The following is a 54,507-nucleotide window of genomic DNA, read 5'->3' as shown; positions in this document are numbered from 1 at the left end:
CTATGGACCCTAATCTACTCTAATGACAACACTAATCTAAGGTGGATGAATCCTAAGAGTGATCATTGTCTATAACTCACGTCAATTAGGTTCCAAGATAGATTAGCTTTGACTCATAATGAGAATCTTGAGATAGTGTAAAGTGCTTTTATTAATATTGCTTCAAATGAACCTCCCTTTTATAGGAGTGGGTACTTACATCCATATGCATGCTTACATGTGGGATATCTCCTCCATTGCATGTGGCAGCTTGCCCTTTACTCATACCTTTGCTCTACATGTGCTCATGGCACCACAACTCTCAACACCTCCCCTTGGTGCCATGATCCTTTGTCTACTGCAAGGTGGTCAGATGTGAGTTACAAGATCAAATCCTCCCTTGAGTGGTTACATGGCTACTCTCAGGCGGTCAAGTTTGATTACAAGAATATAGGCTAAAGGTGGAAAGGATGTTGCTTCTTAATACATGTTATTCTTGTCATTCTGCTCATGGCTTGACTCCATGTAGTTGACCTGTTGGTTCTTCAATCTATAATCTTCTTCCTTGTGTCCCTGCTTCTTGCAATGGTGACACTTTGGTTTGTTCTTTAGTTTGCAGTCACTTTGATAGTGACCCATCCTTCCTTAATAGTAACACTTCATTGATGTTTTATTGAACAATGCTTGTCTTCATTATTGCTGCTGCATGTTGCCTTCAACTCTCTTTCTTTTTCAAGAAAAGAGGATACACATTATTTAAACTTTGGATCTGGAAGATTCTTCAAAGTGGTTGTCAGTGCGCTGTACTTTGCAGGCATGCTTTTAAGGAGGATTGCAAGTGCATAATTTTCCCCTACTTTTGCATTTATGCCTTATAGTTGGGTCGTAATGCTTTTGACTTTGTTAACAAATTGTGCCATCAATTCACTGAATCTCATGTGCAAACCATAGAATTCAATCTTAAGAAGAATTTCTTGGGTTTTGGCTTTTACGCCCAACACTGTGTCAATTCATCCCATGCATCTTTGGCATGATCCTTGGAGTCTATATGATGAATTATGTTTTGGACCCAAGTGCAAACCAATGAGTGATAGTGCTGCTTCATCTTTTTCCTTTCGGGCATCATTTTGTGCAGTTGGTATGTCTTCTTTTACAGTCTTCCAAAGCTTTTGATGCATCAAGAGATACCTCATTCGTGTAGACCAGGTGTGAAATCCTTCCTCGATGAACTTCTCAACAGTTGGGGTGTGTATTGCCATTATAAAGGTCTTACCAGTTGAAGAAACTTTCAAATATGGGAGTGTCTAATTGAATATACTGATTCCAACTTAACCAATTCCATAGAGCTCAAAAATGTGATCACTTTTTTTTTTTGGAGCATGTGCAAATTCTTCTTGGATTGCAAGCTACGGCTTGTCGAAGAATTAACCAAGAAATGGTCCTTGATGATGTGGCACAGGCTGTTCACATGCTGCATGCAAAGTGTGCTTGTGAAGGGACTGTGTGCTTAGTTGGCTGAGGTGGCATAGTTAACTAACCACATAACTTAACCATGGCTACTATGGTTAACTTGACCAGAGTTAAGTCTTATCTACAACATGGCAAAATTCGACCCCAATCCCTAACTAACCAAACTCAATCTCGACACCCTAACCAAACCTTCCTGCCATCTGGAATTGCCACGTGTCCTAAGGTTGAACCTTAGAAATCCGAAAGAAGTCATATAGTGTTTTTGAGAAAAAGCTAGAGATAGGCCATTTCACCTTAACAATAGGCAGAACATAATGACTCCCTTATAGTTATGAAGATAATATGATCTTGATGGGTGACAGATTGCTTACCTTGGCGTGTGTCTCGTGATGACACATAGGTCCAGGTGATGGTTCAGGATGGAGCTAGAGTTGCAGTGGGTCTATGTGATAGAGCAGGTGAGTTTGGATAGCACAAATGAATCCACGTTGGGAGCCACACAAGGACCTTCTTTGTTGAGAAATTTGGCATCTATCATCAGGGTAGCTACACAAGAATCAGCCACATAAGGAATGCCCATCACAATGGAAGTCAAGAACCTCCCAATGTGAACAACGAATTATCTTCATCCTTGACAACTTTCTTAGCTAAAACTTGGGCTCAACAAAAGCAAAAGATCTCTAAGACATTGCAATCCTACTCACATTTGATACATAGAACATATGTCCCTTTATTACGATGAGTATGATAGAAGTGGTACATGCGCAAGAACACAACGTTCAATGGTGCAACATTGACAACAAGAAACATGCTAACAGTAGATACACAAGAACCTACTCCTAAAAATGGAGTAGCTCCACAAGAACCTACTACTACAATCAAGGATCTCAAAGAACTTCACGCAACATTTCTGCCAATGGGATGACATCTGTTGGCTAACAAAGATCTACAGTGATGTCTTAGTAACTCTCCTTTGAAGTGATTACTAGACTTACATGAGGTCCCAAATAGCTAATTCCTCTCATCATGTACAAAATAATGTCTTACTAGGTTTAGGTGTGTTCATAAAGAGCAATAAAGTTATAACATGTGGAAGTCCTAGGTGAAAATAGGCAGTCAATTCTCTTTAGGTCCTTAGCACGGCACACTCGGCACTCGGCAAATCACAACCACATCAGCCCAAGAGCTCCTTGGTCAAGAAGATAAGCTAAAACACTATGGAAATTCAATACACCAATCAGCATCAACAACTAACCCATCAGCAAAGCTAAATAGAACAGGGCACTGACTTATGCCTAAGTCATCAGGGTCTTGAATTTGAGTTCACACATGGAACGACAAGTGGTTCTCCACAAGCAACTCTCGAGGATGCATTCAACTCCAGGGTCAAGGTAATTACACCAATATGGGTTTGGATGAGTTTCTTGTGACCCTCAAAGTTTTTTTCAAATTCCTTTACTTACATCACCCATTAACTATCTAACTTCTACTCATCCTCTTTTCTTTCAGTTGTAGCTTAGAAGCCTTTCCTAGAATCCCCCTTCTATAAACCTATTCAATCATAGTCCTTATTTTAGGGGTTTATATGGTGTATTATTAGACTCCTCTCGATTTGATGACTCAGACAAATAAATCTCTAGATGTTGCCACAACCTTATTGGGCTCAAATACTTCCAAGCAAAGCCCTTAATGAAATATAATCCATAAAATGGAGGTTAAAGGAACTTGAATGCAGAGAAGCAAGACAACTTCAGATGTTCAAACATGGCATGTCAAAGACATAGTCTCTGATGAGAATCCATTGGAAGTCCCCCACTCAAATAAAATATGGGACTTAAGAGGAGCATGAGAATGCACTTTATTTACTCTGTTAACACTAACACGACTAGGATCTTACATCAATCCCTACTAACACCCTCTTCCTCTTAACGTACCCCTTAGATTTTTCTTTTTCTTTTTCTTATTCCTTCTTTGAATGGTCACAAGTACTCAACTCGGCTCACACAAACCCTGAGGTGCTAGTTCTAGAAGAATCACTCATCCATACTTCCAGCAAACATTCCATAACAAGGAGCCACTACATCCCTCTGCTGCAATGGACCAAAAGAAGATTCAGCCTAGTGCACACGAAAGGCTACTTTGTATTATCTTCATTGACAACACTCCAACAACCGTGAATGTTGCACAATCCAGAGGACTAGATCGAGATCAAGAAGGAGGGCATGTTAACAGATTGGTTAACAATATGCCACTGCTAGTTAGTGATGTGATTTGATGGACAATGGCAAGTCCATAGAGCTAAAATTGTGTCTTGGAGCTAGTTGGGCCCAAGAGGATGGTAAGAGAATGAGAAGGGAGAGTAGTATAAAGAGATTAGGGTTGGCCCTTCCTTCAAAAGGTGACTTGTATAAAAGGCCAAATGGTTGACTTTAGTCATAATTGTTGTATGCACAAGTTTGGAATACAAGCTCCCTCTTCTCTTCCATGAGTGTCTTTGGGTGTTCTCTTTTGTAGTGCCTTTGTGTTTGCCACTCTATCCCCCTTCACTCTCTCATTCTCCCTTCCTTCTCCCTCCCTTCTCCCCTTTCCCTCTTTCTCTTGTGGGGAAACACATTGCAACAATTCAGGAGCCGCTTAAGTGACACATGCGGATGACTCATGCCTTACATTGCTATCACAAGGAGTAGCTTGGCATTCCTTTAAGATCCCCATGACATGTGAGTCACCATCGCGACAACACACAAGGACATAAATTAGGAGTAGAAACAAGTGGCAAGCCGGCCAGAGAACTAAAAGGGAAAGAACCTACAATGGACTTGCCAGCAAACCCCCAAAGGGTTCCATAGCTGACCAAGCCAATTGAAGATTCAATAAGTAAGATTTTGATAGAACTGAGTACCAGTGAGTGCTTGAGCCCAAAAGTAACTAATGCATGGGCAACCTTCCGTGACATGAAGGTTAGGTCTCACAATAGCTGAATTGCTTTAAGTTGCCTTGTATTGTAGAGAATTCTTCTTGTAATACCTTAAAGATAATGAGAATCCACCTTAGATTGTGAACTAACTTGTCACAATTGTAGTCATTGATACTGTAATGATAGATGAAGATGTTCTGATTATCACCATGAAAATCAAGAAAAAGAGTATGTTTGGCATGATCATGGATGGTGCCACTCTAGTCAATATCGTTTAAGAGGACACGGATAAACAATTAAAGCTAAGAAATTCAAAACCTTCACCTTTCCTAGTACAGATGGTTGATCAACGATCAGTTTAGCCCAAAGGTATGCTCCAGGACATCATCATCACCATAGGAGGAATTCACTATATAATAGTTGTGATTGTCATGTATTTTGGATATGAATGACTATCATGATAGGACGAATTCACTACACAATAGTCATGATTGTCATTTCTTTGGATATGAATGCCTACCACCATAGGACAAATTCCCTATACAGTAAGTGTGGTTGTCATTTATTTATTTGGATATGAATGCCTATCTAATATTGTTGGGTAGAACTTGATTGAAACTTGCCAAGGTATTGCATGATTGGGGCTCTTAGATGATGACAGTCAAGGCTAAAGACACTGAGGTTAAAATACCCACCAATCTTAGTAAAGTACTGAGCAGTTGCCAGCCCAAAGACTTAGAAGTCAAAGACCAATTTCGATAGGATGCTGGATCCCAATTTGATGGAAATGCAAGTTTTTCTTGTGGAAGAGGTTAACATCTTGCAAGTCACCCGTGAACTCACATAGAAGATGAAGGAAGAGAAATTGCTAGACGAGTAGGTTGTGTGCTCAAGTCATTTCATTGAAGATGAAGGAAGAGAAATTGCTAGAACAGTAGGATGTTTACTCGAGTCACTTTGCTGAAGATGTGATTGGAGAACATGAGATGAACAAGCAAAAGGTGACGATTACTCAACAAAGCAGTTAGTTCTAGAGTGGACTTAAGAACTCGACTTAGGAATGCTCAAGGAGCCGTGAACTATGGTTGTAAGTGCTCATTTAGTGGATGATCAACTCCAAGCTATCACAACTTTGCTTTTGTAGTTTAAAAATGTATTTCCATGGATTAACATAGATTTGTGGTGAGTTCTCCGAGAAATTTGCTAGTAGAGGATTTTGTTAGTACCAGATTCCAAACTAGTATGACATCAAAGGTATAGAATGAATCGAAATTATGCAAGCAAGTGTGCTGGACCAACCCGAGACCACAGTTATATCATCGATCAAAGTAATTGGTTATTTCCAATCATGGCGGTGATTAAGGAAAATGGCAAGCTCTATGTTTGCATGCATTATAGGAAGTGGAATGCTTAGATAGTATTGGATTCTTTTTTAATTCCTTTCACACGTGGCATACTTGACCAGGGTATAGGCCACAAGATTGACTTGGTTATGGATGGCTATAGTTGGTACAATTAGATTTAAATAGTGCCCAAGGATCAGTCAAAAACTAGCTTTATCATAGAATGATTGGATATGCCACTAAATTCATGCCATTAGGTCCACCTAGTGCACCATAAAGTTTTTAGAGATTCTTGGTTAAGACATTCCAAGACTATCTGCTTGAGTTCATTGCCATCTAATTGGATAATTTTTGTGTATACTCGACTATTTTCATGCATTTAGCCTATCTTGAGAAGTTGTTTTCTAGGTGTAGACGAATAAATGCATTTTTTGTGTACAAGTTGGTGTGTTAATCTGCCATGTAATTTCCAAGGAAGGTATTTGGTATGAGCAGAATTAGGTCTAATCCATCTACAAGATGCTCGAGCTAAATAATTTGACGCAATTGAGATCCTTTATTAAGTTCATCAGCTTCTATAGAAGACTTGTGAAGGACTTTGCCAAGACTACAACTCCATTATATGACCAAAAGGGATACCAAATCTCAGTGGATTGAGGCATTGTCTATTGCATTCCATGAATTAAAGAAATGGGCATTTGAGATGCCTATTCTCAAACAACCCAAGTGGGATGTCATTTTCGATGTTCATGTAGATGCCTCAGGTTATGCTATCGACATTATATTGGCACAACCAGATGGAAGACTAGATTACCAAGCATACTATGCAAGCTAAGAATGAGGCTTTTGCAAAGAAATATCAGGAAACCATGGGACTACTGAGGACTTCCCAAAGTATAGTGGAGCGACAACATTGGGTGATGGTGCAAAAGGAAGAAAAGATTAAACCTTTTGCCACCCCCATTGTTAAGCATTTCTAGGTACGAGAGGAAAATTCAGCCCTCTATAGCAACATTGCCACATTAGAGTAAATTCAGGCCATGCTGCATGCCAACTTGAGAAGCCTCAAGAGCACCTAGGCACAACTACTCAGTGCAAAGACCTTGATGATGATAAGGAGAGAGAAACAGGGGAAGATGGCCCACTCATTGTCTCACATTTGCTTCTCACATCACACATCGAAGCCAACATAGAGTAGGCAATTGGCATAGAGACCTCAGCCATAAAGCCAATAGGCCAAGCAATGCAAGCCCCATGTGAGAGGACCCAGAGGAGAACATGACAGCATAGGCTTTATTGCTCCTTGCTTGCTAAGCCTCCCATGTGACCTTTCATGGTATAAAATTTGTCTCCTTGGGATGCTAGATGGATACAAGTACACAAACTTTTCCCCTCCACCTCACAAAGGTAGCCATCTAAACCTCTCTAGAGCACTCATTTTTGACCCAGCCCCTGACAATTGCACATGAAGTTTTTCTTATTTCACTTTCACATAGGCTAGATGGCATTTTCCACTCTGTGCCTAGCTAAGCCAATTTTCCATTGACCTATAGAGGTTTGGATTTATCATTAGTAGAGGCCCACTGGCTCTAGCTCTCCATTTTTGGATTCTTCACGGCCTTTGCACAAATGGGATTAACAGAGTGACTTGCAACTCAAATTTTCACTCTATGATTGGGCCCGCCAACAGTTGAGCACAAGTTTGACTTGTCAATGAAGGAGAAAGCTGAGAAGTTTAGGAAAACCTATCAATTTAAGTGCAAGTTCATAATGGAGAAATTGCAACAACTGCCTCGGCCAACTATAGCCAATTGGCCTACTCATCATACTTGGCAACTATGACAGATTGGGTAGATGACTGCTGACTTTGATATCTCTGAGGCCAAGACCATGTGGTAGTACCTTTTGATAGATTGCAAAAGACCGACCAAAAATGGATGCATTCCCCCCTCTATTTGCATCGCTACAAAGTTCGCTTCCAGGACATGGGCATCATCCATCAAGATGCTCGTTAGGTGGCACAATAGTGCTTGAAGAAATGGAACAACACCCAGAGTGCAAGCCTATCAACATCGACTCACTCCACCCCTAGCCACTTGTGCAAACCCCTCAGCATAAGAACCCCAAAGGCATAATAATTTTGCTCCCAATGAGAGAAGCTCCCCACTGTCCTCTACTCCAACTCTCACAAGATGACCTTCTTTGTCCTTGTAGTGATAGAGCTCGATCCCCAAATGAGAAAAGACTAGCTTTAGACATCACTAATGAAAGGACACTGTCTGGCCATTGAGCTATGAGCAATGGCTTGTCCACATTCCAAGGCAGTTGCAAGGACATATAAAAAGAGAAACCAAGGCAAAATATTGTACCATGGCTTAGCCATACAAAATTGCATCATGAATAAGTCAATTAAGTTAGCTCGGGTTGAGACTATGCATGCATGCATGGGTGGAATGGAAAGCCAAGAAGTGCAACCCCATGTTAGTAGGAAAGTCCAACATAGTCTACACTAGGAAACCAATCAATGGAAGCTGGTATGTGAATTTTGAGGTCTTAGTTTAAAAGGCTATACATCTCAACCACTTGAGTCCTAAGTCCATAGCGTATGTAGGTATTGAGTCTATTATAGAATAGGATTGCTCGCTTGCTTGTGTTTCTAGTTTTGTCTTATTAGGATCAGTGCAAAGTAGAAGGACTAGAACCTTGATAGTGTGGTGCCTCAAGTGAGGTGAAAGTGAAAGGGTGTGAGCATTGAGTTTGCAGCTATGAATGTTCTATTTATAATAGAAATCCTATTTGCATATTTCTCATTTCCTTTTAGACTCTTACAATACTTGTATTCACTATATATGATTGATCACATCCCCATATAGTTTCACCCAATGCAACACATCCCCCCATGATAGAACTCAATGTCTAAATTTGCATCCTGAGTAGTCTCTGCACAACGAGCAACCACATGAGTGCAAGAGAGGGCATCTTCCTGCCAAGCACTGTGCACACCTGCATGAGGTACACTAGTCAACCAGTGGGTCGGAGAAAAATACCATCAATAGGCTATCTGATTTGGGTTGAATTTTTGAGTCTTCCATTATGGATTAGTGATTGGATTAAGAGACAAGCTAATGCATTAGGAGAAGTCATCCTTATTACTCCACAAGCAAGGAATGGGATGGGTCATAAAAAGTCTTGGATCCTTTTGGATCTAGGGTAGGACATATCTAATTTTGTAGAAATCATGTTCCTAGATGGAACTCTGCTGGCATAGCCTATTCGATTTGGTCCATTCCCTGACGTGCTACTTGTGTAAGGAAACAAGACATTTTGCTCACTCCTATCCAAAGAGACATCATAATATTGCATTATCAAGAGGTGAGAAGGTTTAAAAGGTACATGAAGGTCAATCAAAGAAGGCCGAGTTGACATGGGACACTCCATGTGACATGCAAGTTTCCCCAACCTCTCAAGTATCCCAAGGAAAATAGGGGAGTTGGAAGGGCTTTTCAAGAAGTCTGATCTTCCTTTGAAAGAAAATTTGTGAAAAGATTGATGGATACCCTAAGTTGGATTCGGGCAAATTTTGGAGGTGGAAGGGGAAGTTAGTTTAGATCTATGATGGCAGATCTTATCTAGTAGTTGAAGAGTGCTTTGACTTACCCTCTTTAAGAGGTTTGATTTGAGAAGCTCTATTAGGCAATGTTGCCCCATTACCCAGCTTTCATTTGCTATTGTTTTGGTGCCTCGAAGACTAAAGAAGGTTGTGGAGGTGGGTTTGATTATGGGGGTGAGATTGCCCTAGGATAACCAACTTGGTTGCTGATGGCATAGTTAAGAGGATCAAGTAAGGATGGACGACTTGTTTGGGGTGTTTCATGAATTTTGTGTTGCCTCTTGATATGTTTGTATTTGCCAAAAAACCTTATCCCTTTGACTGGACCAACCCCCACCCTGTTTGGCCCAGTATTGGTGTTACATATAAAGTGGGTTTGTTGGGGAGTGATTATCTATTATCTACATGCTCCCCTTAGGCTTGGTCTTTCATTGAGGTAGAGATTTGATTGGTATAAGGAAAAGACTAAGGAAAAGCTAAAGTGGCATGGTGTGAAACTTAGATGGAATGCTAGGTTGCTTGTTATTCAACACCTTTTGGCTGCATTGTCTACATATGTGTCCACTATTTTAGAATTTCAAGTACTGTGATTGGGATGAGTTTGAAAAGTTGTCTCATGCCTTTCTTTTGGAAAGATGAAGGGGGAAGACATTATATCTTATGGGAGGCTTTGAAAAATTCCAAACTCTTGCCGTGCAATGTTGCTGTCCTTAGTAAGTGGTGTCCTCAGCTACTTTGGATGGATGCCCTGTGGGTTGATATCTATAAGTGGTTTATTGAGAAGGGGAAAGTTACAATGGAGGGCACCTGGAAAGGCATTTCTAGGCATGAGCATATTATCTCTCATTTCCCCTTGAAATTTCACACATCGGGTCTAACTTAGTTGTTGGGCTATTTGAAGCCTAGAAGACATGCATTGGTGGTTTGTTAACTTGGAAAGATAAGGGTGGTCTTAGAGGTGATGCAATCTTATTAGAGATATTTGATGGGGTAGAGCCATTTTCGTTAAAGGGGGAGCCTCTAGTTGAAGTAAACTTCCCGGAGCATGTAGCTTATAGTGCATAGGTGCATGCTTGGGCTCATCAATTGTGGGATGAAGGTAGGGATGATTGGGTGTCTATTGCCATTCTCAAAGAAAGCTACTCCCTTATTTGCTCTTTGTCATCTAAGGGCTTGTTATAGGTTCACCTTTAAAATAAAGTAGCCAAATTTCCAAGCTACCTTTTTGACTACTTCTTGGCTGAATCCCCCACACCATTAACACAAATTATGATAGTGACAATGCCTTAAAGAAAGCATGCACATTCCCTCCTTCAAAATTAAGTAAGGCAATTTATTTGATCCCCATATAAAATTGGAAAAATATATTTTGGACAATAATATTACTACTATCATTGCACATTTAAAAAAATCATAGTATTACTACCATCATTCCACATTTATACAAGCATTTAACATTTTTTAAAGTATAATAACCTAAAAAATGCTACATATATAGAGGGATGGATACGATCAACATTTAGAAATGGTAATTTTTAAAGCCTCCACTCCCAAAGTTCACATTCTTCCACTCATTCTCTAATTGATAAATACCAGTTCTACCTTTATATTGAAACTTCAATTGCCTTCGATGTATGCACAAAGAATATAATTTAGTGCTCAACCTTATAGAACTTGAAATGTATTATCTTTGTCTTATTGATGTTGACATTCAAGCCACTCAATTTACAAAAGACTTCATCCATAGGCATGTTCCAAAGAGTTGGCCACCATAAAGGCTAGATAGATACCATGGAGCCCTCTAGTTGGTCATTGTAAAGCCTAAAAGGGGGAAAGAATAGGCCCTATTGTTTAACCCTTTTGCTTTTGGTGATGATCACCCAAAGCTACATGTGAAGAAATGTGTGTGTACTGTGCATTTGTTTGTGTGCGGGGGGGGATTATAGACTAATTTTCATTTTAACTTCATATGAATATGCCACAAGTTCATAGTTATAATGAAATCAATAAAGCAAAAGTTATCACATCACATCTCTTTTAAAAAGGTCTGAGTCTCCATGGGCTTCAATGAATATCCATTAATGTAGTATTAATAACTCCCTTCATTGCAATGAGTTTATAATCATTTTATGATGCCATAAGTTCAAATAATCAACTTATGGTTCATTGATGTTTTGATTGCAGATCATATTTTGCCATGTTGTATTTTCCATGTCATCTATATAACATAAAAACAAGATTGATTATTACAAATCAAAATACTCTAAAGAAAAAAATTACATGTGAACCATGCTAATCCAAAGACTATCACACAAAAACCAATTTAAAAAATGAGTTACTAAATAATTCATTTTTTGAATTTAATTTTTAGTGTCAATCAAAAATTGATTATGCCTTTTCAAGGCAATAATACTTCTTTATATCTACTTAAGGGGAACAAAGGTTAGCATTGGAAACCTTAATATCTTTATTAGAGGGAGTAGACTTTAACGTTTTGAAAGAGAAATGGAGTGGGCCATCAAAGCCTAAGTTGAAATATCTCTATATGTTTATGTATATGTGGCTTTGTGGACATCTATTCCTACAAGCTTCAAGTTCCCCAATTCACCCCAAGCAATTCCTCAAGGCACCTCCCCTCTCCTCCAACCTTGCAACCCACCCTCTCCCTCTCCTTCTCCCTCCTCCTCCTCCTCCCTCCTCCTCCTCCTCCTCCTCTCTCCTCCTCCTCCTCCTCCTCCTTCCTCCTCCTCTCTCCTCCTCCTCCCTCCTCCTCCCTCCTCTCTCTTCTTTCCCCCATGCTCTTACACCTTCTTTCTCTCCCACTCCTATGCTCCCCCTAAACCCTTTGTTTCTCAAAAAGTTATCACATCACATCTCTTTCAAAAAGGTCCGAGTCTCCGTGGGCTTCAATGAATATCCATTAATGTAGTATTAATAACTCCCTTTGCTTGCAATGAGTTTACAATCATTTTATAATGCCATAAGTTCAAATAATCGACTTATGGTTCATTGATGTTTTGATTGCATGAGATCATATTTTGCCATGTTGTATTTTCCATGTCATCTATATAACATAAAAACAAGATTGATTATTACAAATCAAAATACTCTATAGAAAAAAATTACATGTGAACCATGCTAATCCAAGGACTATCACACAAAAACCAATTTAAAAAATAAGTTACTGAATAATTTATTTTTTGAATTTAATTTTTAGTGTCAATCAAAAATTGATTATGCCTTTTCAAGGCAATAATACTTCTTTATATCTACTTAAGGGGAACAAAGGTTAGCATTGGAAACCTTAATATCTTTATTAGAGGGAGTAGACTTTAACGTTTTGAAAGAGAAATGGAGTGGGCCATCAAAGCCTAAGTTGAAATATCTCTATATGTTTATGTATATGTGGCTTTGTGGACACCTATTCCTACAAGCTTCAAGTTTATTAGAGATTTATGGAAATAGCTTCCTATGTTAGAAGACATTGACTTTGAGCTTGGTTGATCACATGTCCTCATGTGTAATCATAAGTGTTTATCCAACTATAGATAAGTGTTATCCTCACATAGGTGAGAGTTCTCTCCTTATGGTCTCTTAAAAGGAGACAATTAGTGACCTCAAAATGAAGAAAATTATTGTATCTAGCTGCATCAAGCTCGTCTCTTGGATTTGTTGATTGATTTTGAGATGACATTAACAATCATGCATGAGGGTAGGCCCAATGCTAGAGGCGAAATTTTACAAAAAGGAAGCACATAAAAAATCATATGATTGAATTTTCAATCTCCGCTACAAGAGTGCCTCCTACTAAATTGTTCAATTCTAATAGATCATTTTGTTGTCCCCATTAGGGAGACTATGGGATGATGGTGCTTTTTGGGCCAAATTGTCCAGGTTACCCTTTAAATATACGACATAGTCCATGTTAACCATATTAATAGCACTAAATGAGGGGTTAGATGCTTATTAGGTGGCTCTTTACTATGTTAATAGGGGCTAAAGGTTTGATATGTAGGGTTTAGGGTTTCAAGTGGGCCTTTATTAAATGTATGGCATCCCCTCTATTTTAATGTATGCCAATGGGGTCCACTCCTCCTTCTTAATTAATGGGACTGTCCCCCCTTACATTTACTAGCCCCACATTGTCCTTTTGCCTATTTTCTCTCTTCACTTTTCACATATCTTCCCCTCCCATATGCACTTGCCTTTCTTCTCTCTCCTCTCATTCTCATTTATTCCTTTCCTCTTCATCTTTTATACTTTTGGAAGCTTTTACTTTATTATTGTTTCAAGTACTCTTCATTTTCCTAATGGTGGCTTATGGTTGTGATGCCTTGTTTTTTGATTGTAGACCAATTAGAAATAATGCAATTATATGTAAAAATAATATACTATTTTAGCATTAGAATGAGACTTGCTATGTGCAATGCGACAAGAGGCCACTCCCTATGCTATATCAAACCTAGAATTTTGGAAGATTTGAGCATCCCTATTAAGGATTTCATGGATTTTCATTTTTCAATGTGTTTGCATATACACAACTCATTCATGCAAAATCAACTCTCCAATGTTTGAATGAGCATGAGTGCACTCCATAATGGTTCAAAACTTGTTTTACAAAAGTGAGGAAAACATGTGGAAAATCACACTAATGTGATTTTAAAATAAAATTGTGAGTAGAAAATCATTTTATTTTTTAAATATTTTGGTGGGGGTGTATTAGCCAAGGTGATGCACTTACTTTGTAAGATGCTCTACCATTAAGACCTAGCTAGGGGCAATGTGATAAGAAGGAACTCCATCCTTGAAATTAGTAGATTGTAAGACATTAAAGCATTACATATAGAACAAGCTAGGGGCAATGTGACAAGAAGGAACTCCATCCTTGAAATTAGTAGATTGTAAGACATTAAAGCATTACATATAGACCAAGCTAGGGGCAAAGCGGCAAGATGCAGCTGCATTGTTGATCTTAATCATAGAATTTTTAAAAATAAATTATGAGCACGTTATTATAGTATTTTTTAAAACAAAGATGGCCATATCCTACAAACCCTTTTAAAGTAAGAACCAACTTGCCTTACTTCAAAGCTTTAATAATAAAAAAGAGGCTAGATAAAATGCCACCTCTTTGAAACTCCTACTCCAACCATGGCTATGAATCACCTCAGCTTCTCTTCATGTTAGGATCCTAGACTTGAAAATGATTAAGTTATGGTAAGACTAGATAGATCTTTAAAACATATACTCTAACCATTTGCCAAACATATGCTAAACATACTTGCGATGGAGATTGATAGGTCATTTTTGATGTTTCTTGTTAGGAGACGTGGCGGGGTTTCCCCTCTTGTTTAGCATATGTTTGGCAAATGGTAAGAGCATGGGTTTTGAAGTCTCTCTAGTCTTACCAAAGCTTAATCATTTTCAAGCATAACATCTCATAACAAGAAATGTCGAAAATGACCTATCAAAATGACAATTAATGCCATAGCCACCTCTTGATGGCAGCTTGAGCCTTCATCCAAACCCCTTGTCCCAAAGGGCATGACAAACATAGAGGAGAGAAAGGGTTAGAAGGTTAGCCATCTTTACTACTAAGACCAACCTCAATGGAGTGCCACCAAGTGGGTTGCAAGTCTTAATTTTGTGAAAGGAATCCACATCCATAGCATAGCCACATAAAAACCCTAACCCTAACCTTAGACCTAATAAAAGAAGTAAATACGCAGACGTTGCCTCTCCTATAGAGGCACAACCACATACGACACACCTTACCCACATAAAACTAACCTTAACTCTAGATATAAGCAACCTAACTTAACGTAGACTACGCAACTGCGAGCCTTCACACATGATACATAATAGATACACATTCATAGACACACAAACACATACATAGATAGCACACACATGCATGCATAGGATGAGGGAAAATGTAAGCGGAGGCAAGAGGGGGAGGCGAAAGCAAATGCATAACGAGGGCAAAAGGAGGTTGAGGAGGAAAGGGGCAAAGTTGGGTGGGAAGGGGGTTTTGAGTAGTGGGGAGAGAATTCAAAGGAAAAGTGTAAGGACACACAAGTGCAGGAATAGACTACATAGGAAGGGGCGATAGGGGGAGTCAAATAAGGCAAGAGGAAGAGGGTGAAAGATTAAGGTGGATACACACCGTCACTACTCGCCCAAGTTGCACCCAACTTGAGAGTTGAGAACGGAAAGTGTAAGAACACGCAACTACAAGGAAAGGCTACATAGGAAGGTGCGACAAGGGGAGTCGAATAAGATGAGAGGAAGAGGGTGGCAAAGAGGTTGAGGGTAGTTAAACATCATTATTGCTCACCCAAAGTTTGAGGGCACCAGGATTTTGGTGTTGGGCGTGCCCATCGGCCATCCCTTTACAAGCCGCGGGGAAGACACGTTTTTTGCAAATAAGACTAGGCAATGATGACTAAAAGATGATCAGTCAGGTGAGAGAACAAGTCAATAGACATGAGAACACGACGAGGAGATTATTGAATGCTTTCCCCAGCACACCCCTTTATCCGCAACGGTGTGTAAGCTTGTGTCCTCCAATTCTTCCTGTTGTCCATCCACTCATAGGTGTATAACTGGCCTGAGTGTAGGGGGTGAGGGAGAGGCTACGATGGAGGGCAAGACGCCAAGGAAAGAGGAGACTCGCAGGGAGTCGACAAGAAGAAAGACAAAGGGGGCAGAGGGAGTAAGGCGCAAAATTTTGTATTTTGAAAAATGTGTTAGAAAATTTTTTTTTGGTTGTTGAAGGCCAAGCACAAAGTAGATTAATATTAATACGAATTTCCAATTTTGTTTTTGAACTGGAGTGTGGATGGCGATGTTTTGCTTGTAAATTTGACGAATCATTGCAGTCGTTTGCATATGCACTACGTATATCTCCATGAGCTCAATCACGTGGGAGTGAGCCAGAGATCGATAGATCGATCATCGAGAGACACTATAGTTCACCGCCCAGAGTTTTGGCGTGATTGCGTGAGCGAACGCAGTTGCCAAGAAACTGGTGGGCGCATAACCTCGCACTCGCAGTATCATATTCATACAAGCTGGTAGACAGTGAGCTGATGCTGGCTTGTTCCTGTAAAATATTATACTACAGTGCTCGCGTAAGCTACGCCGACTTGCCTTGAAAGAATATTTGCATCGCTCTAAAATCATGACATTGACGATGCAATTTTGCACCCTCTGTTGCAGTCCAACTGAGGTTCTCACTTGCGTGAGGAGAAGAAATGTGCGAAACTCCCATTGGAGCAAGCTTCGTGAGCAACAAAACAGCTGGAATAAGAGTCACACGTCTACAGGCTACAGCAGTGCGAAGCCGGGAGGAATCTATCCGAGTGATGGAGAAATCAGGAAGAACGACTGAGATAGACGTATAGGAAAAAGGGGGGGGAGGACGACGTCTCACCACACGGCAAGCGTCCTGGAAAGTTGTGGAAACAGCGAACAAACCTCTCTCGCCAGTTTGCAAACGCACCAGAAACAGGGAAATAAAGAGCTTCTACAACGCGCAGAGCGCGCATGCTTTCGTCTCATGGAGACTGGACAGCAGGGGCGGCTGGTCAAAGGGGGGGCAGGGTGGCGGTGAGAGAGAAGAACGAAGCAGCAGGAAAAGACGTGATTTGCACGATTAGGGGCTAGAAGACATTCAAGCAGCTGGGGTAGACATAAAATGGTGCGATATATAGAAAGAAAGAGTATGGTCGATTTCACAAATGTCTACTGGCGTTATAGCAGGAGAGATTTGTTGTAAATGGTGGATTCTAACAACGGAAGAAATCAATCACAGCTATGGCGATTTTGATCAACCCATCTGGCTGTGTATCCACACAAAAAACAAGTGGCTGCTCGCCTGGCTCTCTGCTCACCGCCAGCCAACTCGGCAAGTACGTTTAGGCCCACGAGAAAATATCGTTGCAAACACGCCACCGACTTCAGAGCTTTGTTTGCTTGCTCGCTCTGGAGTTTCTGCGTCTTCAATTCTGTTGCTTGATCCGTCATGATAGCTGATGCGTCCCCTTATGGACATTCAATTGCGTATGCCCACAAAAACCGAGGCGTCGCCGTAGGCATCCTGAGGTCTAGTTTTTGACGACTTTGACACAGAATCTTCACAGAAATTTAGCTTTCCTGCCGCCTGCGGTCTTTTTAACTCTCACATGCATGATCGTTTTCTATCGTGAAATCCTTCCAATCTTCATTGCCGGCGGTCTATTAGCTGCAGATTTTGCACACCTCACATGCACGATGGTTTTCTATCGTGAAATGCTTTGAACTTCTCTTCTAGTTGGATCGCCTGTCCTTGTCGCAGCTACATTGTATCTATCCAGCTTTGTTTCGCTGCATAACAAGCATTTAATCTAGCCGACAGTCTCCTCTAATCAGCTCCCAATCTTACCTTTCCAGCTCCCATTTCCAACTCCCCACAATTTCACGAGAACATTCCCCTGTGCTGAGCCAAAAGGCTCGAGCAGTCACGTTGGAAAGTGGTCTCGGTGGGTACCTTGTCGTTGGTGCTGGTTTAAGATTGCAGCACCTAGCACATCGTTGCAGGTAGAAACTTGAAAGGCAGGGGTAGTAGATTGCCTTGCCCAGTATTAAATAACAACTAAAAGCAGCAACAACAAACACAGTCTTTCCATGTGCAGGGATACCACCATAAAACCCCATGCCTTCTGCAGTAAGAAGACCCCATGCCTTCTGCCGTAAGAAGCTAGGTTGAAACAACAGAAGATCAAGCAACGCATTAAAGTAGTCGATATAAAAAGCAGCATCTCCCTAACGCATCTTCTTCTTGCCTTCGCTTAGCAACCGGTAGGAAGTGTCTTTCTCCAATAGTGACAGTAATGCTCATGGGACACAGTCTACCGGCCACTTCGTCCCCCAGCTGACTTACAGGAGTCGGTGGCTCCTCCATCGCCAAAACCGCACAGTAACTGGAAAAGCAGCCGTGCTCACCTGGGTCCCCTGACCTCTTCTCACATGCAATTTCACCATTCGTTCCTCTCCTTTCCACCCCGCACGTACCCGAGAATGGCTCCTTCCATGCTATTGCAACTGCACAACTTCCCCACTCCTGTTTGTTTTTATGTCCCACATTATTCTTTGCCAGCCCAGCTCACACTTCCTTTCCCTCCACTCACTAGTCTGATTGTTTCATCCCGCGTCGGGAACAGACGTAGAACCTTTCACGGCCTCAACTATCTAGAAATCCCCCGCCCCCCCCAGATTCACATAGGCCCGCATAGCAGTAGCATCCTGGTGAGTCGAGTGTTGATTTTTCTGTAAGGGGGGCGAGGGCGAGGCGAGGTAGCTAAGCTGGTTGTATCGAGAGGCGTAGCCTAGAAGGGTTAAGCAAGGTTGGACGCTTTACAGGGCCCCGGAGAGCCGCTCGAGAGAGGTTTTCTGGTTACAGCGGAGCAAGGAAGTATGGTGGTGGAAGGCGACACCGCAACAGCTACTAAAAGTGGCAATCGACTGTCAGTCTGACGATAGAGACCATGTAGGAGAGGCCGATGTTTAGAAGTATCAGGAGTGCTGGTGCTTGAGTCACTGGATTCAGGTACTTTAGGACAATACAGTCTTAAGAATCCCCATAGAGCAGCATTCTTCTGGCGGAGAGCGCTGGTACAGAGCAGCATTCTTCTGGCGGAGAGCGCTGGTACAGAGCAGCATTCTCTGGCAGAGAGTGCTGGTGGTGGCTCGCGGCGGGCTAGAAGTCATCGAGTGCTCTGCTCTTGTAAGCTAGACCGTGGGGAGAACCACCCCACTAGATCTATTCAGTCTTCTGTCCAAGAAGCTGGAAGATTTCTTCCAATGCTGCTTGTCACCGGAGTGCTTGGAGCAACGACATTGCTTAGAGCTTGATAATAGGTGCAACTCTTGAAGCAGGGCTTGTTCTGGAGAGCCGTAATCTAGCTGCACAGCAGGAACCGGTGTCTAAGTCTCTTGCTCTAGATTACAGATATATGCTGGTTCTGTTTTCAAGCAGTCGACGTAGTATTGGTGATGATATCAAGACACGGGGTAAATCTTAATCGCAAAGGTTTCCGAAGAGGTTCTGATCTCTGAGTGCGAGGAGCTCTTCTCACACATTTCTGAAGAATTGCAGTACTGATGACAGCATCTTGCAATGCAAATGGAAACCTATGCTCTCTGATTGCTGGTCGTTTATGTACATGACACAAGCGTGAGCCTGTGGGAAGGGCTTTCCACACACCAAAAGAAGAGAGGAGGGGGCTGCAGTCCTCGAGCTTTACATTATCACGATGGGTCGCTCTGGTAGCTTGATTTCACCACAGCTTGAAACCGGTCCATCCAATCTGGACACGTCCGTGACTGGGCAGCTCGCAGATTTCTGGTTGCAGATCCGGACGCCCATAGTCGCTCCGCTTGTTCAAATGGCTGTCAACATTTGCTTGGTAATGGTGGTGATGATGTTCGTGGAGAGAGTTTACATGTGCATCGTCATTGTGGGCGTGAAACTGCTCCGAAGGAAGCCAGAGAAGCGCTTCAAATTTCAGTCTATCAAGGACGATGTGGAGTTAGCCAACTCTGCTTACCCAATGGTTCTCGTCCAAATTCCAATGTACAACGAAAGAGAGGTATATGTTCAGCTTTGGATTGGTTAGAATGCTTTCGCTTTCTTTAAAATTTACGGACTTGTTGTCTCGTATAGAGCTTGATAGCACTGCTTGAAGCGTGGATGCTCAAGTTACCTATTGGAAATGCAGGTATACCAGCTTTCTATTGGGGCATGTTGCGGTCTTTCATGGCCTTCAGATAGAATCATAATACAAGTGCTGGATGATTCGACCGATCCCACAATTAAGGTTTGTATCGTGCTAACTTTCCTACCCATTCCCCCTAAATTGGAGCTGGCCGCATTCATAATTAGTGCCCCTTAACTACGATGTGGAGAGTTTGTTCAGTCAGGCCTTTGGATGCAACGTAGTCCTTGATCCTGGGAGTCTTATGCGACCTTTTGAGCCAATTATGCGGGCTTAATTATTGTCGGTGAATTACATTTGCCACTCGGCTTTCAGGAGCTGGTGCAAATGGAATGTCAGCGGTGGGCAAGCAAAGGCATTAACATAAAGTACGAAATCAGGGACAATCGGAATGGCTACAAGGCTGGGGCGCTAAAGGAGGGCATGAAGCACAGCTACGTGAGGGAATGCGATTACGTAGCGATTTTTGATGCGGATTTCCAGCCAGATCCCGAGTACTTGTGGAAGACGATCCCCTTTCTGATGTACAATCCTGAGATAGCGCTGGTGCAGGCGAGATGGAAGTTCGGTAAGTAAGGCATAACAAATACGAATTGTGCAATCAGAGAGAAATGTTTGAGACTATAGTTGTCTGTTTCGTGGCTGTTACTCCTTTGCCATGTTGTTTGGCGGGCTGAACGTGGGTCTGTGGTGAGGGACTAGGATGTCAGCTTCTTCAGACCCCACCTGCCTACCTACCTGCCCCTGACACGTGGCCCCTCCCTCCCTTCACTTCTCTTTTTCTAAATCAATATATTAGAATTTATAAATGGCACTCTTCTTATGCCTTTACATTATCTCTTGAGGAGGCCTTAGACTTAAAGTCTATTGCCCAACCTAGTTAGATAACACTAGTTTGATGTTCCTCCTAGCCTTTGTGCTAATATTTTGCTATTGTGCTACTACAATATTTTGCTAGTGTCCAAGTCTTTTCAAAGGACCTGTTCATTGTGGCGTCGGGTCTTATCAAGGTTCAGACAAAATGCCCCCATTTAGAGCATTAGAGCCTTGTAACCATATGAAATGCTAGATCTTCATTTTACACTCTTTTCACTCACCAAATGAGCTCTGCAAGGCACTAATGAATTTCCACTCTAGGAGGAGCTCTTTTAAACTAGGAGTCTAGGAACTAATTGACCATGAGAGGGCCAATGCTCCCATCATTAGAGTCTACTACAACGTGTTCCAATTGCATTTCTATCATATGTCTCCGAAGAGACTCCAATTGCACTTCTAATGTGCGGGATTCTTGTTAATGTAATGTAACCATGTCCATCATGGTGATGCTTCTCAATGTGGAAATATAAAAAGTGGGCGTTTAACTATTTCAATAAGACAGCTCTGAAATATATGAAGATAGGGTGACTAAATCAAGTCAAAATTTTGACTGGCGTCATATATATATTCTGTCACTAAATCAAGTTGTTGATAACGATATGTATTGAGTATTCAAACCTCAACGGTGTGATTCTAAGATTTGTCGAGTGCACGGATTCGTAATCATGATTGTGATTGAGTATCTCAGCTCGTAAGCACTCGTTTGATTTTTGTGTAATTTTTGTGTCGGCAGTGAACGCCGACGAATGTCTGATGACGCGAATGCAAGAGATGTCGCTGCATTATCACTTTTCGGTGGAGCAGGAAGTGGGCTCCTCGACGCATGCATTCTTCGGGTTCAACGGTACGTATTATAATCCGCGGATGCCAGAGCGCAATCACCGCTGCAAACTTGCCATCGATGCGTCGACGGTAAGGAAAGCAGACGTCTGCGGCAGTTTAGGAGCGAAGGGTGGCAAGGATTGGCAACGCACAGGCAGACGATCAACGCAGAGGATTGTGAAACATCAGAAATCTGTCGTGGGTTGGAAACTGATGGAGTCTCGAATTTTCTGATGATGGTGGTTGTGGTGGTGCTACAGGCACAGCTGGTGTATGGCGCATTAGCGCCATCAACGAGGCCGGTGGATGGAAAGACAGAACTACAGTGGAGGACATGGATTTGGCGGTCCGTGCAAGTCTCAAAGGATGGAAATTCGTTTATCTGAACGATCTCGGGGTACTGATCTTTTGCACTAATCTTCTTAATCTTTGTCCAACCTGCAGTTCAAACTGCAGATATCCTGTCTTCGTTTCATGTTCCCAAGCTGTTCAACTCCTAAAATCTGAGCTATATTGTGCTCAAATGTGTTGTTCGCTCTTAAATCATCTTACTTTATCCTCAATACGTTAGCTCAAATCATGCTCAAATTCCCATCTGATTCTAAGCTATATTGTGCTCAAATGTGTTGCTCAAATCATCTAATTTTTGCTCGCTCAAATCATCGTACTTTTGCTCAATTCGTTTGCTCAATCATCTCTACTTGCGTATCTCGTGTTGCTCAAATCATCTGAATTTACTCGCTCAAATCGTACCCATGCTCAATTCTTTTGCTCAACAAATCATCGTACTCAGCAAAGGTTTTCATCTCTGTGCCCTCTTGTTCAGGTGAAGAATGAGCTTCCCAGTACCTTCAAGGCCTTCCGATTTCAGCAGCACCGCTGGTCTTGCGGTCCTGCCAGCTTGTTCCGGAAGATCCTGCCAGACATCATCGAAAACAAGGTGCGTATTAACGTGAACCCGACGTAGCTGGTTCATCAATGGGCTTTGCAGTTTTCCACCGCTGGCATGCCGTAGATTTGCTCAGAACCTGTCGTGTCTTTGAGAAAAGAAACAGATCACGAATCAGCTATGGCAGGCTCCCCTGACAAAGCTTTACTTCCTTTGCACGCAGAAAGTCCCCTTCTGGAAGAAATTTCACATTATCTATGCGTTTTTCTTCGTCCGCAAGATCGTTGCGCATATCGTGACCTGCGTTTTCTATTGTCTCGTCATCCCCACCACTGTCCTCGTCCCCGAAGTGCACTTGCCCCGATGGGGTGCTATCTACATGCCTTCTGTCATTACGCTCCTCAACGCGTTGTGTACCCTCAGGTATAGAGCGCTATATTCCCCCTAATAATCGAGTTATTACAGCTTTTCAGCAGGCTTGGGTATGTACCCATTCTGCACAGCTGACACTTGCTTCCCTTCTACCGTGCAGATCGCTTCATTTGCTCGTTTTTTGGATCCTGTTTGAGAATGTTATGTCTCTGCACCGGACGAAAGCGACATTCGTGGGGCTTTTCGACCTGCAGCGCGTGAACGAATGGATCGTCACGGAGAAATTAGGCGATGCTCTGAAAAGCAGGCTAGGAAAGCTAGGCAAGAGATCGAGAATGAAGTTTGGGGAGAGGTAAGTCTCTTCAATGCTCCACTCTGTCGCAATTCGAGGTCCCGATATTTGCACTTGCCTTGCCTGCTGTATAGGCGCCGATTCTTTTGTCCACTGACACTTCTCTTGCTTTTGATGGATGCTTGCCAGGCTACATGTCCTTGAACTGTTGGTTGGTCTCTACATCTTCTTCTGTTGCGTTTACGACTTCAGCTTCGGTCACAACCACTTTTACATCTATCTCTTCTTGCAAGCAGCTGCATTCTTTATAATGGGATTTGGGTATATTGGAACCTTCGTCCCGACTTAGACGAAGCTGTGTAACACATGCTACTGGAAGATGACAGGAGAAGAAGAAAAGGCGGCCTTTCTAACGTCGTTCGTGACGCATTTTTTCACATTAATCCGTGGAGACTAAGTTCGAAGAGCGGTTAAGTAGCTTATATAAGCAGCCAGGTGTAATTGTTTGTACTCTCAGTAAGGTCAGAGTTAACTGGTGGTCATTCTGGGATTCGGAAGTACCTAAGGGATAGGCATCCAGCTCCTTCATCCAGGAGAGAGGGCTGCGGCCAAGCAATGGTTAATTAGGCTCCTCTGATTTTCTTCCCTTAGGTTTTCACGATCTTTGTAGTGTAGTGAAAAGACAGCGCATCAGGAATTGCTGTGCAGTCGGGGGGAGTTGGAGGCGCTGTGTACAATTGCCAGCATTTTTTTTGGGACAGTTTCAGTATTTTTCGACTGTGAGATATCCCTTGACATTCGTATAGCTTGGTAAAGTTCGGGTATTGGCACCAATAAAACGCCTGAAAGTGTCCATAATAAACACCTGGGACACAGATTTGGCAGTTGGCTGCGAGTATACTCGCTTATGCAATCTGTGTGAAGCAAGCATCATCTCATACTCTAATCGATTTGTGAACTATTGATCAAATCGGAGCCCGCTTCAAAAATGTTTTTGGAGGTCGAGACTTCTGATAATTTCTTAACTGCTTGCAGCGAATCAAGTCTACAGGCCTGGGATCATCACATGTACAAGAAACAACGTATCTCTATTATGCATTCTTGTAGCCCCCGAACCTTTCATCTGAATCAATAACTTTCACGGTCTCGTGAATTTAACAACGGATTTTATCCTGTGCAATGGCTTTCCACCTTTCTTTTCTTCATTGTATATTCTTGCACTTGAGAGTTTTTTAATAGCTTCTTAAGATTTCTACTGTTCAAAGCTCAATTCGACTGGCACTTTGAGGTTTAAACAATATCCGGACGAAATGGCTTTCGAATCTTGATGTGGCTTTGGTACATTCTTTCCTTTCGAATAGTTGCATAAATGTGAGATAACTTCTATTTTCACACACCTTTTTGAGCTGTTTACACACTCCTATAAAAGACATTGGAATTTAGCCAAAGGTTTTTTACCCTTCCTCGCCAAGAACTAGGAGAAAGAGGACTCCTTGGGTAGATGCTTTGGTACAACATGTAATCTTTAAGCGTCTAAGGCTTAAAACTTGTCTACGTCACCCAACTAGATATTTAAAGCCGATCGAAACCAATCATATTGGTTGGCCAATCCTCGCTTGTAGCATATGATATAGGAACTATTTGACAACTTAGGCTAGAACATGTAATGGATCTCTTTCCAAGAAGCCCAACTCACCTTTGAGGATATCCATAGGTGTGTTTCCACTTGACAAAGCCCCTATTATGCAAAGCTCAAGCCCTATGTAGTCAATAGTGTCAGGGGTTCATGCTCATCTTTATTAGACCACCGAATGGAATCTTTGAGACAATGTTCTTAATTAAATAAGAACTATGTATTCGTTCTTTGTGTACTTGATCTAGAGTTTTGGCATGTTATTTTGGCCCCAATAGGTAAATTCTATATTCTTCCGCCATCCATATGTTGTGCTAAAATTTTAGTACTTTTGCATTATGAGGAGTGGTTATGGTGAGATGAGATCTTAACACCTAATAAGTTATAGTGTGTGGGAGTGGACCGTGTGTCTTGAGAAGGTGTTTCCTTTCCTTACTCTCTTTTTTGAATGCTTTTAGGTGAGAACTTCTCTTAGGTGTCTGTTTGCCATGGGATGCAAGGCATACTCCACAACAACACAAAGAAACTATAGACGTGCTTGGTAGATGCGCAAAATAGCGGGCGGGTCTATAGGCGTTGCTTTAGTGGAGGAATTACGGGTGCATCTAAATGCACGTCTAAAAGCTCGTCTATTTGCACGTAAATTACCGCGTCTACGTGCGCGTCTAAACTGAGAAAATACGGGTCCATCTAACATCACGTTTATTAGTGCGTTTATTTGCACGTGTATTAGCGCGTTTATTTACGCGTTTACACTAAGAATCAGACGCGTAGATAGACGCAAACCAGAGAATACAGAAAGTGAGATTTTGGTGTACATCATTGCTTTCCAAACATTGCCCATGATTACCAAAGCACATAATTTTTTGCAAGCCCACATACACAAGAATTAAGTGAGATGAGGAGAATGAGACAATATGTAAAATAGTTTTGCCAATATCAATTATGGGGCTACGATTCAATCTCATCCTCAATGAGATCAACCCTTGCCAAACTATCTACTTCAAAATCCAAACAAGTGTTTAGATCTACAAATACATTCAACCCACTACTACTTGTGCCACTCATGTGCTCATCGAAAGTAGCATCTCGAATGGTAGGCTCATCCTCATGGGTAATGGCCTCAATATCTGTATCTCCTATCTCATGATCATCCTCCTCTCTCGTATCACGGTCATCATCACGTCCATGGCCATGATCATCCTCCATACGCTCCATATTAGTAAATGTACTATACATCACTTTGGAACGTGGCATAATAGGTATGACATGCCACCATCTATTATTATCCACCATTGGTTGATAGACAACCTAATTCAAACACAAATACAATCATATTACTTTTCTTGCATCAAATATTTAAAAGCGAGTATTTTTATATGTGTGCACCCGGATGAGTGAGAAATGGGAGTCAACACTTATCCTCCCATTCTTCCATTGTGATATGCATCCCCTCGTCTTTCTCTGCTTTCTCCATTTCATCAAGTAGCCAATCCACATGAATATCCTTTGGAAGTGCTCTTAGATACTGAGGGTATGGCACACGAGATCCGTGGTGTGTATGAAAGAGGGCCCTTTCTTCTTGTCTTCTTGCCTTTGCATCCTCGTATCTTGTCACCCATCTTTTCATCACATCACTATTAAGCACGCAAAAGAGGTTGATACTATTATGCAACTCTGTGTCTATTACTTTGTTGCGTCCTTTCCCTTGAGGCACAATAGAGGTCATCCTTAGGTCTTCATCATCTCTCCATAGTCGTGGGAGAGAGCTATCCACATCAACAAGAAACTCAGAAATATATACAAGTGACTCTTGTACCAACCAACCCTCGTCCATGCTACCTTCAGGTCTTGCATTTTGTCTCACGAAGCCCTTCAAGGTCTTCATGAAGCGCTCCAGGAAGAACAACCATCGTGCATGTATAGTACCGCATATAGCAATCTCATCCACCAAATGCACTATGAGATGTAGTTGGCTTGTGAGAATAGAACATGGAAATGTCTCCTCCACTAAACAAACTGCCTCCACTGACATAACTCGAGCATTCTCAAGCGTGGTGGGATCTATTTCCTTTGAGCTCACATACCTCATAAGCTCGCCCATCTTGTAAATACAATCTTTCACGTCCTTCGATGCACTACGTGAAATGCTAGTAGGTAGTATGAACTGAACCCGCGAGGAGGTGGTTGATTAATCGCTTATAGCTATTCACTCACAAATTTGAAAGGAAAAAGATATTATGCACATAAAATACTTACTTGGAGCATCTTGTGCCAATCATGAGATTTCAAGCCATATAATTGCTCTACACCTCTTTTCTTGCTCTTTGTAAAGGCTCCCTTCAAACACCTCATGCATCCAGTGGGAGTACGAATTGTAGTAATAGCGCGCTTCACCGTCGCCATCTCTAGCTTTGATAACATCCACAGTGCACGAGGTAAAAAAACATGCCCATTTGGTCTCTCTTGAGGCCAAGCTTCATGCATCCTCCCTGTGGTACGTAGATCCTCCCTTATGCCTGCTGAATCTCGTGTCCCATTCAAATGCTCCCAAATGGTAGATGCCACATTCTTGAAGATATGCATGGGATCAAGCAGGTGATTGATCTTGAGGTGGGACCAATATGGTGAACGATAAATGATGGAGTATCTAAACAAAATAAAGTGTTAGCGTGCAATCTTTACTTTCAACCAATATAGCCAATCTTTACTTCCAGCCAATAGTTACAAACCCTTACTGGCTCATGCCAAGTGGTGGAGGAGTCGTGGAACCGTCCCAAATTCTCATCCAATCTCCCGCGGTGAGTGATTGTGGGAGGACTTCATTCCAAGGGGCAACATATCTAGGATGATCACGTGGGAGAAATCGATGGTGATTCTCATAGATGACCTTATTCAATGCATCTGCCCGTGAGGCAACTAGCGAAGGACCACAAACAGGACATGCATGGTAACCCGATGTAGTGAGACCTGAACAATAGATGCAATTAAGAGTGGAAGGTGGGTTTAGGGTGCCACATCCTTTGCCTATTCATAATTAAAAATGCAATGCTTACCTGAACACTCGCCATAGCCTGGGAAGTCATGCATCGTCCACATCAAGACTGCTTTGCAGTTGAAGTCTCGTGACGAGGGAGGCCTGCTCACATCATGCACCTCGATACCTCTCCAAAGTATCTCTAGCTCATCAATCAAAGGCTCCAAATAAACATCAGGGTTTTTGACTTTATGTTTCCCTGGAATTAGAAGGGACAACATAACATGTCCTTTCTTAATAGCCATAGAGGGTGGAAGATTGTAATTCACCAATACAAGAGAGGTCACATGTTGCCTTGCCATATCTCTTAAGGTCGGTAGTTTATTCTCCCTTGGAAGCATTTTACACAATAGCCTGCACGTGAAGACCATAAATGAGGAAAAGCATTCGAGTAATTGACCCACTAGCATAATTCACCATGTTTGCAAAATCGACTTTAAAGCTTACTTGAGTAATGCATTCAAACTTGCATTGCTCCATCCATAGATGGTTTGCAAGTTTAGTAACTCAAGGGAGGCACGTAGAATAGAGAATGTGCACCCCTCAAACAGTGGAGTCGATGCCACAGTAAAAAGATCATCCTGCTCCATGCTATTATCCCTCCCTTGATGGACATATAAATCCCGCACCATATCATCAAACACCTCCTCCTCCACGGCTTCATGAGGTAATGGTGGAGGGCTACTATCACCATCACTCCATGCATCCGTAACGGTCCCTCCGGAAGATCCCACCTCATATCGCCGACGCTTCGCCTCCTCACGGTGAGCATAGGGTAACATATGCGGGTGTGGCACTGCATCCTGTATCAAATTAAAACGGGATCATAACTCAAACATATGAACACCCATAGGTATCTCAATCAACCTTAACTTACAAACCCTTACCCTATTTACGGTCACATCCCATTCTCCATACTTTGAGATATGATTGAGTGTAATCCTGCGTGCACGATACATGTTTCCTCGACATCGATCACACAAACATTTGATTTTTTGCTCCAACCACATTTCGCGATGGTGGATACGGAGGGATTCATCCTCACTGGAGCTACTTGTTGAAGATGAAGACATCCTACAAACAAACAACCCACCAAATTTGCTCTTCTTAAAATGTTTAATGTAAACTTTGTGGCACGTCTAAAGCCGCATCTAAAGCCGCGTCTATAGTCGCGTCTAAAGGCGCGTCTATAAGCGCGTCTACTCTGTGTATTTAGACGTGCCTATAGATGCGCTATTAGACGCGACTATAGACGCGGCTTTTAAACCTGCTTTTTAGCGCGCCGCTCGGCTTGCTTTTCTTCACATTACTTATACTTCGCGCGGCTTGCTTCCTTCCTTATTAGCAGATCCATAGTTTCGACGCTTAAGAGGAAGGCTCCCATACTTACTTCCAAGCTTACACTTAAGAGGAAGGCACCCACACTTACTTCTAAGCTTAAAGGAGAGGAGGACAAACAAGGAGGAGAAGCAACTTTGAAAAAGAAAGAAGAACCTTCCATACCTCTATCCAAGTAAGTCTTTTTGCAGTTGATCTTGTTTGGAAGTTTGCTTTCTTTAGATTTGTACTTTCTCATATCCAAGAAGCGCATGATTTGGGTATCAGTGTCACGTTTGTGTGTCGGGCGCAATGTCCTTTTCTACTTTTTAGGAATCTCGTCTATCGGAGCGTGTCTATAGGCATGTCTCAGAGCGCGTCTAAAAGCGTGTCTACAGGCGCATCTAAACGCACGTCTAACTGTTTGCAGACACAAACAGACGCATCGATAGACGCTCTGTTAGATGCTCTGTTAGACGCGTCTATAGACGCGCAAATCAGATGCGTCTATAGATGCGCTCTGATAGTAAGCCTCTCTTCCCTTCCCCTTTCTTCTCAGCTCATCAGTAATGGATTTTTTTTCTTTTTTCCAGTTCAACATGTGGCCAAGAAGCGCTTCCAGCTCACTTGATCCCCGGGAATCTATTTGGAAGGACTTATATAACCTTTTAGGGCACCCTCCTAGTCCTGCGGAGTTATATGGGTATATGACAGGTACTCTAAACACTCCCCAAGAGTCGGCACTACAGACTCCAAGCCACCCCACACCGCCTGAGATCACCCCAGTGGAGTCAGCACAGCCATCTTATGCCCCTTCTTATGCCCCTTCCCCCATACCGTCTTATGCCCCTTCCCCCATGCCGTCTTATGTCCCTTCTGCCATCCCGTCTTATGCCCCTTCCCCCATGCCGTCAGGAGGTCCTTCTGTCTCGCAAAGCCGTCGACGTACTCTTGTGCCGTCAAGACTCGGTTCTCCAACTACGAGTGGTCAGCGTAGTCCCGTGCAGTCTCCAGCTACGAGTGGCCAGTGTACGAGCCCGACACGATAGCGTAGCAGGCGTAGTAGTAGGGAGAGCGGTGGGGGATACATGGCACAGTGCTTTGGGCCATGTGGCGGTGGGGAGGATGATGATTCAGATGATTTAGACGTGCCTCTGGGTGATGGTACGATTTATTATGACATCACTCAGACAGGAGGCATCTTGATGGATGCGCGGGGGAAGGACATCATGGCCTTCATGCGCTTTGTAATTGCTAACAATTACAGAGATTGCTTTATCCACTACAAAGACCACCCAAAGAGGTTGGCTGATGAGACCCTCGCTACTGTTCGCTCTAGGTATCCTAACCCCCCCAATCACCAGTTCACAGATAAATGGGCCAAGTCAAAGATTGTTACGATACTTGGCAATAAAAGATCTTCGCTGTGAAGAGGCAGGCACTAGCGGAGCTTGCCAGGCTTGAGGCAGGTCAACCACCAAGGGGCCCGCCCCACGAAGGATCCAGATGGAGGAATATGGAAGCGCGCATTTTGGAGCAGGGGGTGTTGAATCATGGGAGGCCCAATTTGCAAGTATCGATCTCAAATTATATTGCTTATGTAGTTTATTAGGAGGTTGTTTCTTTGTACTAAAAACAAGCTACTTGCCATCATGACTATGAGGAATTAGATGGAATAGCAAACAAGCAACAGATTGAAATGCTAGAGAGTGTAAATTTGTAGACATTCATTGAATGTGGAATATTGATGGCATGCTGCCAAGTATGTGTAGGAGTAGTTAAGATACTTTGCAGGTACTCAACCAAAGAATGCATCTCATCGTTAGTATGACCAAGAAGCCACATCATTTGAACAATGCCACTAAGATGGGAAAAGAAGTCAGTGGATGAAATAGAGAGCATTGTCAAGTACATGAAGCCTAGAAAACTGCAAATAGGTTTTAGGTGTTGTGTAAGATCAGCCAAAGGGCTTGTCAACTTACAATAGAATCCAAGGAACGGGTTGATGTCATGGAAGAAGAGTATAATGGCATCTTTAAAAATGAGGGGCTTGGTAAGTTTGGTGGTTCCACCAAACTTACCAAGCCCCTCATTTTTAATGAAAGTGAAATAATGTCATTGGTTGCAAATAGGTCTACAAGGTCAAGTACAATGCTGATGGGAGTGCAGGTAGATATAAGGGCAAGATTGGTGGCAAAAGGATATGCTCAGTGAGAGGGCATTGAAATATGAGGAAAATTTTGCAATGGTCATAAGTATGAAGACAATTTTCCTTATTCTTCTCTTGCATTGCATCAATTGGATGTTGGCTGGATTCTTTAATCCAAAATTGTGAAAAAGAAGAGATGTATATGCAATAGCTAGAAGAATTTGTGGGAAATGGATTGTGACCTTACATTGTGTAAATTGAGGAAGGCACTTTGTGATCTCTAACAAGCCCCTGAGCTTGGTCTAGCAAGATTGACACATATTTCAAGCAGTAAGGGTCCATAAGAAGTGAACTTGATCATGGACTTTGAGTGTATGTAAAAGAAATTAAGATGCTCTTACAATCATGACACCCTAGGTAGATGACCTCATCATAGTGGGTACCAACATCAAGCTCATCATGGAGGTCAAGGTCCATCTTTGCAAGGAGATTAAAATGCATGATTTTGGATCCTTGCATTGTATATACATGACCTCATCATAGTGGGTAGCAACAACAAGATTGATCAAGGAGGTCAAGACAAATCTTTGAATCAGTTTAAAATGCATGATTTGGTATTATTGAAATACATTTTAGGTGTTGAGATAGAACAAATAAAGGAAGGCACATTTCAGAGTCAAACAACGTGCATCAACTCTATGTTGGAGCAATTTGGAATGTTCAACTCCATATCTCTGAGTACATCTATTGACATTAGGTGCAGCTTGTGGAAGTTAAAAAGTGCACCATTTTGTTATCCTATTATATGACAAGAGGTTTTTGAGCTCATCTATTAGATGACATCAACATTGGTTGATGTTTACTATGTACTAGGGGTTGTGAGCTAGTTCATAGCAAAGACATGTGTCCACTATTGGAATGAAGTGAAGCAAATTTTTAGTCACCTTACTGAGATATCCAAATATAAGTTTGCATATCTACAAGAGATCCCATATGCAAAAACATAGCTTAAGGGGTTCTATGATGTAGATTGGGGAGGTGGACCCAAGCACAAGTCTATTTCAAGATATACATTCATGCTGAATTCTCATTGCACGTCTTGTTCTACTAAGAAGCAAGCAACTATGGCACTATCTATAATAGAGGATGAATATATTTTCTTGCTTTAGTAATCGAAGATGGTGCTATCATGATCATTTTTTATAACCTACAATGCCATTGCCTTAGCAACAAATCAAAAAGATAATGAGATTTCAAATCACATTGATAGCTTCCACCACTTTCATCTAACATCCAATAGAATAAGGAAATGTTTAGCAAATATCTATCTCTATGTGATATAAAGACCACCTAGTGATGGGGGAGTGTTAAAGTATGGTTCATTGGGATGGTCATCATCCATGTACACATGGTGTCCAAATGTGAATAACTACTATGGGCGTAGGATAAAACCCACATTAGGGTTTCAATATATATTGTATCATGTTCATCTGTTTTAGAAGAAGAGAGAAGATGTACATTTTCTATAGCCAATAGGGTAGTATCTCTCCCCTCAATCACTATGTATGCTGAGTATGTGTATAATGTATTCATTTTAGCACTAAAAGCAAATAGCTAGGTAACCTTAATTAATATTACAAGGGTTGACACTTACTTTTGATCCAAATATGTGTATAGAATTTGTTAACATCCATCTATACAACTTTTATAGTGGCCAACTCCTCATATAATTGCAAAAAGATGCAGTTAACAAAGGCCTTCTATATGTATGCAAGGAGTTGACTTTGTTCGACACATAAAAGGGAGCGTGCCAGGTTTCAAAGCATACAGCAATGCTTGTATTCTTTTTATAAGAACAAAATGCAAAAGAAGGAAATGATAATATTTGGTATCCAAATAGAAAGGAATGGAATATAAATCAATTACTCTTGCCTCTTAATTTCATCCTCTTGGAATCAAATAAAAAAAGAAAGAATCCTAGAATACATGATACTTCATCCTTTCAAACTAATTGAAGAAAGCATATATAGCTCCATAATTTAGACAATGAGTTAGCTTTGACATCTCTCTCTCTCTCTCTCTCTCTCTCTCTCTCTCTCATATCATGAGATTATTTTGAAAACTGTTTCCTTGAGTCCCACTCCCTCCTTACTCCTAATCTCGATGGGGTCACTACACAGAAATTTCCTGTACCACATGCATTCTATAGGTGGCTTAAGATTCCCTACTTACATATGGTCTCTAAAGTTTACACACACACACACACACACACACACACATGCATTCTTACACTAAAAATTTTGAGCTTTTCTCAATTTGAATAAATAAAACCTTGTGGATGTTAAATTTTTATAAAAAATGAAAAAAAGAGATTGGGTGAAAATTAGAATCTCAAGAACCCCTAGGGTTACATATTTTCAAATTCCACTCGAAGCTTCTTAGAACCTAGCATCAGTTCCATTGACAAAATACTCATATGATGTGATTGAGAATGGAATCAGTGCCATTCATCACATGGAGAACAGAGAATAGCATTGGTGACATTCTCCAAATAATCATATGATGTTGTGGAGAATGGCACCGGTGCCGTTCTCCAACCATCATGTGCTATGGAGAGTAGCACTATTGTGGAGAATGGGACAATTACTATTCTCCAACCATCATGTGTTAGGTTCCTTCAAATTTTCCATGAGAAAACTCTCATATGTCAACCTTGGCATCTGGAAAATGGCACTGGTGCCTTTCTCTGAAATCCATGTATTTAATGGCATTAGTGCCATTCTCCACAACATCATGGAGGATGGGACCAATTCCAGTATCCACAAACTCTCATGCAGGATTCTCCACAAGCTCTCATGGAGTATGGCACCGGTGCCATTCTCCACAAACTCCCATTGAGATTGGAATTAGTGCTGAGATGAATTTGAGGAGAATGGAACCAGTGCCATTCTCCAAAACATCATGTGGTTACTTGGATAATGGCATGAGTTCCATTCATCACATGGAGAATGGCATTGGTGCCATCCTCCACAACCCATGTGATCTCTAAATAATCAGATGGTGTTGTGGACAATGGTACCAATGCCATTGACCAAATAATCATATGATGTGGTTGAGAATGGCATCAGTGCCATTCATCACATGGAGAATAGAGAATAGCACTGGTGACATTCTCCAAATAATCACATGATGTTGTGGAGAATGGCACCAGTGACATTCTCCAAATAATCAGATGATGTTGCGGAGAATGGCATTGGTGTCATTATCCAACTATCATGTGTTGTGGAGAATACCACTGTTGTGGAGAATGGCACCAATACCATTCTCCAACCATCATGTGTAAGGTTCCTCCAAATTTCCTATGAGAAAGCTCCCATGTGTCAGCCTTGGCACCTAGAGAATGGCACTGGTGCCATTCTCTCAAATCCATTTGTTGAATGGCACTAGTGCCATCCTCCACAATCCATGTGATGATTGGAGTATGGCACCAGTGCCATCCTCCACAATCCATGTGATGATTGTCACTAGTGCCATTCTCAAAATAATCAGATGGTGTTGTGGGCAATGGTACTAGTGCCATTGACAAAATAATCATATGATGTGATTGAGAATGGCATTAGTGCCATTCATCACATGGAGAACATAGTATAGCACTGGTGACATTCTCCAAATAATCATACGATGTTGTGTGGATAATGGCACTGGTGCCATTCTCCAACCATCTTGTGTTGTGGAGAATAGCACTGTTGTGGAGAATGGCACCAACACTATTCTCCAACCATCTTTTGTTAGCTTCCATCAAATTTTCTATGAGAAAACTCTCATGTGACAATCTTGACATTTGGTGAAAAGCCCACATGGAGGCTGGCACTAGTGCCATTCTCCAAAGATCATGAGAAGTTGTGAAGAATGGCACTGGTGACATTCTCCAAATAATCATATGATGATGGGGAGAATGGAACTATTGCCATTCATCACATGGAGAATGGCACTGGTGCAATTCTCTTCAATCCATGTATTGAATGGCACTGGTGCCATTCTCCACAACCTTACGTGATTAATTGGAGAATAACACCAATGGATGTTTGCTTCAATCCCTTTCTCCAAAGGATTAGATGAAGTTGTGGATAATGCCATTCTATGAAGTTGTGGATAATGCCATTCTTCGCAATCCATGTGTTGAATGGTATTGGTGCCATTCTGCAAACATCATATGATTATTGGATAATGGTACCAAGTGGCCATTCTTCATAAGCATGAATACTTTCATAGTGTGTACATTTGCATGCATTGTGGGTGTAGTATTTCATAATGCATTTATGATGTTGCTTCCCCTAGTCTCTTTTTTAATATAATTTACATTTTGGTTGTAATATTTCCTAATAAAATTATGATTTTTTATTGTTCATTTCATTGATGAACTCTCTCCATTTGGATTGCTCATTTTACTGATGTTGTTTCCCTTGGTTCTTTTGTTAATAGGAGATTTCAAGGGAGACTAGCAAGGGGAAGAGAAATGTTTGAGAGGTGTCAATTTATGATGGGCTTAGTTCTGGAAGAGGACGGTATTTAGATATATACAATAACAAACTCCAAAGGCTCCTTAAAGTGCATTGCTTTGTGAACATCCAAGGAACAACCTTTGAAGATGTGGGGTAAGTTAAGTAGATGTAGGATACCAAGGTTGAGAAAGATAAGCTTCCTTGTCTCAATATTCATACATTGGATGGCACCGTGTATTAGCTGGATCCTGCTTGTTTTGATCATGCGAGGGTGGATACTATTGGAGAGGACACGATGATAACTAGGGGTTGGAATATTGAGCCAAAAAATTATACCAACCAACAAATATTATAAGGCTTTGATCAAGTATTAAAAGGGATACATCAAGACAATAAAAAGAATAGAAAAGTTTTTAAAAGAACCAAGAAAAATGATATTGAGGGATCAAGCTCTCGAGTGTCACACAACACAGTGAAAGAGAAGGCTGCAGTGACCAACGAGGAGGAAACAACATGTGAGAAGGACAAAAGGTCAGATGGAACAACAAATATTGGGGATAAACAAGATGTAGAAGTTAAAGACAAAGAGACAAGTGTAGAAGGAAAAGTGGGAGGTGTCGAAATAGGCATTGATGGAATAGGCAATGGAGGTGATGAAATGGGGAGTGGTGAGACACACATAACAAGACATGGTGATAAGTCATCTGAAGTAGCAACAATCATACTATATAAGAAAAATCCAACCAGATGTTGACTTTAAGGCACTACAAAAGAATTTGGAAAGGGAGGACACAAGTATGACAGGTTTGATGGAGTATGCAGAATACTTCATATTTGGTTTAGAGTTTGAGGTTTTGATCCCCGGGATGATGAATTTCTTTAGAGCACCAAGCCAATATGTGTACATGACATTGACCCATAGCTACGTCAGTGACTTTGTCAAGAGTTTTGCAATGAATGCACGACCTCTTGCAACATGTGTCTATCTTATGCCTTACGACACAAACACAAATACTCCTATGCGCAAGGAAGAGATAAAGGTGGAAAAGTTAAAGGAGTATTGGATTCTTGCAAGGCAACATTCGATATATGCTACAAGGATGTTTATAACTAAACCACAAGGAGAAGCCTTCAATCAATGAAAGGGTTTCTACACATGGAGGAAGACAAGAATTTTGGTCAATGCGCCAATTGAAGCAAGTTGCAAGATATCATCAATGGCCAACATGGAGGCACAGACTGTTTTGAAAAATCAACCATACATCGACATCTTGCAACACTTAAGGGCATAGTGGTTTGCATTCAAATGACCAAAAAAACCAGCCCAAGGCCTTAATGTTGGGATGTGAGTAATAAACTTTGTTTTATTTACATAATTTATTTCAAGTATATTTATGGCTTTGTAAAAGAAGTGATAGTAGTGTCAACTCCCTGATGTGACAATGTTACTAGTGCCATTCTTCTTGTTACCAAGTCATATTTTTGACATGGTAATGGGAGAATGGCACTCGTTCCATTCTTATCTGTGTTACATGATTTGGATTAGAAGAATGCCTAAGATGCTTTTGGTTTTTTTCAAAATTTTGTAGGAGTCGCAAGCATGTCGATGGGCTCAAACTTTGCTACCAAGGACACAGATTTGGTCACATATGATGATGACATCTATGAACAATGGATCAGGATTTTGACCTTGGTGAAGCACGGTGATCTTGAGGGTTGAAATCCCACAATAACATACATGAGGTGTCTCTGTTGGGATTAGAAGATGACCACATACATGCACTTTAAGCAGAGATTAAGTCTGGAGATATTGTCTTGGTCAAGTAAAGCAAAGACAAGGGCTCCATTGAAATGTCTCAATAGGCGACGGAGACTAAGCATGATAGATCATTGAAAGAAGCACTTATAAGGAGTTCAACTTATGCCACCCTTCGCCCTAGCATCAAACATGGGATCCCCTTGCAAGTTACTTCAAAATTGATTCAATTGTTTATCACAGCTTCAAGGGTTCATGTGACTCATGGGTCAAAGAGGAGGTGCAAGTTGGCAAGGCCACACCTGAGTTCCCATAAGCAGCATCATTCTATATTGATTGGGTAATTAGTTCAAGAGAGGGTGATGACTCTACATCGTAGTCTTGTTTTCCTTAGACAGTTATTCAGGTGACATGGAGATGGAGGGGGAGCACTTTCTAATGTGGCACTCCAAGGGACGACTTCCAATCAGCTTGTGTGTGCTTGAAACCTCAAAAGTATCTCCCAAAGGCATGTGTTGGGATAAGCTTGCCTTGAAGAAGTTGCTCTGTGGTTTGATGGAGACCGTTGCCACTCCATCACAATATGTACTGCTATCATTTTTTACAATGACAGAGATGGTAAATCTTAAGGAAGAAATGGTAAAGGCTCGATTTTGGCATAGAAGGTTTGTGGGTGTTATCCATGAATAGGAGAGCACACAAAAGGGTTTGTCTGAGACCTTTTTCCTTTTGTCGTTTGTAAGTTCACATGATGGATTTGATGGATTTGAGCACCTATTAGAAAACACAAGGCCATACACAATAATTGAGGACAATCTTCTTTATTCTAATGAGGACGATGACTAAAAGAGGTGGTTGTGAAACATGGCATCATCAAGGAGTGCATCAGGTGCTATTGTTGCGGGGAACATGAAGTTGTTGTTGACCTCTTTACTAATGGAGGTGTGGCATTACAGGCATTGTCAAGCAAAAGAAAAGTGATTGCACTTAGAAGACATCCCAACAGGCAATAGAGGTCGAGGCTATGTGTGTGGCATATGCATTAGATAATCCCCATACTAAGATTTGGTCTAGAATTGAGAGGCCTCTCGAGCCACGTAGATCTAATTCACCTATAGATGAAGGAATTGGAGAGGGTGAGCACCACAGTGAACCCTTAAGACCTTTAATTGAAGCAGAACTTGAAGCTATCCCAAAGATTACATTGGAAGATTTGGATAAACAAGCTCTTTAGCTATTCATTTATTCATTGTATATATAGTTTCAAAAGAATTTTAGCAATATAATAGTATCACTTTTATGGATTATCTCAATTTCACACATTCTCATTTTATTAAAGGGATTTAACATGTGATATGATGGAATTGTGTGACATAATGACATGGGGAATGGCACTAGTGCCATTCTTCCAATGTGGGGTTATAGATAAGAGGTACTATTGGCATTCTATGGGGTCTCATATGGAGAATGGCACTAGTGCTATTCTCTCTTTGAGGTTATGTTGAAATGGTAATACTATTATAAATCTATGTTATTCGAAAGCATTACAGAGATTGAAAATTGTATTGTATTAACTATTCTGTCAAAGTTTGAATTCGAGTGCTTTCTACAAATCTATTGGAGCTTGGGGAGTTTCATTCTCCCAATAATGTTACAGGCATTCTCCATGTCATCATTTGGAGAATGGCACTTGTGTCATTCACTCCTTGGGGTTATGGATATTTTATGTTCCTTTGTTCACTTGTGTGCTTTGACTGTAACAAAGAGAATTAAACTGTAATACAATATCTATGCTTTCAGAGCATGCATTGTAGTTCATATTTCATACTTCATGAATGGCAATCTAGTCTATTTCACATATTTCTCCTATTTTTTCATGGACAAAGGCTACAATTTCTTCCAAAACTACCATTCTGGGAATTGGAATTTTCCCAAATTATCTAATACGATCTAAATTATATTTCCTTCATCTATAATTTAGATTTATTTGAAGTGCAATGAAGGGTAAAACCCACCCTTTAGATTTATGGAATTAAATCAACAAAGTAACATCTTTCAAACTATATAGCTTTGTGTAAGTTTAGACAAATACTAAATATAAAGGAAAAGTCCTCTAAGGCAAAAACTCCAAAGGTGGACAACAGAATGGACCTACAACTAAAAAGGGTATACCTCAACAAGTATCTAACCAAAAAATAAGATTCAAGAAGACATAAGAAGATGTGGATATTGAGAAGGAAACGAGATCAAAGATATTTTAGGCAAGGAGGAATGGTAACATCAAAGAAGCGTTAGGAAAAGGAAAGGTAAGATCATCATTGCAAAGTAAGGATACATGAAGGATGGTGGCATATTAGACAATCATGCCTAGAGGGATTCAATGAAGTGTTGTAGATATGACCATTGATAAACTTAAGATTGTTAGTAGACAACGTGGCATAATGAATGTAGTTTGCACATAATTGTATCCCCAATTGTTGGTTCAACCATTGAATCAAGTAGTACCAAATGAAGGTGCAAGAAAAGCAAGGCTAGTATTGGCAAACTGAGAAGGACAACTATGGTTGGAAAAGTTTTCAAATTTGGGAAATTTTGATTATTTCTACTATTACTGGGATTGTGTGTTTGCCCTCTTGCTCACTAAGTATATAGATCAATTGATTTACAATCATTCAAAAGATTGGTTTGAAAAGCTTAACACTCCAAATCACGATGCACTATTTCATGTGAGAAAATAATGGGAACATTTTGGGCATCAACTAAAGCCAACAAGAGGACATTTCCTTTCTAGTTTCATAAGGTTTTGCATCTGTGTCACTAGCTTCTCAAAAAGAGAATATTGTGAGATGAGGGCCTTATGTTGATAATTAACCCTTAGAGTTATCATCATAGGCATATGTGTAGACTATTTATGTTGATTGCTTTGACGTTGATGAGGGCTCCCAAATCTACTAGACTAGCCACTTGCTAAGTCTCTTTGCTTTTTTGTGTGTGCATGCTAGTTCTCAATGCCCTGAGATGACATAGCAGTTACATTTTCCCACCCTTCTAGGAGTACTTGATGGTTTCCTCCTCTTCTAGGGTTTCCTCTACCTTTGGGATTCCATGTCCCCTTATAGTAGAAGGACCATGGTTTTGATGTTGTTGTCTTGATGAAGATTGAGATTGTGTGACATAACTGTGTCCACTTCCTTGATTGTTGGAGCAACTAGAGTTATTTCCTTTTCACGATGGAACCCTCTTCCACATTGCCAAGATTCTTGGAATCCATATTGAGACCTCAACTCAAGTGGTCTTGCATGATCTTATATCAGTAGCATGTGAGTACAAATATGTGCAAATATATCAAATTCATTGATCCAACTACCAATTGACTCACTAAGTGTGGAACTGCCCTATAGTACAAAGGTATAAATAGGGTGTTACTTGTGTGAGTCAAAGTTGATGATAGAATCTAAAGGGATTGATGCCATCAGGGAACAATTGAGATTTTTGAGCAAGGGTCCAATTGGCTTGGTGGAATTGAATCTCCTCCAAGATATGCTAGTCCTATGCTTGGATTACATGTTGATAGAAGAGAATGTAGCAAAAAAAATATTTTCTTAGTTCATTTTATGTGTTGGATTTGGCGAGGCTGGTGGCTCATGAGTGCTTTTGATGAAGTAGTTAAAAAACTTATAGTGTGGGTGTGCCAAATGTCAAATATATGGTAACAAGAATGTAGAGTTAAGTTATTGAGAATCTTGCTATTTGTAGCTCCTCCAAATTCCTTAGCGATCAAGTTATGGTTGTTTGAAGAATATCCAATGTTTTGGCCAAAGGAGTGCCCAAACTACATAGATGATGTGGATAGTAGTGAATATGCTAAATCAAAATTGCTAAGGTGGTAATGTGATGATGCGGCATTGATGAGTTCATAGAGTAGCAATATATTGAGATGAGGTCATAGAGTCACAATATATTGATGTGGCACTGGTGAGGTTGTAGAGTGATCTGGCACTTGAGCTAGCATGGCACTACCACATGTTAGTGAATGACATGGTAGGTAGTGAAGTGGCATTGCCATATGAAGTAAGGAATGTGGTAGGTGATGTGAGACTACCACATGGAGTAGGTGATGTGGTAGCACGTCATGTGGCATTACCATGTGGTAGCAAGTCATGTGTCATTACTGTTGGAGGATAGCGGACATGGCACTATTACCATGTGTTATCCTAAAGTTCCTTCATATACACATGGCTAGTCTATGTGGAGGAGAGAGAAGTAGCTTATCTTTCATGTACTTTACTATTGTCACACGACACTACATGATGAAAGAGAGAGGCTGTGATAGAGATTTCTCTATAGGAGGGGGGCAACATCAATAGATGCAGCTATGAACGGAAGTCAACAAAGAAATTCTAATGGAGATGAGGTTGCATTGAGGCTAATCTATCATTGGCTTTGTTTTTACCACTAGTCTATCGTGTGCCTATGTCACATAGGTCATCATCCTACATTAATTGTGCTTGGCATTGTTTTTTCATTTTGCATGCTTATGTGTGCTTCTTTCTTGTTTATTCATCTCATTTGGATAAGAGTTACTACAGAGGCTACATAGGTAGTACTATATAGTAATTAATGTTGGGTTTATGCTCTCTCTAATGGCTTGCTTTATCTTTGCTAAGTAGCCTCTAGTCTGAGTGGTTGGCCATCAGTGTTGCTTGAGTCTTGTTGCCTAAAGCCGTTGAGTTTTTGTTGTCTAAAGTTGTTAGTCGGTATAGTTGGTCATAGGATTCACTGCTAGTGCTTGCTTATTATTTCCTTGTGTTTTGGTAATAGTAGTTAGAGTTGGATTCTCTAAGTCATATGTGCTATTGTGTATTTCTTGTAGAAATTCTTATGCTATTGAGTGTTTGAATAGGCTCACTTTGCTGTGTTGATGTCAAGTGTACCATTAATTGAGTCATTGTAGATGCCTTGTGTGCCTACTCATGTGTTGAGCATCTGAGTTTTCTTTGTTAGCTATAGATTAGAGTGTCGTTTAGCTACAAGTCCACCAAAACTAGTTGATGGGAGACAAGAGGTAGTGCTCAAATGAGAGCCTCACACAACTCCCTTCTTTTATAGAACCTTACAAAAAGAACCTCATAGAGCTCTCTTCTTTCATAGAACGTTATAAAAGACTCAAAGTTCTTGCAAATCTCTTACTTTCTCACAAAAAATTTGGAAGACACGATGAAAGAACTCTCTCTCACAAAAAGAATGGACCACTCAAGATCTCACAAGAAGATAAACACTCTAGGAGAAGGATGATGCCTCAGAAGGAGGGATTCAGGCTTTTACAAGAGCAAGGTCTTGACAGTGATGAAAGGAGTGTTCTGTCTTTCCAAGAATCCAAATCATCTTAAAGTATTATTTGTCTCATTCATCGAAGCATCCCCTACATTAAACAACAACTAATGTATCATTAATGAAGCTCATATAGTATTAGTAATGGTTCCAATCAACAACTCTAAAATCTACCTTTTTCCAAATAGAGCCATTCCAAATCATAAATAAAATGGGTTGAGAGGTACTTAACCCCAATATCTATTACGCAAATGTCATAGTAAAAATTCCAATTATAAAACTCAAAGAAAATTGTTTCAAGAGTACATCTAGATTAAAACTAGAGGCAATCTCCTTGAGTCCAAATTCCAATGTCTTGTAGTTACTGCAAAAGTGTATAGTAGACACTGCATAAATAATGTAAGTACTGCTCCATCCATAGTTCATGGTCTTTTTCATGTATGTTAAAAGAATAGAAGAGAATAATCATAATGAAGAAGGTGAACTAAAGCTTGTCTTTAGGAACAGAAGCTTGAGGTCAACTAAAGCTCCCGTAGTAAAATTTTCTCGGGCTATGTCTCCAGTAACAAAAGCTTGAGGTGAACTGAAGATCATGAAGAAAGCGCTTATGTGGTAAGTATCTTGGTGAGTCTTTTTACGGAGTTTTTCTAAGCACTCCTTCACATATAAAGAGCCACTGCTCTGCCAGTAGAAGAGGAAAGATAACTCTGAGAAGTTGCTCCTCTCTTTGAGTCAGCCGAAGTAAAACAAGGGGACAACAACTATAAGGTAACATGATAGGACATAACATATCATGCACTATGTTCCCAAGATGAAACTAGCCCATATCATGTGCTACTACATGGCCAACCTTTGGCTTAGTTCCCTGATGGCTGGAGTGGATGAACCATTGACCTATAGATTGAATAACAGGCTAGCATAGTAGATGATCCACTCATTTGCAATGTGAATGTGCTAAAAGTTGTAAAAACACTGTCAAATGGGTAGCAAAGGCTAGTCTCCAAAAAACAATATGCCGTAGAAGCAATTGAGCCATGTGAAGGCAGCAAAGTAGAAGGATCACGGCTCAACGTGAAGGCAGCAAAGTAAAATATACAATTGAAGTTCTACAAATTCGAGGTTCTGATCTTAGAGATCTCAGTGTATAGATCTCTACTCCCTTCTGGGTCATAAAATTTTCTAGAGTGGATACATTTGGACTAGGGATCTCCTGACTTTGTTGCTTTTGATTTATAATCTTGGTTCATAGCGAATGTGGTGAAGTGATCCCATTACTCCACACACGTAAAACATAAAAATGTCATGGAAAATAAAGGGTAATATCTCACGAGCAAAATCTATTGTGCTGCCCATGCTTTTGTGCCAAAACACCATGCCAAATGATAATAAAGATGCTGGAATAGCCGCATTGGGATCCTTAGATAATCTATATGAGCCTTAAATAGTGGTGCTCGAGAGCTGCCACAAGGATGTCAGGTAATCCACTCGCTATTTCAATGGTGCGGTTGGAGTATTAGACGAACTCCAAGAAAGGCATATGTGAACACTTAATGGAGGCTTACAAAACTATTACAAACCTCGGCCTTTGTATATACCACATCCTCATAGTCTCAAATGACCTACGTGAAGTCTGAATGCTCTAGAGAAGCCTAAACCACCTTGCCCAAACATGCCGCCTCAGTAGCTTCAAGTTATTCAGGCAACATAGTCAAGTCAAGCTAAGTTAAGAGCTCCAAGTGGCAACTTACCTTAGGTAGCTCCATCGCTCAAGTCCTTTGCACCTTGGGCTGCAGTAGCTAGTATGTCACCAAAAGATATGAGTAGGAGTAGAGTACATAGTCATCCTTATTTGGATGCTCTTCTTCAGAATCTCCTAATGCTTGCTCTACGCTCTTTCAAATTGTGATAGTCCTTTGGAGTGGGCAACGTGTGTGCATTGGGTGGATTCCAATCTCAGTAGAATGTTGGGAGGAGGGTGAGCTATTCAAGTCTCCTTTTACTATGTGGGAGGTCTCTATGCCATGTAGTATGATATGTAGTATGATACTATTCTCTTCAAAGTTAGTGAATTAATTTCAATGCAAGTACTCCTTTGACACACATCTCTTCGTGCCAATCCCCACATCTCCTCTAATTTGCTTGGATTCTGATGGCTGGCATCCAATTACTCCCCACATAGTACATTCTTCCCCCCTCCATGTTATAGGACATTATATGATATAGATAATGCTCCTCCCTATCATTCATTTTCCCAAGTACTATATATCCTTCTACATTATTAATTATTTGATCCTTACACACAGGATTCCCTCCAAAAAAATCATGTATTCCTCGTGAATTTAAAAGTTAGGGAATTCCAACATCCATTGGTGAACTAGGAGGCATAATAATTAATCCCCTCATGCAAGGTCTCGTCTCTCTAAAGCAAGGGAGAATATTTACTAGAGCCCCATTCCTCCAAAATTACTAATGTAATCTTGCCAATAACTTCTTTAGGGTTCCAATGCCATCGGTAATCCAACCCATTTTGGATCTGAGGTAAAATCCCTCTCCATCTATGCATAACTCATGGGCTCTGAATCTGTAGTAATTTTGAGGAAGCTCAAGTCCTATATAACATATAAATAATCATGATCATGCCAACATCCAAGTCTAGCAACCAAGGAAGAGAGCCATTGTCTAGTCCCATTGCTAAAATTGGGACTGAAACCCAATCAAGTACACCCATTAGTCATAAGATTTTTATTATCTTACAATAGATATACTAATGTGTGTTTGTCCTATCAACTACTCTACTGCACAAATTCTCCATGAACTAATAAACCAAATACAATCATATACCATTTCCCTTAACGTTGCATAAGTGAGAATAATCCATCACCATACCGTCCCTTTCGACAAAGTGTCAAAGTGGAAGTCAACTTACATACTCACATTCATGTCAATAAATTGCAAAAAGTACAACAATACTCTTGACTAGTCTCAAACCAATCTTATTTCTATGTAGTTGGAGATAATCCATCGTAGAGTACTTCTCAAAGTTGCCAACACAATATCTTCTTGCCTTATATTTTTCAATGGAAACCTAATGGAGAGTTATGCTTGCTCACCTGGCACCATCACAACAAAATTGAAGGTTTGAAGAATACATCTTTGCTGTGGAATCCAGGCTTCAATACCTGCACATAGTTGTTATCCATGTCACTCTATCTAGATTAGCAATGAACAAATCTTACTACTCCAAAAGTATTTAGAGTTTGGCTCCTAAAAAGTAAATGAAATATGTTTAAAATGCTAGAAATTTCCAAGGGAGTAAATAGAAACACCAAAACTCGGGGGACCTTAAGGTAAAGACATTAATCATGCAATGGAGCCCTCCGTTTCCATTTTAAAGTAAGTCATGCCCATAAAAGTGCACAATAAAATCTTAAGAGGATCTCCAATACCTGCATCACCAAGGTCATTCCATTCATAAGTAGAAAGGATTATCTTGCTAAGCGATGTTTTAATGAATCCCAAACCAATGGACATATAAAGTCTATCATGAGAATAAAGCTTCTTCAAAATTAAAGAACCAATCACACTCCAAGAAGTCATAAACGTTCTTCCACTAGTGATGAGTCACATTCCAAGAGGGCTAACACACATCTTCTTATAACCCAATGAAAGTAATCATTGCCCCATTGGGTCCATAGTTCCCCATTGGTCTGGATATAGAAAATCACAATGGATCAAGACTAGCTACTCTTGCCAAGCTCATATATTTAAGAAACATCCAATATACCAATGTCTAGTAGCTACTACATAAGTGTATAGTAGCTACTGCATAAACAATGTAAGTACTGCTCCATCCATAGTTCATGGTCTTTTTAATATATGTTAAAAGAGTAGAGAAGAATAATAATCATGAAGAAGGCAAACTAAACCTTGGAATCCAGGAACAAAAGCTTGAGGTGAACTAAAGCTCCCGTAGTAAAATTTTGTCAGGCTAGGACTCTAGTAAAAAAAGCTTGAGGTGAACTAAAGCTCATGAAGAAGGTGCTTATGTGGTAAGTAGCTTGAGGTGAATATTTTAAGGGAGTTTTTCTAAGCATCCCTTCACATATAAAGAGCCGTTGCTCTGCCAGTAGAAGAGGAAAGATGATGCATCCAAACCAGTAGAAGAGGAAAGACGACTCTGAGTTGCTTCTCCTCTAGTTGAGTCAGCCAAAGTAAAACAAGGGGACAACAACTATAAGGTAATGTGATAGCGCATAACATATCATGCACTATTTTTCTAGTGACGAAACAAGCCCATATCATGTGCTACTAGGTGGCCAACCTTTGGCTTAGTTCCCTGATGGCCTGAGTGGATGATCCATTGACCCGTAGATCAAATAATGGGCTAGCATAGTGGATGATCCACTCATTTGCAAGGCCAGTGTGGTAAGAGTTGTAAAAACATTGTCAAATGGGTGGCAAAGGTTAGTCTCAAAAAAACAAAATGCCATAGAAGCAATTGAGCCACGTGAAGGCAGCAACATGAAGGCAGCAAAATAGAAGGATCGTGGGTCAATTTGAAGGCAACAAAGTAAAATATAGAGTCGAGGTTCTACAAATTCGAGGTTATGATCTCAGAGATCTCAGTGTACATATTTCTACTCCCTTTTGGGTCACGACCCATTCAAAGAGTGGATACATTTGGGCAGGGGATCTCTTGACTTTGTTGCTTGTGATATATAAGCTTGGTTCATGGCGAATGCGGTGAAGTGATCCATTACTCCACACACATAGAACATAAAAATGTCACAGCATATCAAGGTGTATAACTCGATGCAAAATCGATTCTATTGCCCATTTTTCTGCCAAAACACCACACCAAATGATAAGCTAGATGTTGGATTAGCCGCATCATGATCTTTAGACAATCTATATGAGCCTCAAACAGTGTAGTGGCACTCAAGAGCTGCCACAAGGATGTCAAGTAAGCCACTAGCTATTTCAATGGTGCAGGTGGAGTATTAGACAGCTCCAAGAAAGGAGTATGTGAACACTTAATGAAGGATTACCAAAATATTATGAATCATAGCTTCTATATACAGCATGTCCTCAGAGTCTCAATTGACCTACGTGAAGTCTGAATGCTCCAAAGAAGCTCGAAAACCACCTTGCCCAAACATGCCACTTGGGTAGCTTCAAGTTATTTAGGAAACATAGATGAGTCAAACTAAGTGAAGAGCTTCAAGTGGTGACTTACCTTAGGTAGCTCCACTGCTCAAGTCCTTAGCATCTTGGGTTGTTGTAGCTAGTATGTCGCTAGATGATACGAGTAGGAGTAGAGTACATAGTCATCCTTCTTTGGATGCTCTTCTTCACAATCTCCTAATGCTTGCTCTACACTCCTTCAAATTGTGATAGTCCTTTGGAGTAGGCCACGTCTGTGCATTGGGTGGATGCCAATATCAGTAGAACGTTGGGAGGAGGGTGAGCTATTCAAGTCTCCTTTTACTGTGTGGGAGGTGTCTATGCCATGTAGTGTGGTACTATTCCCTTCAAAGTTAGTGAATTAATTTCAATGCAAGTACTTCTTGGACACACATCTCTTCATGCCAATCCCCACATCTCCTCCGATTTGCTTGGATTCTCAAGGATGGCATCCAATTACTCCCCACACAATACATTCTTCCCCCCTCTATGTTATGGGACATTATATGATATAGGTAATGCGCCTCGCTGCTACTGTCATTCATTTTCTCAAGTACTATATGTCCTTCTACACTATTAATTATCTAATCCTTACACATAGGATTCCCTCCAAAAAATCATGTATTCCTCATGAAATTTAAGCTAGGGAATTCTAACATCTATTGGTGAACTAGGAGGCATAATAAATAATCCCCTCATGCAAGGTCTCTTGTCTCTCTGAAGCAAGGGAGAATATTTACTAGAGCCCCATTCCTCCAAAATTACTAATGTAATCTTGCCAATAACTTTTTTGGGGATCCAATGCCATTAGTGGTATGCACAATGCGATTGCAATGTACACCATGTGCCTATGGGCATGTATTCCCCATTTGAAATAATGTTGATTCTGTATCACCTGTACAAGGGTGGACCTAATTACAAGTAAATAATTCTCTGTTATTGCTGCCTTCGACTATATATTAAGGTGGTATATAAATGATCTCTTTCATCCAACGAGGAAGTCCTCATGCTAGTGAATGCATCAAACCCTTGTTGGGTATATGGTTTCCATGTTCATCAATACACCAATTAATTCATGACTTATTCAAATCAAATATCTACCAGTTTCAAGTCCTTGTCAATATAAAAAGACGGGAATCATAATTCTACCTCCTTTGTTAACATGGGGGGGGAAATCTATAGGGTCTTAACATATACCATTTACATCCAACCCGTTTTGGATCCAAGGTAAAATCCCTCTCCATCAATGCATAACTCATGGGCTCCCAATCAGTAGTAATTTCGAGGAAGCTCAAGTCTAATATAACACATAAATAATCATGGTCATGCCATAAAGCTATAGGTTTCAATCAGTCTATGAAAGTACTGCATGGTGCAAGACATCAATTAATAAACATTGCCACACTCTCTCCCCTGACTTTCAAAGTAACCATGAGGAAAACATCCACAATGTTCTTATGGACAATCAAAGTGCTGATAACCCCAAGGAATGCAAGTATACCCAAGGGGATTTGTGTTTGTGTGTGTGTGTGTGTGTGTGTGTGTGTGTGTGTGCATGCGTGTGTGTGCATGCATGCACGTGCATGTACCTCTATGTGTGTGTGCGCATGCACGTGCCTGCATGCATGGGTGCATGTATGTGCATCCACGTGTGCATGTGCTTGCACGCACACGTGCACGTGTGTTCGAATAAGAGCTTCAAAATGAGACCTTGAAACAAATTGTGGAACGCACACAGACACACATGCACACACAATGGTTCCAATTGCTTGCATATGGCTTTGGTCTCTGATTGGGCTAGTTCAATGGCTCCATATGAATTAGCAATTTTTGACTCATCTACTCTTGTTCTTGATCTGATGTAGAGACAAGGTATGTCTGTTATCCCATTTATGACCAGATTGGGCCTTCTTTAGTTAGCACCTTACATCATGTTCAACCCATATTATTGAAGCATTTAGGTTATTTAGGCTACCATGCCTTTTCCATGAAATCTAGCACATCCTTCTACTATCATCCTTTTCAGGTCTATGCAACATTATTATCTCTTATCTACAAGTGCCATACTTTTTCCTTCATCCCTCTCATGAACCTGTACATCCCTTTGCCAATAGTGATAATATGGTTTTTAATCCTTGTTGTGACAATCTTCTTCTCATCTACCCCAATCGGCTTCAAATAAATAAGGTTCTCAGATGTGCCTCTATCCATATTCTCTAATGCAATTTCCATCTCGCTATTTTTGATGTGTGTGTGTGTGTGTGTGTGTGTGTGTGAGAGAGAGAGAGAGAGAGAGAACGATAAGCAAGATTCAAAAATTAGGAAAGCTATCCTCACATGCATCAAGAGGCTACTAAGGAAACAATAGAGGAATTCTCCTTTGTAGCCATGAAGTATTTCTTTAGGAAATTGCCTCCCTAGCCATAGTGGGGTATAGGAAGACAAGTCTTTGCTCGATAACTCTATTTGTAGGCCTGCTGTATTGGTTCTTTGGACACTCCTATTGTCGGAGGATGATTCTTGGCACAACGCAGATCCTTTATGTTCTTTCTCTATATCTTTGGTTTGCATGGCATTTTAGCATAACCTATTCAAGACAAGGAGAAAATGCCAGCTATTTTGCATGTCAAAGATGACTGCAATTTGGTTTAGGAGCAGTGGAGAGGAGCATTGGGAGAGGTAGTTAGTGCCATGCATTGTAGGGGAGGAGAGCTTGCAACAAGGTGCCTTTCCACCCATGCTCCACATTTCAAAATTTCCAAGAACTATGTCCTATATGCAAATGCTTTCCAACAAGGCTCGATTCTTCTAGAATATATGAATGTAGGGCTTGACAATTGGTGTGCTTGATGTTTGCATATGACTCGCATGTTGTAGATGTGTAATTTGTGTATGGAAGAAGCCATGGTAGCATCATCTCTTCGAGAAGAGTTCATCCTTTGATGGGCTATTCTTTTGATGGTTGAAGGGTGCACTCCAATGGCTCACCATTTCTTTCACATGAAAGTGCCTGGTTGCTATGATGTTTTGTCCGTAGCCATCCTTCAAAATGCAGTTTTTGGTGTGAGTTTTATTTCTAGATATGCACTTTCTACATCACTTATTGGCAAGTTGGACTTATGTTTCTTAACGTAATTTATGCCCTTTAGTCTGATTTGCACACATTCTTCGTGTCTATGCATCAGGGCAAGTTAGAAGATTGTGTAACAAATAGATGACCACTCTCATATTCAAAGATTCGATTACTTTATTACTTTAGCTTCATGCATTGAGATCACTTAAATTGTGGTCTGTAAATGTTTAGGGGAACATGTGAATATAGTGGCTTGGTCTATGCTTAGTCCATCATGATGGTCCTACTTCTTTGAAGATATACTCAATAAATGCAAAGCATTATGCTTAATGTATACATAATTCAAAACTAGTGGAACCATTTTGATGTTACTTTTCAAAGGTAAACACAACTTTCTATGAAAGGGCCATGTGGTAGGAGCTAGACTAACCACATGCCGGGGAGAGCTAGAGAGTGCCACGTTGTAGAAGAGGAGAGCTTGCAACAAGGTGACTTGCCACCCATGCTTCACATTTCAAGATTCCCAACAAGCAACAAGGTGACTTGCCACCCATGCTTCACATTTCAAGATTCCCAACAAGGCTCCATTCCCAACAATGCTTCCCAAAATGGTTCCATTCTTCTAGAATATATGAATGTAGGGCTTGACATTTAGTGTGCTTAATGACTACAAATGACTCGCATGTTGCAGGTGTGTAATTTGTATATGCAAGAAGCCATGGCAACATCGTCTCTTGAGTTCATTCCATTGATGCGCTATTCTGTCAATGGCTCAAGGGTGCACTCCAATGGCTTACCATTGCTTTCATATGAAAGTTAGTGCCGCTACTAACAAAACTACCAAGTTTCACAAGCTTATAGGGTAATGTGGTGCTCCTTATGTCTGGTTGTTGTGATGCTTTTTCAGTAGCCATCCTTTAGAATGTAGGTTTTAGTGTGAGTTTTATTTCTAGAGATGCACTTTCTGCATTGCTTCTTGGCACGTTGAACTTAGGTTTCTTAACACAATTTATGCCCATTATTCTGATTTGCACACATTCTTCATGTCTATGCATTAGGACAAGTTAGAACATTGTCTAACAAATAGGTGATCGTCACTCTCATACTCAAAGACTTGCCCAGTTTATTGTATGGAAGCGTCCCAAATACCCATCATTGTTGCCGATGAAGTTATGGCCAAAATGTGGGTGTCAAATGGTCCACTTTGAGAACCAGGGGAGCGGGTCTCCCGTCCTAGAAATAAACAAAGTAAAAAGATTGGAGCGCTCTTTATTAGATTGTTAGCCAGAAGGTTGTGATATGAGTCGGACATGAAGCTTGTTTGTGTCCCCGTCTAGCCTTTTTGAGGCCGACGACTAGACTATTGGAGAAATAGTAGTGATATTTCCGTGAATCGATGGTTGCGTATCTTTTCGTGAATCAACAACACGGCATTCTGTCACTGTCATTAGTGATCTTTCCGTGAACGAACAACACGGCATTCTGTCACATTATGACGAAAGAGAGTTTTCAAACTTCCCAGTTCACAACAAACTGATTGAAATGTGCTACCCTTTTTCCGAGGACGCCAGGCGAAGTTTATGTCATCGCAGCCACAAATACGATTGAGTCACGCAATGCAGAGCTCGAGCGAAGGATTTTGATTCAACATACAAGGCATGTGCAGTTACAAAATGACGAAAGGTTCTCCAGCCAAGATAATTGAATGGATATGAAAGATGGTGCGTGTCGGATGCGCTGGCTGATGCGATATGTAATCTGCCAGCAGGGTCCCTCTAGAGTGAGACGAAAGTTGGTGAGATAGACGAATATCTCCCGTTTATGATGGGTCGAGAATCGAGATCTCGAGATATCTTCGTCGATCGAGATCCTGCAAATTCATTGCAACAAATCCCATGTTTCGTCGACCCAAACCGCTTTGCAAATTTGTAATCTCATTGAAATCACATAGTACTTTGCAAATTTTGTAATCTCGTTGAAATCATAGAGTACTTTAGGAAGAAAGGGCCAAGGCTTGTGCGTCAAAGGGCGCATGCTTGAATTTCATCGTTACACGTTGTTCACACCCAACATAATGCCTTGCCCATGAGTTTGTGGCATGAGACCCTTAGCCTTATGTGCACTATACTCTCTCCGTAGCTATAGAAACTCCCTTAATGATGAAGAAACAACTAGCTTGCTTGAAGGTAGCATTGCACTTAAGGCTATCACCAGATTATATCATTAGAGACCTACCAAAAATCAAAGGTGGTGTGTCCCATGTCTTTATAAATGAAAACAATAGACATTAAGTGTGTACAATCATTTGAAAATTTGCTACTGGAAAAGAAATTCAAGGTGGCTACTACAGGCCAAGGCTTATCGATCACACAGTCCATGCTTTAGCATGAGCTTTACATGAATTTCACATCCAACATTATGTCTTCCCCATTTTCCCATTCTTGGCAGTGTAATAATGTTATGCATAGAGTAGGCACCTACAAAAACTCCCCTTAGGCTAGGCCCCTATTCAAGGGGCATGGTCTCTATGATCTTTGTTGAGATATGGTGCCATGAGCACATATTAGAGGCTAAGATATGGTATAGGAATGTATCAAAGTAGCCACCATAGGATGTAGACTACATGATGTGAAGATGTGGATTGAGGACATCCACAAGGAGAGATATGGGTTAGACGATCCCACAAGTGTTGACTATTCTAAGGGCTCTCTCTATATAAGAGGCCTATCATGTATTGTTGAATAGAGAAATGCACATACACTCAAGATTATGTTTATGAGTCCAAGCTAATCTATCTTGGAACCTAATTGACTTAAGGTACATGTTATGAGCACTCTCTTCATCATGTTTACACATAGGTTCCATCCACCTTAGACCGCTCCATAGATCCTGAGGCATGCATGTCTTCTCATGGTATCAAAGCATAGGTTTAGCTCTCTTAGTTTAGCTCATTAGTAGTTCACTAGGATTGCTTCCATTTCTAGATTAGTTTTAGATCTCGAGAAATTCGCGCTTCTAGTTTTTGAGAGAAAATTTCCCTTCATTGAGAGTTGAGGATTTTTGCTCATCGATTATTTCATTTTCTTTTGAGTCCATGAAAGAGGTTTCCATTGAGTCTCTCATTCATCTTAACTTAGACAGAGAGAGGAGAGAGAGGTCTCTATTTCAGATATCAAGAAGACATGACCTACTGTCTACACT

At 40.8% G+C, this 54,507-nt stretch overlaps 1 protein-coding gene across 1 annotated transcript; it reads left to right on the top strand.

The window, feature by feature from the left end:
* The first annotated feature begins 18,982 nt into the window (after positions 1–18,982).
* LOC147895117 (glucomannan 4-beta-mannosyltransferase 9-like) lies at positions 18,983–24,482 on the top strand. The gene is made up of 9 exons (XM_087384132.1): positions 18,983–19,947; positions 20,077–20,175; positions 20,389–20,641; positions 21,683–21,793; positions 22,032–22,168; positions 22,598–22,711; positions 22,884–23,083; positions 23,193–23,384; positions 23,514–24,482. Exons 1-9 carry the CDS (start codon positions 19,612–19,614, stop codon positions 23,671–23,673), a joined length of 1,602 nt encoding a protein of 533 aa, XP_087240258.1. The 5' UTR covers positions 18,983–19,611; the 3' UTR covers positions 23,674–24,482.
* The last annotated feature ends 30,025 nt before the right edge of the window (positions 24,483–54,507 follow it).

The sequence above is a fragment of the Dipteris shenzhenensis genome, chromosome 13, assembly GCF_047967505.1.
Source record: "Dipteris shenzhenensis isolate YYH24624 ecotype China chromosome 13, Dip_SZ_1.0, whole genome shotgun sequence".
Classification (NCBI taxonomy): domain Eukaryota; kingdom Viridiplantae; phylum Streptophyta; class Polypodiopsida; order Gleicheniales; family Dipteridaceae; genus Dipteris; species Dipteris shenzhenensis.
Note: the sequence above shows the minus strand (reverse complement) of the source record. Positions and strands in the feature narration are given on the sequence as shown.

What these genes read in the sequence shown, in the direction of transcription:
- LOC147895117 (XM_087384132.1), top strand. Translation starts at nt 19,612, where the DNA reads ATGGGTCGCTCTGGTAGCTTGATTTCACCACAGCTTGAAACCGGTCCA. An exon ending in GCAGGCGAGATGGAAGTTCG is followed by an intron (nt 20,642 to 21,682) that starts GTAAGTAAGGCA and finishes TTGTGTCGGCAG; the next exon opens with TGAACGCCGACGAATGTCTG. An exon ending in CAGACATCATCGAAAACAAG is followed by an intron (nt 22,712 to 22,883) that starts GTGCGTATTAAC and finishes CTTTGCACGCAG; the next exon opens with AAAGTCCCCTTCTGGAAGAA.